At 36.1% G+C, this 72,089-nt stretch overlaps 1 protein-coding gene and 1 non-coding gene across 2 annotated transcripts in view; one reads left to right on the forward strand and one right to left on the reverse strand.

Moving 5' to 3' along the window:
* Window positions 1–35,741: 35,741 nt before the first annotated feature.
* On the reverse strand, window positions 35,742–35,848 carry LOC127133017 (small nucleolar RNA R71). Its single transcript, XR_007807017.1, has one exon. It is a non-coding gene; the product is annotated as a small nucleolar RNA R71 (small nucleolar RNA).
* A 35,005-nt stretch (window positions 35,849–70,853) lies between these two features.
* The window catches only part of LOC127127970 (protein GRAVITROPIC IN THE LIGHT 1), a 2,344-nt gene continuing 1,108 nt past the window's right edge, over window positions 70,854–72,089 (forward strand). Inside the window, exon 1 of the mRNA XM_051057231.1 lies at window positions 70,854–72,089. This exon is cut by the window's right edge and continues 1,108 nt beyond it. Coding sequence (XP_050913188.1) covers window positions 71,065–72,089 — 1,025 coding nt within the window. The 5' untranslated portion in view covers window positions 70,854–71,064.

Raw genomic sequence — 72,089 nt, forward strand, 5'->3', positions numbered from 1 at the left:
TTTTATGTTGGTATGTAGTTTCAAGTCTGAAGGTCTTGTCAAACACAAAAATATAATTAATGAATTCTTTTCCCATCCCCACCTTCTATTTATTGCAAACATCTTTTATACTAAAACACATGCACACATAAAAAAAAGGCTCCCTAGGAGTACCTAGGACACTTTAGGTGCTAACACCTTCCCTCTGTGTAACCAACCCCCTTACCTATAATCTTTGGCATTTTATTAGTTTTGATTTGAAAAATTCGTATCTTTGGGTTTTGTTCGTACTTTTCCCTTTTCCTTTGGAAACAATAAAAGTGTGGTGAAGACTCTCGTTTTATTGAAGTTAAGTTTATCCATATATTAATGGTCATGAATTTACCGCTACAACGGTGTTCAAAGAAACTACTCCAAAAAGTTAAATTCACTCCTTTTTATCAAGCATAACACCTCATCATCATTATTAGTCTTCAATTTGCTGGATTCATCAGACTGGCACATTGGAGCACTAATTGAATCAACTGCAGGAATCTTTATCTTCTTTCCCACTAACACATCTTCCACAGTCTTTGGAAGTACTGGACTGAATACCCGACCACTATGGGTCACCTTCACAATATCCGCAATATTTACCACTGAGTCTGCAATTGGTAGAGGAACCTCTTGACCATTCTCTATCATGGTGGCATTATACTGGTATGGCATAGCTTTATCAGATGAATAGGGGACGGGGCTCGCTATAACCAACGGCGATACCGATCTGTTAACATTACTATTGTTGCTGCTATCAAATTGGATGACTACCCACTCAGTGGTTTTGAATACTGACTCTATCACATTCACATCATTACCCATATACCTTGACTGCTGTACTTGGATAACAGATTGCTAACCGTATAACCAACGACGATACCGATCTGTTAACATTACTTTTTTTGTTGCTATCAAATTGGATGACTACCCACTCAGGGGTTTTGAATACTGGCACTATCACATTCTCATCCCTTTTACTGTAAGATTGATGTTTGATTGTACGAATAATATGGAAGAATATGAAGCTTGTATCATGGGTCTTAAAGAGGCCATTGATTTGAGAATTAAAATCCTTGATGTATACGGAGAATCAACCTTAGTGGTCAATCAAATTAAAGGAGAATGAGAGACTCGTCATCCTGACTTGATTCCTTACAAAGATTATGAAAGGGGGTTGTTAACTTTCTTCAACAAAATTGAGTTTCATCATATACCTTGTGAAGAGAATCCGATGGCGGACGCTCTGGCTACTCTGTCTTTTATGTATAAACTAAATCGTTGGAATGACGCGCCCAATATCATAATTATGCGTCTTGATAGACCTGCTCAAGTGTTTGCAGCAGAAGAAGTTACAAATGATAAGCCTTGGTATTGTGATATTAAATGTTTCCTCCGAAGTCAGGAGTGCCCGCTTGGGGCATCCAGCAAAGATAAAAAGACTTTGAGAAGACTGGTTGGCAATTTCTTTCTCAATGAAAATGTGATGTACAAGAGAAACTTTGACATGGTCTTACTCAGATTCGTAGATAGACACGAAGCAGACATGTTAATGCGAGAAATTCATGAAGGATCTTTTGGTACTCATGCCAATGGACACACAATGGCTAAAAAGATGATAAGGGCAGGTTACAATTGGCTGACAAACGAATCTGATTGCTGTAAATATGTGAAGAAGTTACATAAATGTCAGACTTATGCTGATAAGATTCATGTGCCTCCGATACTTCTTAATGTTATCTCATCTCCATGGCATTTCTCAGTGTGGGGAGTTGACATGATTGGTATGATTGAACCCAAAGCTTTGAACATACATTTTATCATCCTGGTAGCTATTGATTAGTAACATCTTATGCTAATATGACCAAGAAGGCTATGGTCCGATTTATCAAGAATCAAATTATTTGCCGATATGGTGTTCCAAGTAAGATCATTACTGATAAGGGGTCGAATTTGAATAACAAAATGACAAAAGAGCTTTGTGATGACTTCAAGATTGAACATCATAGCTATTCTCCTTACATGCCTAAGATGAATGGGGTTGTTGAAATCGCAAATAAGAACATTAAGAAGATTATCCAGAAGATGGTTGTGACGTATAAAGATTGACATGAGATGCTCCTGTTTGCTTTGCATGGGTATCATACATCAGTCCTCACTTCAATAGAGGTAACCCCTTTTTCTCTTATGTATGGCATAGAAGTAGTGCTCCCTGTGGAGGTTGAGATCCTATCAATATGAGTCCTGATGGAAGCCAATTTGTATGAGGTTGAATGGTGTTAAAGCAGATATGACCAGATGAATTTGATTGAAGAGAAAAGAATGACAGCCTTGTGTCATGGTCAGTTATATCAAAAGAGAATTAATAAATCATTCGACAAGAAGGTTCGACCTCATGTATTTAGAGAAGGTGACCTTGTACTCAAGAACATTTTGTCTTTCAACACTGATTCTAGGGGCAAGTGGACTCCTAATTACGAAGACCCATATATTGTTAAGAGAGTTTTCTCTGGTGGTACCTTGGTTCTTACAACTATGGATGGTGAAGAACTCCCTCTTCCTATGAATGATGATGCAATTAAGAAATACCTCGCCTATAAAAATAAAAGAATAACTCGCTAAGTTGAAAACCCGAAAGGGCGGCTTAGGCAAAAATGAACGTCTCAGTGGATTAAAAACCTAAAAGGGCGGTCCAAGCAAAAGTTAGAGACATAAAATAGAAAATAATCATCCCGGTAGATTGACCCTAAAAAGGAAATCTAGGAAAAAGTTAAGGAATATGGCAAGTAACTGCATCAGGCTAGACTTTATCGTTTGAAGTAACAGTGCCTATCATAGGGTCTTATTCAGTCATCCTCGACAGAAGTTCAGAACATAATGGAATTCAAAGTTGTTAGGGAGAATAATGGTCATTGTATCTCAATGTAGCCCTTTCCATGTATTTACCATTTTTCCAACTTTGTAATGATCCATGGAGTCACGCAATTTGCGGACTTCCATTATATGAATAAAATTTGAGCCTTTTGCCCATTTTGATTGATACTCTTATTTTGTTTCAGTTTATGAAATTACATTTATTTTTTATAATGAATTTTTGAAACAAAAATATATTTAAACAATCATATTTTTAAAAGTTTATAAGAAAGATATGTATTTTCCTCGAATTGTGAATACAAAAGAGGAATGTTCATGGAAATCCCAAGGATGGTAAGATCCTGAAGAGTGAAATTCAGCGACTTCCCCAAGTCGGATCTTCTTTTATAACAACCTCCCCTAACATCAGTTTGAAAGAGTGGTGTAAACCCTAATGAATCTCTGCCCGCATCTCCATCTTGTTGAGATTAGCCGAGTATATGGTTCAACGGTGTTATCAGTTTCGCACCTTTGTGTTTGTTTTGTCAGCATAATCATACGCATACGCATAACATCATGATGTTTACTTGCGCATTTTGCATTTTTGCAATAATCCCTCACCACTATGAAACTTTTCTCCCCGCAGAGTGCACGTCCTCTCACCAATAGAGTTTCGACCTTAAGAAGAAATAGTTTATCCTTTCTAATTCCCCATTGAGTCTGATCCCCGTGGAAGATTTTTGTTTCAGATTTTTCCCTCTAGTTCATTATCTTGATGGAATCAATCTCCAATTGAGTTAATGTTCTCATTGGATTGAGTCCTCTTTGATCGTTTCTCTCTAGTTCAGTCCTGGGTTGATCTTTGGTCCCCCATTGATTGGTTACCTTTGTTAAGCTATCACTCGGCTGGTAGTTGGTAATAATCCTTTTGTCTTATTACCTTTGTTAAGCTATCACTCGGCTGATAGTAGATAATATTTTTTTACCTTTGATTGGCTACCTTTGTTAAGTTATCACTCATCTGGTAGTTGGTAATCATCCTTTTAGTTTATTACCTTTGTTAAGCTATCACTCTACTAATAGTAGGTAATATTCCTTTTACCTTTTATTGGTTACCTTTGTTAAGTTATCACTAAGTTGGTAGTTTGTAATCATCCTTTTGGATTCTTATCTTTGTTAAGCTATCACTCGATTGATAGTAGGTAATATTCCTTTTACCTTTGATTGGTTACCTTTGGTAAACTAATACTCGGTTGGTAGTTGGTAATCATCTTTTTGGCTTATTACCTTTGTTAAGCTATCACTCGGATGATAATAGGTAATATTCATTTTACCTTTGATTGGTTACCTTTATTAAGCTATCACTCGACTGGTATGTGGTAGTCATCCTTTTGGCTTACTACCTTTGTTATGATATCACTCGGCTGATAGTATGTAATATTCCTTTTACCTTTGAATGGTTACCTTTGTTAAGTTATCACTCGGCTGGTAGTTGGTAATCATCCTTTTATCTTATTACCTATGTTAAGCTATCACTCAACTGATAGTAGGTAATATTCCTTTTACCTTTTATTTGTTACCTTTATTAAGCTATCACTCGGCTGGTAGTTGGTAATCATCCTTTTGGCTTATTACATTTGTTAAGCTATCACTCGGCTGATAGTATGTAATATTCCTTTTACCTTTGATTGGTTACCTTTGTTAAGGTATCACTCGATTGGTAGTTGGTAATCATCCTTTTGGCTTATTACCTTTGTTAAGCTATCACTCGGCTGATAGTAGGTAATATTCATTTTACTTTGATTGGTTACCTTTGTTAAGTTATCACTCGACTGGTATTTGGTAATCATCCTTTTGACTTATTACCTTTGTTAAGCTATCACTCGGCAAATAGTATGTAATATTCCTTTTACCTTTGATTGGTTACCTTTACTAAGTATCACTCGGCTGGTAGTTTATAATCATCCTTTTGTCTTATTTCCTTTGTTAAGCTATCACTCGACTGATAGTAGGTAATATTCCTTTTACCTTTTATTGTTTACCTTTGTTAAGCTATCACTCAGCTGATAGTTGGTAATCATCCTTTTGGCTTATTACCTTTGTTAAGCTATCACTCAACTGATAGTAGGTAATATTCCGTTTACCTTTGATTGGTTACCTTTGCTAAGCTATCACTTGGCTGGTAGTTGGTAATTATCCTTTTGGCTTATTACCTTTGTTAAGCTATCACTCATCTGATAGTTAGGTAATATTTCTCTCCTATCATAGTTGGTAATTATCCTTTTCCCCGATAAAGTCTTACTTTGATAAGTATTCCCCATGGGATCTTTAGCTCATTTTCTAACCATGCATTGGTTATTCTCGGGTTCTTCTTCTTTTTTTCCCTGTGGAACTTTGTTTGTCCCCAGCAGGATATCCCCCTTGGAATTTGTCATTCCCCTACGGAATTTACGTCTCCTCTTTTCTCCAATAGTTCTTTGTCTCTCATGGATCTATATTCCTCCCAAAGATCCTTGTTTTCATTCATATCATATCATAAAAATCTTGCGGTATCTTAGTGCCAATAATTGGGTCTCTAATATTTAAGTCTCTTCAATCTTGTCGAGACCAAGATTTCAATCTTCATATCTCCAAATTGAAAAAACTTAAATAGGGGCATCTGTCATGCCCTAATTTTTAACCCTAATATCCCACATCTCATTTGCATTTTTGCATACAAGCAAGGTCATATTTTGGTCCTTCTCCTTATTCATCTTTGGGTTTGTTCTTTCAGGAATCACCAAGCACCTCTTTGATGGTGTTTTACCTTTGTGTTTATTTGATTTATTTCTTATCTAACCACTAACCAAAATACCAAAAATATGTCTTGTTTCCCTTGAGTTTGTTGTGCAAGGTAGGACTACTCAAATCAAGAGCATCTCAAAGTTTAGTTGCTTACTTCTCAAGGAAAGTCAAAGGTTCATGTGTTTATTTATATGCCTTCTTCAATAAGAAACTTCAATCCTTGAGAAATTTAATCAAGACGCAATCAATAACACCTTATTTTGAGTTCATATGATACCCATGTGCTTCGAAATGCAAGGAAAGTCCAAGTGCACAAGCTTGTTCGAAGTAGTTTGACCTAAAAGTCAATATTTTGAAGTCAAAGTTCCAAGGATCACAACTCCTTCAATTCTAAACATTATTGAATTCCCCTTTTAGCATATAACTCTTCTCAATATCCTCTACAACTTCTCTTTACATGACAAGAGCCAATTATGCTTGGAGGATCATCAAATGTTTGGAGACATTATAGGTCATTTGTGGACTTAGTGAAATTTGACCTATTTTCAAGTGACTTTCCCCCCAAACTTTCAAGGACCATAACTTCTTCAATTCCAATATATGGAGCTGATTCATTTTGAACGATGTCATTTATGATACCATCTACAAGTTTTCTTCAAGGACCAAGTTCAGAATATGCTTCGAAGGCCATGGAATTCATTTTAAGTTACATAACCAATTTTTCATGCCAACTTCAACATGCCATAAATTTGTGCTCAAACATCTAAATGCAACCTTTCTTGGCACACTGTAACCTTGGCCATCATGTTAACATATTGCAAAAAGAATGGGATCAAAAATCCTCTTGAGTAGGATGCCCCATTGAGTTGAACATGGTGATTTAAAACTAAAGAAATCACTATTGTCCAAATTTTGATCATGACTAATCTCAATTCCAAGCCAAATTAGCAAGTGTTTTGGTCCTAAACATGTTTTAAAAAGTCTCTAGAAGTTAATTGACACTTAAAACGCATCATTTGGCCGAGTTTTGATGAGTTTCAAGTCACACTTTTCACACATTCGGATCAAATTCGTTTTGCACGAATTCAGCATCATTCCACACGTATTTGGATCCAAAAACATACCCTATAAATAGAGGAAGCTATTGCCTTCATTTGTAATCTTTGGAGAGCCAAGAAACCCTTGCTGCAACTTGAAATTTTTCCAGCTTATCATGTTTTGAGTTCCAGCTTATTTCAACCCAATTTCTTGGTTCCATTAGCATCTTCGGCATCCTCTGAAACTTTTGCAACAATTTCCAAGCTCTGAGACCTTCTGAAGTTCTCTAACCAAATCAAGCTTCATCAACTTCTGATCACCATTTGGAAAAGGTAGTTCTGAGCATCATTTGAACTCAAACAAGTTACCACAGTGTAGTCCTTCACTCTCTGATGCTTTCCCTTAACTTATCTGGTGTTGATTGGTCGTGTTCACCATTTAATTTTATTATTTGTGGCTTACATTTCTGAAACTTCTCTGAAATTACCTTTGCTCATTTCACATAAATGAATTTGGAGTATAAGGTTGAATTCAATATGAGAAGAAGATCACAATGGTGGTGGTCTCGTGTCTTGAATTTACCAAACAATGAAACTTCGGTGAGAGCTCAGCGGAGAAGACGATCAGAGTTTTCCTCATGTGGCCTGAGTTGGAACCAAACACGTTGGCATTTTGAAATGTTCTGATTGGTTGGATTTAAACTGGATCCTGTGTTTGGCTTGCAGCGTGTTCCGTCGTGTTTCCCAGTCTTTGGAGTGTTGGATCTGCCATGTCAATTAATGAGGCGTGATCTAATGCTCCGTGTTTTTTCTGATTTTTATTCTTTTTCTTTTATTATTTTAAATTGCTTTTTTCTTTAAAAATTCACATTAATTTCATTTTTCATCCAAAAAATCCTAAAATAATTTCTAAAATTGTCTTTTATTTTTCTTCATCTGACTTTTATTTTTTTATATTTTATTTCATTGATTTCCTATTTTAATGAATTTTCTCTTTTCTCCTTTGTTTTAATTGGTTTAAAAATATTTTTCTGCATTTTTAAATTCTGGAAATTTTATTATGTGTTTCTTATTTTATTTTCAACCTTCCATAATTTTCTTGGCCATTTATTGGGTGTTTTGAAGGACTTTATAGATTTTCCATTTATTTCTATTTTAAAAATACCTTTGATGCATTTTTATTTCATTAAATTGCATTTTATATTTGAGTGGCCTTATGAACTTCTGTTGCCCTTGGATCACGATGGTTTGTACTTCAAGTCTCATCAAACTTAATGAATCTTAGGTGTTTATAGGGTGAAAACTCTAATCCACCAAAATGGATGATTGATTTTGATGATGACTTGATCAAACTTTTGATACAATTTGGATGTGACTTCTTTTGTGTCTCTTTTCTTCATCTCTTTCTTTTCCCTTGGCTAAATTGGATGGTTTGTGTCCATCTTGTTCATGATGTGTGGATTGGTACTTGATGAACTTTCATCATTTCAAATCAACCTTCTAAGTGATCATGAATCATTTAAGGTACTTTGGATTGATGCATAAGTTTGTCATAAGTGTCATGAAGTGTGGATTGAAGTAATGTACCATACTCATAGTGGTTGTGCTTGATCATTCCCTTTTTTTTGTGGCATGGCTTTAGGAGAATGATTTACATATCATTTCTCTAGCATGTATTAACACAAACATTATTATTCACCGACCTCAGATAGTTGTGACTTCTACGTAAGTCCAATTACAATTGCTTAACATAGTACTAAATTTATCCCAAAAGCAATGACATTTTTATAAGTGAGATTGTAAGTTTCCTATTCCTTATGGTATTGTATGACAATGTTGCTCCTTTTCCATTTGTGAGAGCTAGTGACATACTTATTGATTTTATATAAGTTGGAGCCCTTCTCATAAATGATGTATAGGTTCATCTTTTCATGCTTGTGAGTGGATAGTTGAGTGTTCTCCAAAAAATTACCAAAACATCTTTCCATTTTCACTAACCTCTTTTACTAACTCTTCACTTGTACTAACTCCTATTTTAATGTCATTTAGTTTATGCCTTTATTTTATGTCATTTACTTTATAGTTTATGTTTAGCATTTCATAGCATATTGTTGGTGATTATATCATTTTGTTCTTTGTCCTTTTGTACCTTTCCTTTATATCATTGTAAATATGATATCAATAAGGAAAACCTAAATAAGAACTTGTTTCACCTAATTCATAGATTTGTGGTTATTATTCTTAGCATCATTGTGGAGTTATGGACTTAGGATTAGGATCTTGACCCTAGCTTTAGAACTTGTGACTTGAGACCTTGGAATTCATTTGATATCTTTAACTTTGGACTTCTTTGTGAAAGACTTGGCTTGGTTACTTTGGGTTCATCTGATACATGGATTATTATTTGCTTATGTTGGTTTGCTTGAGGCTTAATCCAAAGGAGGTAATTCTTGCTTGGCTTATGTCATAAATCTTGCTATCTCTTGGTTAGATCTTTCCTCCTTAGCGTTTACTTTATGCTCTAGGATAGTCTCTTCTTTCCCTCCCCATCTTTAATTTTCAAATCTTCTTCCTTTTTTCAAAACCTTCTTGTTTTTAAACTTGAATCATTTTTCTCAATAAACCTTGACCTTTGTCAAGTGATTTTCGAAACTTTTCTTAATAAATGCTAATCCATCTTAAGCATACTCAAACCAATTTAAAAAAGACAAAAAAATGCATAACCCATTTAAACCATTTTTGTGCCCTTTTTCTTTTAAAAATTTTTCTCAAGGCATTAGACTTGAGTCATTTCCATAGTTTAGTTATAATTCTCCTATCTCCATAGTGTTGATGATAATTCTTTTCCATCTATGGGAGCTAGTGGCATACTTGTTGATTCTTATCCAAGTTTGATCCTTTTCCATAATGATGCAAAGTCCTCATACATGTGGGTGACTAGTTGAGTATTCTCCTTAAAATGCAAAAAATGTCTTTCCAATAAAAAATGAATCGAAAAAAACTCCCTTTGTTATTTTTACCACGAACTACGAGGTTTTGATCTTTCATTGCACTTTGTTGTTACGTAGGCATGAGGCTTCAAAAGTCTTGGCAAACATAAAAAAATGCTTCTTTTCCCATCTCTTCAATCTTTTAACAAACAACAACCTTTTTCAAACCAAAATTTACATATTTTCAAAGAGGTTCTCATGCAGTATCATAGATGTTTAGGGTGTTAATACCTTCCCTTTTCATAACTAACCCATGGACCCTTGCTCTCTTTTATTATTTTTATTTTAAAACCTTTTGGGGTTTTATTCGTACTTTTTCCTTTTCCTTTGGAAATAATAAAAGCGCGGTGGAGACTCTTGCTTTATAAGTTAAGTTAATCAATATATTTATCTCAAAAATTTTACCGCTACAACAACATAGCGGTTCTGATTCTTTAATGGTTTGCTTGTAGGCCTCAGAACCACACTAAATCTCTTTTTGTTGTTATAAACAACTAAGACTTCATCTTTTTGATCTTGTCTCATAGCTTCCTCTTTAATTCGGAGGTGAGTGATCAGACTCTCAATTAAAAACTCTTTTGTTTTGTGTCGAAGCAAATTTTTGAAATCTTTCCAACCAGGGGGAAGTTATTCAATTATAACAGCAATCTAAAATTGTTCATCGAGGGGCATACGTTCAGTTATGATTTCATGAGCAATTCTTTGAATTTTGTGGCTTTAAGCTTCCGCTGACCTTTCATCCACCATCGTCTAGTTCAAGTAGCGACTGACAACATATTTCTTTGCACCTACTTCTTAAGTATCATATTTCTTCTACAAAGCTTCTGGTACTTGCTTAGCAGTCTTACAATTACTATAGTAATCGTACAGATCGTTAGCAAGGCTGTTGAAAATGTGATTTTTGCAGAGATAATCACTCTCATGCCATAAAATGATTCCTTTCCTGAGCTGTAAATTACTCGCAAACTCATCACTTTTAGCAATTCTATATGAATCTACAGAGTTCTTACCATTAGTTTGTTTGGGTGATCCAAAAGGAGTAACAGGGATATCCTCAGTCAGAACATGGACAACCTTCTTAAAAGTTAATAAAATTTTCATCTTAGCTTGCCAACGTTTGAAGTGAGAACCCTCAAACTTGAATGATTTGATAGAGACAGCAGCGGCCACAGTTGTACCGATAATTTCCTTAGTAGCCATGATAGTGAAAATAACGTCTTAAAATTGTTGTTTTTTGTTTTAAAAAATCTACCACAAAGAAAATTATCAAGACGAGTCGCGTACTATGTCGCTTTCTTTACGACGTTTCGCTGTACTGCCAATAATTATGCAATGCAATCGAGTTTCGACGAAGTCTCTAGGATAAAATAGTTCGTTCAATTTTCGATTATCACTTGCATTATAATGAATCATTCGAAGAAATACACCTTTAGATGGTGTTTAAACCACTCGTAGTATCTTAAAAAATTAAGTCGTTGATGGCACAATAAGCCACTTGAAAAATAAAGAAGAATAAAGATAATTTGAGATGAAGAGAATAAAGAGGGAGAAAAGAGATTCTAAAAATTTAGAAATCTAAAGTAATTTGCAACTTAACTGAGGAACTCCATTTATGGGTAAGGGATTCAACTGAGTGGAGAAAAAATAGTGGGAGAAAGTTACTCAGTCAAAACTAGGTTAAAACAAGATTTTGATGAAGGATGCATTATAATTATGGATTAATTAATTTTCAGGTAATTAATTTTCATTAATTACTACTTCCATTAATTAATAAGAATGACTCTTTCAAATTCACATCAAATTTTTCGATAGAAAAGAGTCAATAGTGAGAAAAATAGATTTATACATGGCTTGTTAGTATCATAGAAATTAAAAATAAAATTATTTGAATTTAATTCTTCCCAAATATTGAAGGATAAACACCCCAAAAATCTTGTTGGAGGGGGCATGAAAATCCTTTCTTATATAAAATAAGGTAAAAGAAAGATGAAATATACTTTCTAATTTGTTATCCTTCTTAAGGTGGGGTTGAGGCATCAAACTACATTAAACAAACGATTCTTTGAAGGCAATTTAAGGGTGGTAACATGTTTTTATTTTTTATTTATTTTATTTACTTAAATTTAAGTTGAGTTTTATTTTCCCTTATATTTTAATTTATGTAATTTATGATAAGATTTGTTTCCTATTTTAAATTAATGAGATTAAGGGTTAAAGGAGGTAAAGGGTTCAATCCATCACAAATATGTACATATAATACTAACAACTAATTATTGTTATTAAAAAAACATTTCTCATAAGTTGGATGGTAAAATTTGTAAATAATAAGTTCTAATTCTGTTATTAATATAACTAATTCGAGAAGTTTTCAATAACAGTAAAAATGAGTAAAAAGAATGATTTAGTGAAGACATTTTATCCGCCTATCGAATATTGAAATTGACAAAGCTAATGATGTCGCATACTTTAGTATTAACCTTGAAAACTTAAAAGTATAGTCTATCTCAATATCTTTAGTCATGTCATGAAAAATAGTTTAAATATAATATACAAATTTATGACATATTATAGTCATCTGTGCAAAAATGTTGCAGATTAGTCGGTGGTAAAATAATGTTTCGTCAATCTTAAGAAGCATGACAATGATTTTGGCTAAAATAAATTAAAAACTCGATCTGATCAAAAGATTACAGGGATGAATGAAGATTTGTATAGATTAAATGTAAGGGTTGGAAAACTTCAATCTTAAAGTTAACTGAATCAATCTTGATTAATAAGAACCAATCTTTAAGATTGATCATGCCTTTTGTTCTTCACCTTGTACTTAAGTAAAACAACCACTCATTGGTTGCAAGATTATTCTACAGTACAAAGAGAATTGAAAAAAGAATATGTGTAGAAGGCATAATGTACTAACTGACCTTCGTCATTGGCCATATCATCTTACGTGATTACACATTCCTGCAGCCTTGCAGGCATGTCTCTTGTTCTCTGGGGTCTGCTTGTGCTAGCTTGACCTTTGATAACTTCCTGTCTAACTTCTCTAACTACTTGTCAAACTTCTCTAGCAACTTCATTAGTTGGTTCATCACACGAGATTCTCATTGAATCCTTATTAATGTTCTTATTCCAATCTCATTCCTTAAGCTCATATACAATCACATCCTTACTGATCATGACTTGTATGTTCACTGAATCGAGCAGTTTATAACCACCACTCAAATGATATCCCATTAGGATCATCTGACTCGAATTATCATCCAACTTTCTTCTCAGCTGGTCTGGCACATGTCTATATGTTATGGCTTCACACACCTTAAAATGGCTTAAACTAGGTTTGACATCGGACCAATATTCTTCTGGTGTGATACCTTCAAGCATCTTTTTTAGACATCTGTTCAATATGTATGTTGCATTCGACACAACCTCACCCCATAGCATATTTGGGATATACGTTACTTTTAACATACATCTCACCATAATCATAATGGTTATGTTCTTTCTTTCAGCAATACCATTTTATTGAGAAGTGTATAGTTGCACCACCTCATGCATAATTCCTTCTTTTGTACATAGTAATTTGAAATCTATTGACACATACCCTCTATCATACCCTAATTTTTAACCCTAAGATCCCACAGATTATTTGCATCCTTGCATACAAACAAGGTAACATCTTTGTCCTCTCCCTCTCATCTTTGGGTTTTCCTTTTACAGGGATCATCAAGCACTTCTTTAATGGTGTTTTACCATTGTGTTTATATCTTTATTGCTTATCTAACCACTAGTCAAAATATAAAAAATATGTCTTGTTTTCTTTAAGTTTATTATGCAAGGTAGGGTTTTTCATCAAGACCATCAAGCATGGTTCCTCGGATAGGGTTTTTTTTATTCCTCAAGTAAAAGTATGTTCAACCATTGATTCTCAAGGGACTTATATCTCAAAACTTGATCTCTAAGGTTATCAAGCATCTTTCAATCTCATTTTAATCAAGAGTATCTCAAAGTTTTGTTGCTTATTTCTAAAGAAAAATGAAAGGTCCATGTGTTTATTTCCATGCCTTCTTCAAAATGTTACCTCAAACTTTGAGCAATTTAATCAAAATACATTAAAGGATATTTTATTTTGATTTCATATGATCATCCATGTACCTTGAAATGCAAGAAAAGTCCAAGTACACAAGTTTATTCTAAGAGGTTTGACCAAAAAGTCAACATTTGAATTCAAAGATCGAAGGATCACAACTCCTTCAATCCTCCACATTTTTGAATGCTTCTTTTTTCATAAGGCTCTTCTCAATGTCATATACAACTTACCTTTACATGACAAGAGTCAATTATGATTGGAGGATCATCAAAAGATTGAAGACATTATAGGTCATTTGTGGACTTAGTGAAATTTGACCTATTTTCAAGTGACTTTTTCTAAACTTTCAAGGTTCATAAATTCTTCAATTTTCAACATTTTAGGCTGATTCTTTTTGCACAATATCATTTGCAATGCCCTCTACAAGTTTTCTTCAAGGACCAAAGTCAAATTATGCTTGGAAGGTCATGGAATTCTTTGATACATTATATGTCATTTTCAGCCATTTGGGACTTAGAATTTTCCAAGTTGCATTACCGGATTTTTGTGCCAAATTCAACATGTCATAACTTTGTACTCAAGAATCCAAATTCAACCTTTCTTGAAATATTATGATACTTGATATGATGTTAACAAATTTCAAGAAGAATGGGATCAAAAAGCCTCCTGGGCAAGATGCCCCATTCAGTTAAACAAGGCGACTTGGAACTAAAGAAATCATCATGATCATAATTTTGAACTTCACAAATCCTTAATTACAAGCCAAATTTCCATGCATTTTGGACCTAAAGATGATTAATCAAGTCCCCAGAAGTTAAATGACTCATAAAACAAATGATTTGGCTGAGTTTTGATGGTTTTGCAAGTCACACTTTTCTCACAACATGGGCAAATTTGGTTTGCATGAATTGAGCATCATTTGGCACGTATGATATCACCAATCCCTTCGCTATAAATAGAGTAATATATTTTCTTCATTCCCAAGCTTTAAAGAGCCAAAAAAACCTCTCTTTCATTGTCAAATTTTTCCAGAAAATTGAGCTACCGTGTTTTGGTTTCTAGCTTGTATAAATTCAATTTCTTAATTCTAGTAGCATCCTTGATCCCCTCTGAAGCTTTTGCAACGATTCCCAAGCTCTAAGGCCTTCTGAAGTTCCTTGACCAGATCAAGCTTCTTCAACCTCTGATCATCATTTGGACAAGGTAGTTCTGAGCATCATTTGAACTCAAACAAGTTACCACAATGTAGTCATTCACTCTCTGATGCTTTCCCCTAACTTATCTGGTGTTGATTGATGGTGTTCCTCATTTAAATTTACTTTTTGTGACTTGCTTGTTACTGAAACTTCTCTGAAATTCTCCATGCTCAGTTTGGATAAATGGATTTTGAACATGAGGTTGAATTCGTGACGAGGAGACGACCACATTGGTGGTAGTCTCATGTTCTTACTTTGCCAAACGATGAAGCTCTGCTGAGGGATCATCAGAGAAGAGGATCGGAGTTGCTTCAGGCCATCTGATTTGGTTATCCACATTGGCATTTTGAAATATTTTGATTAGTCCATTTTGAATGTGATTCCGTGTTTTATTCTGGCTATTCCCACCATGCGTCCTAGCCTGATAGTTGTTGGATCTACCACGTCAATTAATGAGGCCAGATCTAATGCCTCTATTTTTTTCTATTTTTTATTTCTTTTTATTTTTTATTTTAAAATGCATTTTCTTTAAAGATTCATAGAAAATTCATTTCTGATCCAAAAAAATCCAAAAATAATTTCTAAAATTTTCTTTTATGTTTTATCATCTGATTTTTATTTTTTCATTTTTTATTTTCTTGATTTTCTATTTTTCTTGGATTTCCTCTTTTTTCCTTTATTTTAATTGGTTTAAAAATACTTTTATGTATTTACAAATTCTGAAAATTTTATTTTATGTTTCTTATTTTATCTCCGACCTTCTATAATTTTCTTGGCCATTTATTTGGTATTTTGAAGGGCTTTATGGATTTTATCTATTATTTCCATTTTAAAATTCATTTTAAAAATATTTTTGATGCATTTTATTTTATTTTATTGCACTTTATGCTTGTTTGGCCTTTGTTGACTTCTGTTGGCCTTGGATCTTGGCTATTTTGATCATAGGTCTCATCAAACTCAATGGATCTTGGGTGTTGATGGGCTGAAAACCCTAATCAACCAAGATAGATGATTGATTTTGATGATGACTTGATCAATCCGTTTATCCAATTTGGGTTTGGTTTCTCTTGTCTTATTCTTCATCATCATCTATTTTTCTTCCTTTTTTTTCTCTTGATCAATTGGATGGTTTATGTCCATCTTGTTCATGATGTATGGATTGATACTTGATGAACTTTCATCATTTCAAATTTACCTCATAATTGATCATGAATCATTTAAGATACTTTAGATTGATGCATAAGTTTGTCCTAAGTATCATGAAGTATTGATTGATGTAATGGACCACTCTCTTAGCCTTTGTGCTTGATCCATCCTCTTTTTCTTTTGTGGCATAGCTTTAGGAGAATGATTTACATATCATTTCTCTAGCATGTATTAACACAAATATTATTATTGACTGACCTCAGATAGTTGTGACATCTATATAGGTTCAATCATGATTCCTTAACATAGCGCTAAATTTGTCCTGAATCGAAAAGTAAGTCATTTTCATAAGTGAGATTATAAGTCTCCTACTCTCCATGGTATTTGTAAGACCCCAATTTTGACACTAAGATCCCTCATGCAATCTCATCATATGCATTAGCATTGGGATCACACCTTGGAATCCTCCTTACCCATCTTTCATTGGGATTGTTTTGGGAGTGATCACCAAGCACCATGTGATTGTATCATACTTGTATATTATCATTTTACTAACCAAAATACCAAAAATATATCTTTGTATGTGCCTAACTTTTTGTAGGTAGGGCATGATCCTCATTGATCTATCAAGTTCACATCTAGGGTTTAAGACCCTCATGGCTAAGAGCACAATCAAAGATTGATCAACAATGTCTCAAAGCATCATATATGAGTCCTATTGATCTCTACATGTTATATTGATCCAGTATTCTTCAAGAGTTTGGAGGTGATTTGCCTTGGAAACCTTTGTTTGACTGGGTATCTTGAGTAACTCCTCCAATAAGATATCTCACCAATTGTTCAAATTTCTAAAGGTACACTTCAAAAATTCATCATCTTATGCCTATATGATCTACCATGAACCTAAAAAGTTAAGAGAATTGAAGCTTAGCAAGTTGGTTGGTGGTGGTTGGCCAGATGAATTCATCTCATCAAAACTGGGTCTCCCTAGACCCTATCTCCTACAATTCTCACCATATGAAAATGCTTCCAAGACAAACTTTACGTTAAATTACATTCCAAACAACTTTCATGTTGAGACCTAGAGCTATTTTTGCTTGGAAAATCATTTTCTATGTTGAAACATTATAGGTCATTTTGTCTAAACCCTAATTTGAAAGTCAACTTCCCAAGGTCATAACTTGCTCAATTTTTATGAGATTAAAGATTTAAAAGTCGCAAAATCAAATTCAAGATCTCTAATTCAACTTTTATGAGCATGTGATATGAGGATACATTATAGGTCATTTTTGACCTATACCATTGAACAAGTGATTTCTCCAAACTTCAAAAATGCATAACTCTATCATTCTAAATCCAAATCACATGATATTTGTGACCATTTTGAAAGTATTTGAAAGAGATACAACTTTTATCAAGACACTTTTCTTATTTGAAGCTCACATAAAAAGTTAAGCAAGGTGGAATATTGAGATATGTGGTTTGACACTTAGAAAAAATTCAACATGTTGAAATTTCCAAACTTCCACCTCAAAATTCACCATGATCCATGCTCCAAATGAAAAAGTGTTCAACATCAAACTTGTTCCCCTTAATCTAAGTTTTCCAAAGAACCCAAGTTCATGCATTTTGGATGAGATTTGCTAGGGCTGCGCATGGCTTTAACAGAGCTGCATGATTGGAAGAAATCAAATGCCAAAAATCACATTTCACATTGCCTTGACATCCAAACGTCATTTGAACTTCCGAATGATTGTACATGGATCAAATTGGATTGCTTCATGGGCCTGTACACGCCCATGCAAGCTTGTGCATGATATGTCCAAATTTATCAATTTTTCAAGTGTGCAAATATCAGTCCCAATTGCTATAAATACGGGACCTTGGAGCTCAATTCAAACACATCTTGCGCACAAGCTTTGCCCCCCAATTGAAACCCTCACATTTCAAAGGAATACTTGATAATTTTTAACTTGAAAATTGAGTTTGAATCTCACTGTTTGGAGATTCAAGAACTCCAGGATCCAAAGCTTTCTACCATTGCCAAACCTCTCCTACAAGCTTCTCAAGTGTGATCAGATCAAGTTTGAAGCAAGCAACATCATGTTCTGCACAACATTGAAGGTAAATTTTAGAAAACTTCTTCTCTTCGATTCTCACTCAATTCTCATCAATTCTCTTGGGTCTTTGGTTGTCTGAAGTCCTACCAATATAGGTAAGAAGATTGAGTTGCTTTGAGGTCAAATCGAAGCAACTCAGTTGTCACACCTCAAAATTCAACTCCTCATATCTTTTTATATATTTGGAGTTAGTTGAAATTGAGGTCATATTCGTGCTCTACGCCATTTTTTCTTTCAGATCATGTCCTTCTTTTTCAATTTCTTGATGGTGATGAGTGAACCAGTCGGGTGGACCTCGCCTGAGAAGGTGACCGGAGGTCCAGCGCCGGTGGTGTGCTGGACAGGTTCTGAGCCATTGATCTCTTGTAAAATGTTTTAATCTCATGTGTTGCTTCTGAATACCAAGCCTACGCCGCGTTGACTACACCGCATCATGGAAAACGTGTTTGTGTCCACTTGATTTGCCACCTCAATTAATGAGGGAGATAAAGTGGCTCACGTTTTTTTAATTCATTTGATTTTCATTAATTCATATTAATTTTAATATTGATCCAAAAAATATGAGAGTTTCACCAAAAAAATTTAAATAAATTCCTCTTTCATATTCTAAATTAAAATTATTTTTTGGATCATTATTAATATTTTTCATGATTTAATTGATTTTGTGTTTATTTTTAATTGTTTAAAAATACTTTTAAGTCTTTAAAAATTCTGAAATTTTTTCTCTAAGGTCCTTTGACCTTGTTTGACCTATGATAAATCTCATGGTCATTTCTTTGGTGTTTTGATAAGGTTTTAGGAATTTGACAAACTATATTTAATTTAAATGCATTATTTTAGTATTTTTAAATTGAATAAATGTCAAATAATTGTGTTGACCTCTTGTGATGGTTTGTATAAGTTTGACTTGTGTTGTTGGGCCTTGGTCAAGGTTGATTTGACTTTGCTAGGTTAATATCATTGGATTTAGGGGATTGATGGAATGTACATTCCATCTCCCAAAATGAATGAATGATATTAATTTGGTAAAAGTCCTCATTTGACCAATTTGAGTTTTGATTCATTCCCCTCCCTCTTCATCCAACTCCCCTTATTTATGCATCCATTTCATTTGGCATATGATATCTCAAAGTCCTAAAGCTAGTTGATTGAAAAATCAACATGAGTATGGATGAGATTAGGCCACCTCTTTTGCATATTCTTTTTGTGTGTGGTATGTTTCATGAGCATAGTCCATTATACTATGTCTCTAACATGCATTAACACCAAAATTCTATTTTCCGACCTCAAATAGTTGTGACTTCTACATAAGTCCAATTACGATTGCTTAACATAGCGCTAAATTTTTGACACAAAAAGGCATAACATTCTAGTTAGTGAGATTATAAGTCTCTCCTCTTTCATGGTATTGTGTATATTTTGTTTGTTTGAATAGTCTTTGACCATTAATGTACATAATAATAACAAAAACCCTAAAAGACTATTACGTGGACTGTTGACTTGATCTTGGACAATTGGACTTAGAATCTAGGAAACCTCCCTATGCATTAAGGACTTGGTCAATGTCAGCTTTTGCGAAACCAAGTGCTTGCAGTTTGAAACTTCATCTGATACATCTTTGAAGATCCCTTTGAATTCATCTTCAATATTATCACTATGAAGCTTTTATTTGAACCTATGACTTGTGGAATTCATCTTCTACATAGGCAATATGAAGAAGATTATGGGGTGGCTAAAGCTTGGATGGGCTATCTTTATTTGATGCATTGCTCTTCAAGTTAATATTGTATGCATTATTTGTTGCTTGATTCTAATATCCAAGGGAATTTGGGGTTTCTATATGGAATTCTTGCCTATTGAATTGCTACCCATCGGTCAGATCTTTTCAACTTTTAACTTTTAATTTTGTACATAGGATTAGTCTCTTCATCTCATCCCCATTTCTTTAATTTCAAAATCTCTTCCTCCTTTTAAACAAACTTCTTTGTTTGAACTTGTTATTTTCTAAACATAGACCTTTTGCAAATTAGAAACTTTGCCCTTATGCCATTGCATCTTTAAACTTCTTTTCTTAAATCAAACATGTAAATAAACTTAACTATACTTGACTTAAAAATTTTCAAAAGCCAAAAAGAACTAACTCATTCAAACCATTTTCTAGGCCCTTGTGCCTTTCAAACTTAATTTTTGATTAAAAGCAATGCATCCATTTTGAAATTTGTATCATGAACTACGAGGTTTTGATCCCTCATTTTTATGTTGGTACGTAGGCACAAGTCTCAAGGTCTTGTCAAACACAAAAAATATAATTAATGAATTCTTTTATCATCCCCCCATTCTATTTGTTTGTAAACATCACTTTGTACAAAATACATATGCACACAAAAAAGGGCTCCCTAGGAGTACCTAGGACACTTTGGGTGCTAACACCTTCCCTCTGTGTAACCAACCCCCTTACCTGTAATCCCTGATATTTTATTAGTTCTGATTTGAAAATTTCTTACTTTTGGGTTTTGTTCGTACTTTTTTCCCTTTTCCCTAGGAAACAATAAAAGCGCGGTGGCGACTCTTGTTATTTGATGTCTTGCTTATCCATAGCTTGATGATCATGAATTTACCGCTACAGAAATTAAGTGGCGACTCTGTTGGGGACTAGTCTCCAGTGGGTTTAGCCTACTTTTTTGTGTGTATATAATTGTATATATGTGATGTTTGTATATTTGTTTGTGTGATATAATCTACTTGTTATGCCGGGTGATCTCTGAGTGGTGATATAAGTTCTAACACGAACTTGAGTGCAATTAAGACAAGACAATGGTATAGTCAAGTTCGACTTGTATGGAGTTGTCCTTAGCAAGTTGGCTTGAGATCCATCTACTCAGTGGAGACTCTTTTGGATTTGGAAATATCACATAAGTATTTGTGGTTAGGAATTACTATCTCTAATCTGGGTCCGAGAAGCTGAGGACCGTAGAACATTAACCCCCTCTTGGCCTATTTAGGATGTAGTGCGGAGACTGTTCAGGTGTAGACTTGATAACAGTTGTTACGCGATACTACACTCAGACGAGTTTCTCTTAAGAATATTATGGGTCAATGAATCAGTCATCTTAACCTGTAATATCCGATAGATGGAATTAAGACTCTGGGAACTTTTTAGAACATGATCTACAGGTTTTATCCTTAGTTCACTCCTTTGGGATGGTTCTTACCCAAACTCCATGCTCGTGACTCACAACAAACCCTTGATTCTTGGTTGATTCAATCAAGTATTGTCAATATCAATGGAACTTGGGTGTTGATAAGGTGTAAACCATAATCCACCAAAATGGATGATTTATCTTGATAATGACTTGATTCATCCCTTGACCTTTGTTTGCTTGCCTTGTGTGTGATCCCTTATTTGTGATTGTTGCATTCATGCATTCATACGCATCATAACATTCATCACACGAAAATTTCAAGGAACTGAGGTATTATTTGCAAATATTTTCAGACCATGGATTATGGACGAAGGAACACTAAGAAGTACAATTTCAGATGTCCGGACTTGAAATAGTTAAGGAAGCTAGCATCTTTTGTATTAGATCCCTTGGACTTAAAACAACGTCATGGGAAGTTATTGTCTATCTAATTTGCTAATATGGTTGAAGGACTTTTGAGTGTATTGGTACAGTTCTATGATCCTCTCTACCGTTGCTTCACTTTTCTGGATTATCAGCTTGTGCCTACGTTGGAGGAGTATGCCCATCTCTTGGGGATACCCGTTTCTAGTAGAGTTCCATTTAGTGGGTTGGAAGAGATTCCCAGGTCTCATCTTATTGCTGAAGCTTTTCACTTGAAGAAGTCTGAGATAGAGGCTCATTGGGTGAAGAAAGGAGGTTTGTTTGGGTTGCCATCTGATTTCCTCATCAAGGAAGCTACTGCTTTTGCTCAATCCATAGTGTGGATGCTTTTGAAGCTATCTTTGTGATGCTCATTTATGGAATAGCTTTGTTCCCTAACATTGAGGTTTTTGTTAATGTTAACGCCATTAGACTTTTCTTGATTGGGAATCCTGTGCCTACTGTGTTGGGTGATATGTATTTCTCTTTGCATCTAAGGAATTTAAGGGTGGTGGAACTATTGTCTGTTGCATTCCTCTTCTGTACAAGTGGTTTATTTCTCACTTGCCTCAGACACCTGCTTTTGTGGAGAACAAACAATGTCTACGGTGGTCTCAGAGACTTATGTCTCTCACTAATGATGATATAGTTTGGTATGATCCTTCTTTGAGCAGTTTGGAGATTATTGATTATTGTGGTGAATTCTCTAATGTGCCTCTCATTGGTACACAATGAGGAATTAACTACAACCATGTTTTGACTCGTCCTCAACTTAGGTTCCCCTTGAGAGACAAACCTAATAACATGTTGTTAGAAGGTCTTTTCTATCAAGAGGGTAAAGATCCCCAACATTTAAAGTAGAAGATTGTGCATACTTGGCATAATGTGCATAGGAAAGGAAGATCTGAGCTTGGTTTGCGCAATTGTGTAGCTTTGGAAGCTTACACTCTTTGGGTGAAGAAAAGAGCTTTGGAGTTGAAGATGTCTTATCCCTGTGAGAGACCTATATCTATGGTTGTGGCTGAGCCATTAACTCTCCCCAACCAAGATGTAGAGGAGTTGGAAGACGCACTCGCCAAGATGAAGCAAGAGAAAGATATGTGGGAAGAGTGTTTCCATGCTTTGAGTAAGAAGCATGAGGAGTTGCATTTGGAGTCTAAGGACAAGGATGCACTTATTGAGCTACTTGAAGACCGAGTGACGAAGAGACAGAGAGAGCCAGAGGTTTCATTTTCTAGCATGCCTCAGCCTTCCGTTGCTTGGAAGAAGATTGTTGATCAGCTTGTCCTCGAGAAGACTCAGATGAAGGCTTCTTTCGAGACTGAGATTCGACGCATTCGAAGGAAGTACGCACCTACAGCCAGATCTTCTGACGTTGTTGTTAAGGATCCTTAGGATGACTAATCTCCTTTTCTCTTGTATTTTTCATTTGGTTTCTGAAGTTGTACTCAGTGTAATCCTTCCAATTATATAAATGAAAAGAGATTTTTATGGTCATATCAAATTGTTGAAATTGTGGTTAAGTATATATATATTTGTAAATGATATAGTAAGTTCCTTGAAAATAAAAAAACAAGCATTGCATTTCATGAATCATTTGCATAAGCAGGTTTCTCTTTCTCCAGATGTCTCATTGGTGTTTCTTATGTGCTTCAGCCAAGCTGACTCATCGATACAACACTCGCGCCAATCATCTGAGAATCATGGAACATCTTGAGCAAGAGAACATAGAGTTATAGGACGAGATCGCTCGACTGACTGCCATGATGGAGTCAGTGTTGGCTGCTCAAAGTCAATCCTCTCCAACGCCCGCAACTCCTCCTCCTCAGAGGACTGTCATTTCAGAGGTGGCTATCTTTACCGTGCATGCTGCTACCGCTCATTTTGCGCCTACCATGCCTGCCGGATTCCTATGGGGAATGTCGTCTAACTTCATGCCTGAAGGCTTTGCGCCTACTTTTGCTTCGATGCTGACATCTAGCCCAGTCATGTTTGTGCCACCTCCCGTCGTGCACACCTTATCTCGTGTGAAGGACACCATTTATCGTTTCAATCTGTCTGAGGGTCTAGATGTTTATGAGAAAATGGATGAGATGAAGGATCAGTTTCTTGAGCTGTGCAAGGAATTGAAGACGTTGAGAGGTAAGGACTTTTTTGGGAAAAATGTTGTTGAGTTATGTATGGTGCAGAATGTGAAGATTCCGATGAAATTCAAAGTGCCTGACTTTGAAAAATACAAAGGAAACACATGTCCGCTCAGTCATCTAGTGATGTATGCCCGTAAGATGTCTACCCAAAATGACAACGATCAACTGTTGATTCACTATTTCCAAGACAGTTTAACTGGTGTTGTGCTCCATTGGTATATGGGTTTGGACAGTGCAAGCATTCGCAATTTCAACGACTTGGGAGAAGCTTTTGTCAAACAGTATAAGTACAACATGAATATGGCGCCTAATAAAGACCAACTGAGGTCTATGTCTCAGAAGGATAAATAGACATTCAAAGAGTACGCGCAGAGGTGGACAAAATTGGCTGCTCAGATCACTCCTTCTTTAGAGGAGAAGGAAATGAGAAAATTATTTTTGAAGACCCTGAGTTCATTTTATTATGAACGCATGATTGCTAGTGCCCCCAATGACTTTACTGAAATGGTAAACATGGGGATGAGGCTTGAGGAAGGTGTACGTGAAGGACGTTTGTCAAAGGAGGAGGTATCATCAAGTAAGAGATATGGCAGCAGTTTCAGGAAGAAGAAATATAGTGAAGTTAATTCAATTTCCAGAGGGAGGCAGAGGAGGCCTCAAATCAGAAGGAATAAACTACCCCGTCAAGACCATCATCAAGTATCTTCAGTCATTTCTGTATTTTCGAATAATCAAACAACACCAATTTAGCAACAACCACAACAACGAACGAACACCTATAACAACAACAATACCAATAATCACCATCAACAAAACTTTGAGAGGAAGAAGGTCTCTTTTGACCCGATTCCTATGACTTATGTAGAGCTGTATCCGTCTTTGGTTCTCAAGAACCTACTCCAACCGAGAAACCCTCTACAAATCCCAGAACCACTTCCATGGTGGTACAAACCTGAACTCCGTTGTGCTTTTCACCAAGGATCACCCGGACATGATATTGAAAACTGCAATCCGCTCAAGTATAAGGTTCAGAAGATGATAAAGAGTATAATGGTGTCCTTCATGGACCGTGCACCAAACGTGAAAGCAAACCCACTACCCGCTCATGGGAATCCCTTAGTCAATATGGTGGACGGTTGTCCTAGAGAGTTTAAAGTGTTTGATGTCCGTTTCATCCAGAGGTCCTTGGTACAGATGGATAAGGACATTTGTATGGTGAGTGATTGTGAGCATGACCATGATGGTTGTGCTATTTGCAGTGATAATCCCCGAGGATGTATGGTTGTGAAAAGGGACGTCCAGCGGCTGATGGATGAAGGCATGATCCAAATCGTTCAATTCCGTCATGTAGATGACGATGTCAATGTCATAATGCCCATTTTTAAGCAACCAGAGAGATTGATAATTCAATATGACAGCAGTAACAGTAACAGTGCCAGAAACAGATCAGTATCATCGTTGGTTATACGGTTAGTGGGTCCAGTCTCGTATTCATCTGATAAAGTTCTTCTGTATCAGTATAATGCAACAATGATGAAGGAAGGTCAAGAGGTCCTGTTGCCTATGATCAGCTCTGTAGTGAGCATTGTTGATGTTACCAAGGTGACCTGCAGTGGTCGTGTGTTTGGGCCGGTGTTCCCGAAAGACAAAAAAGATTCAGCTGTCAGTAAGGAAGTGGAAGTGCCTGTTGTAGATCCGGTTAGTGCTTCAAAGGGTAAGTCTGGTGAATCCAGCAATTTGAAGGCTAATGATGATAATGAGGTACTTCGTCTGATCAAGAAGAGCGAGTTTAATGTGGTGGAAAAGTTGCTCCAAACCCCCTCAAAGACTTCAGTATTGTCTCTGCTTATGAATTCAGAAGCACACAGAGAAGCACTGCAAAGAGTTCTTGAGCAAACATTTGTGAAACATGATGTTACGATGGATCAGTTTGATCATATTGTAGCTAACATCACTTCCTGCAACAATCTCAGTTTCTGTGATGAAGAACTCCCTGAGAAGGGTAGGAATCATAACTTGGCTTTGCATATCTCTATGAATTGCAAAGATGATGATTTGTCTAATGTGCTTGTTAACATTGGGTCATCACTGAATGTGTTGCCGAAGTCAACTCTGTCAAAATTTTCATATCAAGGAGCGCCCATGAGGTATAGTGGTGTAATCGTCAAAGCTTTTGACGGTTCACGCAAAACAATTATTGGTGAAGTGGACCTTCTAGTGAAAATAGGTCCGAGTGGTTTTCAGATTACTTTTCAAGTAATGGATATCCACCCGGCCTACAGTTGTCTGTTGGGAAGGCCATGGATCCACGAGGCAGGAGCTGTTACTTCTACATTGCATCAGAAGCTCAAATTTGTGAAGAATGGGAAGCTTGTTATCATTGGAGGAGAGAAGGCGTTGTTGGTTAGCCACTTGTCATCTTTCTCTTATGTTGAAGTTGAGGATGAGGTTGGAACTCCGTTCCAAGCCATATCTATTGATGTTGAAAAGAGAGTTAGGGACCCCATGTCCTCATTGAAAGATGCAAGGAATATTGTTGAAGAAGGCAATGTTGATCAGTGGGGGCGCATGGTAGAGGTCTCTGACAACAAAGGTAGAACCGGTCTGGGCTTTCAGCGAGGTTCATCAACTGCAAGGTCCGAGGATATGCAACTTAGCTTCCGTAGCAGAGGGTTTATTCATGGCAATGAACAACACTTAGTTGTTGTGCTAGAGGATGACGAAGAGGAAGACTGCACCAATTTTGTGACGCATGGAAAGGCTTGCAACAATTGGACTGTTGTTGATATTCCTGTTATTTTGCATCGATCTAAGTAATTGCTTTTATATGTTTTGAAAAATCCTTCTCCTATGCCTAAGGGAGAAGTGAACATTGTTTGGGCATTTTGAAATTGATCATTAATAAAATTAATTATATTCATCCACATTTATGATGTTTTGTTTTTACTTTTTGCTTTATTCTGAAAATTGTAATCACAAAAAAACATAAATAAATAATATAATTGTCCATCTGCATAATACTTGGTCACAAATTCACTTCTCTAAAATCAAAATATCAAATCATTATGCAGGTTGGTTTCTAACCCCATTGAATATAATGATCCTTCTCCTTCTCCAAATTTTGAATTCCCTGTGTTTGAGGCCGAGGAGGAAATTGATGAAGAAGTGAGTGATGAACTGTCTCATCTTCTTGAGCATGACAAAAAGACCATTCAGCAATTCGAAGAGAAGATTGAGTTAGTCAACTTGGGTTCCGAGAATGATGTGAAGGAAGTCAAGATTGGGTCTCGACTATGTTCAGATGCGAAGAAGGGGTTGATTGATCTTCTTCGAGAATATTCAAATGTGTTTGCATGGTCCTATCAAGACATGCCTGGTTTGGATTCTGAATTGTGGAGCATAGATTGCCGTTGAAACCAGAATGCCCGCCAGTCAAGCAAAAGTTGAGAAGAACGCATCCTGATATGGCAGTGAAGATCAAAGAGGAAGTGCAGAAACAGATTGATGTCGGTTTCCTTGTGACCGCTGAGTATCCGCAATGGGTGGCCAATATTGTGCATGTGCCGAAGAAAGATGGAAAAGTCTGCATGTGTGTCGATTATAGAGATTTGAATAAAGCCAGTCCGAAAGATGATTTCCCTCTGCCACACATTGATATGTTGGTAGACAATACTGCTAAATTAAAAGTCTTTTCGTTTATGGATGGATTTTCTAGATATAATCATATCAATATGGCACCCAAAGATATGGAGAAGATCACATTCATTACATCCTGGGGAACATTCTGTTATAGAGTGATGCCTTTCGGTTTAAAGAATGCTGGTGGAACTTACTAAAGAGCAATGACTAATCTTTTTCATGATATGATGCATAAAGAGATTGAAGTTTATGTCGATGACATGATTGCTAAATATACTGATAAAGAGGAACATGTTAAGCATTTTTTGAAGCTATTCCAGCGTTTGAGGAAGTATAAACTCCACTTGAATCCCAATAAGTGTACTTTTGGTGTTCGTTCTGGTAAGTTGTTGGGCTTTATTTTCAGCGAGAAGGGTATTGAGGTTGATCCTGCCAAGGTCGAAGCAATACAAGAGATGCATGCGCCCAAAACTGAGAAGCAAGTCAGAGGTTTTCTCGACCGCTTGAATTATATATCAAGATTCATTTCACACATGACTGCCACATGTGCGTCTATATTCAAGCTTCTTCAGAAAGATCAGTCTTGTGATTGGACCGAAAACTGTCAGAAATCTTTTGATAGTATCAAAGAATATCTGCTCGAGCTTCCGATTTTGTCTCCGCCTGTTGAAGGAAGACCATTGATCATGTATTTGACTGTGCTCGAAGATAGTATAAGTTGTGTTCTAGGTCAGCAAGATGAGACTGGAAAGAAAGAATTTGCAATTTACTACCTCAGTAAGAAGTTCACCGACTGTGAGACTCGGTATTCTATGCTTGAGAAAACTTGTTGTGTATTGGCTTAGGCTGCTAAGTGTCTGCGTCAGTATATGTTGAATCATACCACTTGGTTGATATCCAAAATGGATCCAATCAAGTATATATTTGAGAAGCCTTCTTTAACTGGGAGAATTTCCCGTTGGAAGATGTTGTTATTAGAGTATGATATCGAATACCGATCTCAGAAAGCGATCAAAGGTAGTATCTTGGTTGACCATTTGGCTCACGAACCAATTAAAGATTATCACTCAGTGCAGTATGATTTACTGATGAAGAGATCTTGTACTTGAAAATGAAATATTGTGATGAACCATTGCTTGAAGAAGGGCCAGAACCTGGTTCCCGTTGGGGTATGGTATTTGATGGAGCTGTTAATCAATATGGTAATGGCATTGGGGCAGTGATTATTACTCCTCAAGGCACGCATTTTCCATTTACAGCTAGATTGACTTTCAAGTGTACAAATAACATGGCAGAATACGAAGCTTGCATTATGGGTGTAAGACCCCAATTTTGACCCTAAGATCCCTCATGCAATTTCATCATATGCATTAGCATTGGGATCATACCTTGGAATCCTCCTTACCCCTCTCTCATTGGGTTTGTTTTGGGAGAGATCACCAAGCACTATGTGATTGTATCATACATGTATATTATCATTTTACTAAGCAAAAATACCAAAAATATGTCTTTTTCATTTGCCTAACTCTTTTGTAGGAAGGGCATGATCTCATTGATCTATCAAGTTCACACCTAGGGTTTAAGACCCTCATTGCTAAGAGCACAACCAAGGAAGGATACACAATGTCTCTAAGCATCATATATGAGTCCCCATGATCTCTACATGTTTATTGGTCAAGTATTCTTCAAGAGTTTGGAAGTGATTTGCCTTGGAAACCCTAGTTTATCTAGGTATCTTAAGTAACTTCTCCAACAAGCTATCTCACCAATTGATCAAATTTCTCAAAGGACACTTAAAAATTCATCATCTTATGCATATATGATCTACAATGAGCCAAGAAAGTCAAAAGAATTGAAGGTTAGCAAGTTGGTTAATGGTGGTTGGCCAGATGAATTCATCTAATCAAAACTGGGTCTCCCTGGACCCTATCTCCTACAATTTTCACCATATGAAAATGATTCCAAGATAAACGTTACTCTAAATGACATTCCAAACAACTTTCTTGTTGAGACCTAGAGCTAGTTTTGCTTGGAAAATCATTTTCTATGTTGGAACATTATAGGTCATTTTGTCTAAACCCTAATTTGAAAGTCAACTTCCCAAGGCTATAACTTGCTCAATTTTTATGAGATGAAATATTGCCAAGTTGCAAACTCAAATTCAAGATATCTACTTAAACTTTTATGTTTAGAGTGAGAGCTAAATCAACTTTGATGAGCATGTGATATGAGGATACATTATAAGTCATTTTTGACCTATACCATTGAACAAGTGATTTTTCCAAACTTCAAAAATGCATAACTCTACCATTATAAATCCAAATGACATGAAATTGGTGATCATTTTTAAGGTCTTTGAAATAGATACAACTTTGATGAAGACACGTTTCTCATTTTAAGCTCACATAGAAAGTTAAGCAAGATGGAATATTGAGATATATGGCTTGACACTTAGAAATTTTTTCAATATGTTGAAATTTCCAAACTTCCACGTCCAAATTCACCATGATCCAAGTTCCAAATGAAAAAGTGTTCAACATCAAACTTGTTTCCCTTGATCTAAGCTATCCAAAGAACCCAAGTTCATGCATTTTGGATGAAGTTTGCTAGGTCTGCGCATGACTTTAACAGAGCTGCATCATTAGAGAAAATCAAATGTCCAAAACTCCACATATCATTGCCTTGCCACTCAAGCCTCATTTGAACTTCAGAGCAGTTGGATATGGATCAAAATGGATTGCTTCATGGGCTTGTACACGCCCTTGCAAGCTTGTGCGTCACATTGCCAAATTTAGCAATTTTTCAAGTGTGCAATTATCAATCCCAAATGCTAAAAATATAAGGCCTCTAAGCTCAATTCAAACACACCTTGCGCGCCAGCTTTGCCCCCTAATTGAAACCCTCACATTTCAAAGAAAAACCTGAGAATCTTCAACTTGAAAATTGACTTTGAATCTCACTGTTTGGAGATTCAAGAACTCCAGGATCTAAAGCTTTGTACCATTGCTAAACCTCTCCTGCAAGCTTCTCAAGTGTGATCAGATCAAGGTTGAAGCAAGCAACATCAAGTTCTGCACAACATTTAAGGTAAATTCAGAAAACTTCATCTCTTCAATTCTCACTAAATTCTACTCAATTCTCTTGGATCTTTGGTTGTCTGAAGTCCTACCAATGTAGGTAAGAAGATTGAGTTGCTTAGAGGTCAAATCGAAGCAACTCAGTTGACACACCTCAAAATTCAACTCCTCACATCTTTTTATATATTTGGAGTTAGTTGAAATTGAGGTCAGATTCGTGCTCTACGCCATTTTTTCTTTCAGATCATGTCCTCCTTTTTCATTTTCTTGATGGTGATTAGTGAACCTGTCCGGTGGACCTCGCCTGAGAAGGTGACCGGAGGTCCAGCACCGGTGGTGTGCTGGACAGGTTCTGAGCCATTAATCTCATTTGAAATGTTTTAATCTCACGCGTTGATTTTAATTACCATCCCTGCAGCGCATTGACTTAGGTCTATTATGGAACGCGCGTTTGTGTCCACTTGATCTGCCACCTCAATTAATGAGGGAGATCATGTGGCTCACGTTTTTTTTTTAATTTCCGATTTTTATTTTAATTCATTTAATTTTCATTAATTCATATTAATTTTAATATTGATCCAAAAAATATGAGAGTTTCAGCAAAAAAAATTAAATAAACTCCTCTTTCATACTCTGAATTAAAATTATTTTTTGGATCATTATTAATATTTTTCATGATTTAATTGATTTTGTAATTATTTTTAATTGTTTAAAAATGCTTTTAAGTGTTTAAAACTTCTGAAATTTTTTCTCCAAGGTCCTTTGACCTTGTTTGACCTATGATAAATCTCATGGTCATTTCTTTGGTGTTTTGATGAGGTTTTAGGAATTTGGCAAACCATATATAATTTAAATGCCTTATTTTAGTATTTTAAATTTGAATAAATGCCAAATAATTGTGTTGACCTCTTGTGATGATTTGTGTAAGTTTGACTTATGTTGTTGGGCCTTGGTCATGGTTGATTTGACTTTGTTAAGTTAATATCATTGGATTTAGGGGATTGATAGAATGTACATTCCATCTCCCAAAATGAATGAATGATATTAATTTGGTAAAAGTCCTCCTTTGATCAATTTGAGTTTCGATCCATTCCCCTCCCTCTTCTTCTATTCCCCGTTCTTTATGCATCCATCTCATTTGGCTTATGATATCTCTAAGTCCAAAGGCTAGTTGATTGCAAAATCAACATAAGTATGGATGAGATTAGGCCACCTCTTTTGCATATTCTTTTTTGTGTGTGGTATGTTTCATGAGCATAGTCCATTATACTATGTCTCTAACATGCATTAACACCAAAATTCTATTGCTCGACCTCAAATAGTTGTGACTTCTACATAAGTCCAATTATAATTGCTTAACATAGCGCTAAATTTTTGACACAAAAGGCAGAGCATGCTAGTTAGTGAGATTGTAAGTCTCCCTTCTTTAATGGTATTGTATGGAAACTTGGCCTTTTTTCCTTCCTTTGGAAGATGTCTTGGCTCAAGGATCCATGCTTGTGATAAGTGGGTTGAGTGTTCTCCAAAGAATGACTTAAAAAAAAGCAAAAGCAAAACAATACTAACTTCTAACTCATTAACAACTAACATTTATTTCAAGTCATTTATTTTAATGCACTTTAACTTTGAAGCTCTATTCATTTTCCATTATTCATACCACTCTAATTGTTTATGTTTGTCCAATTTTTACTTTGTCCATTTGGACCATATTATGTGATATATCTTGTTTGTGTATATTTTGTTTTTTTTTTGTGGTCTTTGACCATTAATGTACATAATAAGAATAAAAACCCTAAAAAACTTTTGTGTGGACTGTTGACTTGATCTTTGTCAAATTGGACTTAGAATCTAGGCAACCTCCCTATGCTAAAGGACTTGGCCAATGCCAACATTTGTGTAACCAAGTGCTTGTAATTTGAAACTTCATCTGATACATCTTTAAAGATCCCTTTGAGTTCATCTGCAACATGATCATTGTGAAGCTGTTATTTTGAACCTGTGACTTGAGGAATTCATCTACTACATGGGCTAATTTGAAGAAGATCATGGAGTGGCTAAAGCTTGGATGTGGCTATATTTATTTGAGGCCTTGCTCTTCAAGATTGATATAATTTTGCATTGCGTATTACTTGATTAAAAATGTCCAAGGGAATTTGGGTTTCTATAAGACATTCTTGTCCATTGGATTGTTACCCATTGGTCAGATCTTTTCAACTCCTAACTTTTAATTTTGTGCATAGGATTAGTCTCTTCATCTCTTCCCCACTTCTTTAATTTCAAAATCTCTCCCTCCTTTTAAAAAATTCTTCTTTGGTTGAACTAGTTTTGTTCTAAACTTTGACCACTTTTGCAAACTAGAAACTTTGGCCTTATGCCATTGCTTTTTCAAACTTCTTTTCTTAATCAAACTTGTAAATAAACTTAACCATACTTGACTTAAACTTTCAAAATGCCAAAAAGAACTAACTCATTCAAACCATTTTCTAGGCCCTTGTGCCCTTCAAACTTAATTTTTGATTAAAAGCAATGCATCCACTTTGAAATTTGTATCACGAACTACGAGGTTTTGATCCCTCATTTTTATGTTGGTACGTAGGCACAAGTCCGAAGGTCTTTTAAAACACAAAAATATAATTAATGAATTCTCTTTTCATCCCCTCACTCTATTTGTTTGTAAACATCACTTTGTACAAAATACATATGCACATAAAAAAGGGCTCCCTAGGAGTACCTAGGATACTTTGGGTGCTAACACCTTCCCTCTGTGTAACCAACCGCCTTTCCTGTAATCTCTGACATTTTATTAGTTTTGATTTGAAAACTTCTTACTTCTTAGGTATTGTTCGTACTTTTTCCCTTTTCCCTTGGAAACAATAAAAGCGCGGTGGCTGATCACACTAAATCACACCGTGTTTTTGACTCGGATTTCACATGTTTATTTGGTAGTTATTACCATTTTGCTTGTGTTATGCTCTCTTTTATGTTGTTTTCAGATATTTAGATCTTTCGGGACCTTTTTAGAAGAAAGGAAGTAAAAAGACCAAAAATTAGGGTTTTCGGCAAATATTGTACACATGGCGTTATGCATGGCGGTCGCTATAGGAGAAGCCATGACACATCAGCCCTCAACCAGGAGGTAACCGCCACAATCCCATGAACTTTCCCATTCACACACATGGCGGGCGCCATGAAGGGATGGCGGACGCCACATTTGCATTTCACGTTCTCACTAAGGAGAAGTTGAAGGGCATCATGGTCTTTGCAAGCTGCTGAATTCCTCTATAAATAGGTCGTTCTAGTTCATTTCCAAATCATCCAACTTAGTTTATAACACTAAGACTATATTATCATCTGTAAACGCGGTAATCTGTCACATCGAGGGGTTATCGCACCTTAGTGAGATTGAGTTGGATCACTTTGATTTTGCTGTCATGTTTATTTTCAAAGTCAAAGGTTCATTTACTTCCTTGTACCAGATTTAAAGCCTCCGTTTGGAGCAGGTTCAAATTTAATCGCTTTTATTTATTTTACTTGTCATGCTTTACTTTATTTAATTTCTTGCTATGCTTTACTTTATTTAATTTCTTGCTATACTTTACTTTATTTAATTCCTGTCATTGTCTTTACTCTATTTAAATTTCTCGCCATTATCTTTATTGCTCATTTTAATTATTTTACACGCTTTACTTGTTATTTACGCCTTACATTCTAAAACAACTTTTCATCATGATCAATATCGTTGTGTTTGTTTGTATTACCATGTCTGGCTAAATCTTTCAAAGGTTAGAATGTAAGGATCACGGTTAAAGAGATGTTTCACATATTGAATATGTAGAAATGCTTTAAAGGCTGTTTTAATTTTTAATTCAAGTTTTCTGAAACAAACTAGGTTAGTTTTAACTACTCAAGGAGTGCGAAAGCACCCTGGCTTAGTTAACTAGAAATTTTTATCACTTTAAGGAAAAACGATTTTTGAAACTGTTTTCGGACACGTTGATAGATTTAAAATCAAGAAACTCCTTGGGTAAACTTTCCAAATCAAAATCACTTTTCCACTAAGTTTACGAGTCTTATTCTTAAAAATAAGTTTACTATTTTAGCGTTATGCGCACCTTTTATAAGTGACAATAAAAGGCCTTAATTTAAGGGTAAACTCAGTTCTGAATACGTGAAAGTGACAATTCCTATTAAATGGATTCTTTTCAAGAGTAGAAAATATTGCCCCATGAGTAGTTCTATTTAGACAACTGAAACATCGTTTAATTGACGTGAAATACATTCAAACCTGTCTTTATCTGCATTGTATTTATTATTTCCTTTATTTACTGTTATTTTGCGACATCAATATCTCTTTTGTACCGCCTTAGATAAATATCGTAACAATAGTAATCGATAGATTGACGATTTGGTCTCTGTGGGATCGATACTCTTTTATATTACTCTAACGCGATTCGTGCACTTGCGAATAGAGCAATCAAGTTTTTGGCGCCATTACCGGGGACCAACTTCGTCAAATTTCATACCCTGTTGTTACACCGTCTAGACTAAGGCATTATTAGCCGGTAAATGCGAAGAACCTGTAGTACCGGAAATTTAGTAGATCCTTTAGCGGAACCCAAACATTACACTCGTACACGCCTCTTACTCATCGGAATTAAGAAAGTTATGGCCGAGAATCGCGTCCGGAGACCTCTTAAGGAATTTGCCCAACCCTCTGACAAGGAACCTAGTTCTAGTATAGTAAACCCCCTCATTCCTGCCAATAATTTTGAACTAAAACATCTTTACTACAATTAGTGCAACAGAACCAATTTGTGGGTCTCGCTACTGAGAACCCAAATCAACATTTAAAAGTCTTTATCCAACTGGCCGACACCTTTAAATCCAACGGTGCTTCACCCGATGCGATTCGTTTAAGATTATTTCCTTTCTCCCTCAGGGATAGAGCACGTTCATGGTTAGATTCACTTCCAGCTAATTCAATAACTACCTGGGAAGACCTTAAGAGAGTATTCCTTGCTAGATATTTTCCCCCCAGTAAGACTGCTGTTCTTCGAAACCAGATAACTAGATTTACTCAAAACCAAGGAGAATCACTTTTTGAAGCTTGGGAGAGATATAAAGAGTTGTTAAGAGTTTGACCACACCATGGCCTAGAACAATGGTTGATCGTTCATACCTTCTACAATGGACTCCATTATAACACAAAGATGAGCATCAACGCTGCAGCTGGTGGCACGCTGATGAACAAACCTTACCCTGAAGCTTGTGACCTAATTGATGATATGGCCCAAAACCATTACCAATGGGGAACTGAACGAGCATCAATAGAGAAAAAGGAGACCTAAGGTGGAATACACGAGATAAGCTCTATGGACATGATGCAGGAAAAAATGGACACTTTAGCCCTTAAGGTCGAACATATTTCTACAAACACTAACACCACATCGGTAGTCCATACAGAGTGTGAACTTTGTGGATCTAAAGGACACGAATCGGCGGAATGTAACCTTTTGAACGACCTGAACACCGACCAAGTGAATTACACCCAAGGTAACCCATTTTCTAATACTTACAACCCTGGATGGAAAAATCACCCGAAGTTTTCCTATAAAAACCAGAACCCTATCCAAAATTATGCAACTCAAAGACCACAAGGTTATCAAGCCCAAAAACCAAATCAACCTATGCAAGTTGTGCCCTAGAAGCCTAACCTTGAGAAGATCATGGAGAGCTTTATATCAGGCCAGACTCAGCAAAATAAAGTATTCCTAAAAACCAGAACATTCACGTAAAGGGACTGATAACGCAATTAAGGACTAAGGTTGATCAGATAATCACTCACAACAAGATGCTTGAAACCCATATCTCACAGGTAGCACAAAACCAAGCCCCACAAACTACACCTGGAGGACAATTCCCTGGACAACCTCAACTCAACCCTCGAGGGCAAGCTAACGCTATCTCATTGCAAAGTGGGACCGCTTACGAAGGGCCTCATAACCCAGCAATGAGTGAGTCCAAAGCTTCTAAAGAAAATATACCTACAAACCAAGGAGAAGAACCAGTGGAACCCGAAAAACAAACCGACCAAGAAAGAGAAGCCGAGGGTAAAACTTACAAACCACCACCCCCGTACAAACCACCAATCTCATATCCGCAAAGACTTAAACAGACCAAAATCAATAACCAATACCAAAAGTTTATAAAAGTAATAGAGAAGCTTCATGTAGAGATTCCTTTCACCGAAGCCATCACCCAAATTCCATCTTACGCCAAATTTCTCAAAGACATCTTAACCAACAAGCATAGGCTTGACGATCCCTAACCCTTGGAATGCAACTTTATTTCCAAGAATAAACTTGCTAAGAAGGAGAAAGACACTGGTAGTTTTTCTATACCTTGCATTCTAGGGAGTCATGTGATCGACAAAGCTTTCCTAGACTTAGGCGCTAGTGTGAGTTTAATGCCCTTAGTTGTGTGTAAATGGTTAAACTTAGGAGAACTACAACCAACTAAGATGTCCATCCAATTAGCCAATAGATCTGTTAAGTACCCTGTAGGCATTTTAGAAGACATCCCAGTTAGGATCGGTCAACTTTATATCCCAACAGACTTTGTGGTCATGGATATCAAGGAAGATGATGATATCCCTATCCTTTTAGGTAGACCATTTTTATCAACATCCGGAGCTATAATATATGTTAAAAGAGGAAAATTAACTTTTGAAGTAGGGGATGAAAAGATAGAGTTTATTCTTTCAAAGTTCCTGATGGCACCAATCATAGGAGATGCATGTTACGCGGTCGATATCATAGATGAATGCATAAGGGAATTTGATCAAGAAGAACCTGTGATCGAACCATTTTCAAACCCGAATGAAAAAGATGACGAGCTAAAGGAAACAGAACCTCACACTAACGAATGTTTGGCCCTTACTCCTGACCTTTCACCAAACTATCAAAAACCAGCTCAAGAACTTAAGGAATTTCCCAAGAACCTGAGATACGAGTTTTTGGATAAAGAAATGAACCGCCCAGTAATAGTTAGTGCCACCTTATAACCACTCCCTCACCGAACCATTAACTTAAAAAATTTTAAGGATATGAAATTATGCAAGGTGCGGCGAGCAGGTGGTTATAACCTCATGATCCATGGTGTAGCTATATCTACTGTTGTTTTACCTTGCTCTCAGTGTACAGACGTGCGGCATGCAAGGAATTGGACGTATGATCTCGATGCTCCACCTTTTACCGGTCCTTTGCCACCTAATGTTCCTATGGACGATGGGCAAGGGACCGATGATGAGTATGACCGGTGCGACCAGTCACCTGCTCATGATATTCATACTGCATCACCTGCACACACTGCATCTTCTTCTTCTGACCATTTTGCAGGTACCGCTCGCGGTTTTTACATCACTAAGGAGATGTGGCGCGAGCACCTGGATCGAGAGGAAAGGCGTGACACCCTTCTGAATACCATAAACCAATAATTGACAGATAATATGAGTTTTATGGTAGCCTCCCAGCAGCGTAGTGAGCAAGCACATCGGACTATCACTGAGTCCTTACTTGCGATCACTAATGAGTAGCATCGCCAGCGACAGGCTACTAAGTGTCACTTCGCACTTATCGAGGCCAACCAAGGGTCTCTCTTAGGTCGCTCTAGGAAGCTGCAGGGAGGACTTAGTACTCGTACCAGGCCACATCGACCCAGGCATCCTAACTAGGGCGGTGACGGTGACGGTACCGGTGATCACCCATAGTTCTCTCTCTCTCTTCCAGGTTACTCCTACCCTATCTCATATCGAAATATTGAGGACAATGTTCGGTTTAAGTGTGGGAGGAGATTTTTATCGCTTTTTATCGCTTTCCTTTATTTTTAGTATGTTTTATGCATTTTAGATGTTTGCCTTTTCTTTTCAATAAAATAGCATGTGTTTGACGAGTCATCTGTGTAGTGTATTTGTATTTCTCCCATTTCTTTAACCTTACCAAAAAAAAATTATGAGCAAAGACAACAGTGCGTCTTGAATATTCAGGCTATAAGACAGGTTTATGACGGGATGTAAAAGACTTGGGAAAACTTTTTCTAAAAATCGATATTGTCTTAACATCGTAGGCTTCATGATTATAAGAGTCGATCTCGATACCCCATATGTTGTGGCCCTAATTTTTGTTCCAAATAAGTCCTTAAGTAGTTTATCCTTGCAAGTCAGCTCCGGCTTAAGCATGCTCTATGTAAGGGACCGATGAAAATTAGTGAATGATCACAAAAATTCCTGCTTGTTCTCTAGTTGTATGAAAATCCGGGCTAGGTGACTCTCACACTGTCATTTAACCCAGCAAAATAAAGACATTTGCAAAACATGCAGAAGAAAAATAAAATATATATATAATGATATGCCTATTGTTGGTTGGTTCAGAGGTATCTGGTGCTGAACTTGGTAGGGTAGATTATGATCCAATCCCCCATAACTATAATTTGGGTTAAATAAAGGGGTTACACCAACTTATGTACCAGATCCCCATGCTTAAGATCATAATCACTAACCGGTCACCTTACTACGAGTATGTACGGATAAACAGCTTAATGTGATTGCACCTGAATGAAAAGGACTTGAAGAAGATGAAAAGAAGGCCTAGGTATGGTGGGGTGATGTGGATTGATTTGTATAGGAACGAAGCCTATGACCGCATTTGCGAGAAGTGTCACTACAATATCCTTAGTTCGATTTGTTAGTACTTATCGATACATTCCTTGAATGAACTTATAAGCCTTTTTACCTTGAATTAACTCTGGTTGATATTGTTTTTCTTGCATGCGCTATAAAGCGTTTTGCTTGAGGACAAGCAAAGGTTTAAGTGTGGGAGAATTTGATCACACTGAATCACACCGCGTTTTTGACTCGGATTTCACATGTTTATTAGGTCTTTATTACCATTTTACTTGTGTTATGCTCTCTTTTATGTTGTTTTCAGATATTTAGCTCTTTCGGGACCTTTTTAGAAGAAACGAAGCAAAAAGACCAAAAATTAGGATTTTTCGACAAATATTGTACACATGGCGTTATGCATGGCGGCCGCTATAGGAGAAGCCATGACACATCAACCCTCAACCAGGAGGTAACTGTCACGATCCCATGAACTTTCCCATTCACACACATGGCATGCGCCATGAAGGGATGGCGGGCACCACCTTTGCATTCCATGTTCCCACTAAGGAGAAGTTGAAGGGCATCAAGGTCTTTGCGAGCTTCCGAATTCCTCTATAAATAGGTCGTTCTAGTCCATTTCCAAATCATCCAACTTAGTTTACAACACTAAGATTATATTATCATCTGTAAAAGCGGTAATCCGTCACATCGAGGGGTTATCGCACCTTAGTGAGATTGAGTTGGATCACTTTGATTTTGCCGTCATGTTTATTTTCAAAGTCAAAGGTTCATTTACTTCCTTGTACCAGATTTAAAGCCTCCGTTTGGAGCAGGTTCTAATTTAATCGCTTTTATTTATTTTACTTGTCATGCTTTACTTTATTTAATTTCTTGCTATGTTTTACTTTATTTAATTGCTTGCCATGCTTTACTTTATTTAAGTCCTATCATTGTCTTTACTTTATTTAAATTTCTCGCCATTATCTTTATTGCTCGTTTTAATTATTTTACACGCTTTACTTGTTCTTTACGCCTTACTTTCTAAAATAACTTTTCATCATGATCAATATCGTTGTGTTTGTTTGTATTACCATGTCTGGCTAAATCTTTCAAAGGTAAGAATGTAAGGATCGTGATTAAAGAGATGTTTCACATATTGAATCTGTAGAAATGCTTTATAGGTTGTTTTGATTTTTAATTCGAGTTTTCTGAAACAAACTTGGTTAGTTTTAACTACTCAAAGAGTGCGAAAGCACCCTGGCTTAGTTAACTAGGATTTTTTATCACTTTAAGGAAAAATGATTTTTGAAACTGTTTTCGGACGCGTTGATAGATTTAAAATCAGGAAATTCCTTGGGTAAACTTTCCAAATCAAAATCACTTTTCAACTAAGTTTGCGAGTCTTATTTATTAAAAATAAGTTTACTACTTTAGCGTTCTGCGCACCTTTTATAAGTGACAATAAAAGGCCTTAATTTAAGTGTAAACTCGGTTCTGAATACGCGAAAGCGATAGTTCCTGTTAAATGGATTCTTTTTAAGAGTAGAAAATATTTCCCCATGAGTAGTTCTATTTAGACAATTGAAACATCGTTTAATTGACGTGAAATACATTCAAATTTGTCTTTATCTGCACTGTATTTATTATTTCCTTTATTTACTATTATTTTGGAAAATCAATATCTCTTTTGTACCGCCTTAGGTAAACATCGTAACAATAGTAATCGATAGATTGACGATTTTGTCTCTGTGGGATCGATATTCTTTTATATTACTCTGACGCGATTCGTGCACTTGCGAATAGAGCGATCGGTGGCGACTCTTGTTATTTGATGTCTTGCTTATCCCTAGCTTGATAATCATGAATTTACCGCTACAGAAATTAAGTGCCAACTCAGCTGGGGAGTAGTCTCTAGTGAGTTTAGCCTACTTTTTAGCGTGTATATAATTGTGTATATGTGATGTATGTATATTTGTTTGTATGATATAATTTGCCTGTTGTGCTTGGTGATCTTTGAGTGGTGAGATAAGTTCTAACCCGAACTTGAGTGCAATTAAGATAGGAAGATGGTATAGTCATGTTCGACTTGTGTGGAGTAGTACTTAACAAGTTGGCTTGAGACCCATATGCTCAGTGGAGACTCTTTTGGATTTGAAAATGTCACACAAGTATTTGTGGTTAGGAATTACTATCTCTAATTTGGGTCTGAAAAGCTGAGGACCGTAGAACATTTACCCTCTCTTGGCCTATTTAGGACGTAGTGCGGAAACTGTTCAAGTGTAGACTTGATAACAGTTGTTACGCGATACTACACTCAGACGAGTTTCTCTTGAGAATATTATCGGTCGATGAGTTAGTCATCTTAACCTGTAATATCTGATAGATGGAATTAAGACTCTGGGAACTTTTTAGAACATGATCTAGAAGTTTTTATCCTTAGTTCACTCCTTTGGGATGGTTCTTACCCAGATCCATGCTCGTGACTCACAACAAACCCTTGATTCTTGGTTGATCTAATCATGTCTTGTCAATATCAATGGAACCTGGGTGTTGATAAGGTGTAAACCATAATCCACCAAAATGGATGATTGATCTTGACAATGACTTGATTCATCCCTTGACCTTTTTTTGCTTGCCTTGTGTGTGATCCCTTATTTGTGATTGTTGCATTCATGCATTCATATGCATCATGGCATTCATCACACGAAAATTTCAAGGAACTGAGGTATTATTAGCAAATATTTTTAGACCATGGATTATGGACGAAGGAACACTAAGCAGTACAGTTTCAGATGTCCCGACTTGAAAGAGTTAAGAAAGCTAGCATCTTTCGTATTAGATCCCTTGGACTTTAAACAACGTCATGGGAAGTTGTTGTCTATCTTGTATGCTGATGTGGTTGAAGGAACCTTGAGTGTGCTAGTGCAGTTCTATAATCCTCTCTATCTTTGCTTCACTTTTCCTAATTATCAACTTGTGCCTACGTTGGAGGAGTATGCCCATCTCTTGGGAATACCTATTTCCAGTAAGGTCCCTTTTAATGGATTGGAAGAGATTCCCATATCTCATCTTATTGCTGAAGCTCTTCACTTGAAGAAGTTTGGGATAGAGGCTCATTGGGTGAAGAAAGGGGGAATGTTTGGGTTTCGATCTGATTTCCTCATCAAGGAAGCTACTGCTTTTGCTCAAGCTGGTAGTGTGGACACGTTTGAAGCTATCTTTGTATTGCTCATTTATGGATTAGCTTTGTTCCCTAACATTGACGGTTTTGTTAATGTTAACGCCATTAGACTTTTCTTGATTGGGAATCTTGTGCCTACTTTGTTGGGTGATATGTACTTCTCTTTACATCTAAGGAATTCTAAAGTTGGTGGAACTATTGTCTGTTGCATTCCTCTTCTATACAAGTGGTTTATTTCGCACTTGCCTCAGACGCCTGCTTTTGTGGAGAACAAACAATGTCTACGATGGTCTCAGAGACTTATGTCTCTCACTAATGATAATATAGTTTGGTATGATCCTTCTTTGAGCAGTTTGGAGATTATTGATAGTTGCGGTGAATACTCTAATGTGCCTCTCATTGGGACACATGGAGGAATTGACTACAACCCTGCTTTGGCTAGTCGTTGTAGCGGGGTATTCGTTACCATTAGAGATATTGACTAAATCCAAGGTAAACTATACAAGTCGAGTCGCCACCGCACTTCTATTTATCCAAAGGAATGGTTAGAAAGCGAACAAAAACCTAAAAGTTTTATCGAATCAAAAACTAGTAAAAATGTCAGAGATCGGGATAAGGGGGTTGGTTATGAAATGGGAAGGTTTTAAGCACCCAAAACATTCTAGGTACTCCTAGGGAGCCCTTTTCATACTTGTTGTAAGGTTGGTATTTTGTGAAAATTTGTTTGTGCAAACATGATTGAAGAGATGAGAGAAGAATATACAAGTTATTTACATTTTGTCTTTGGATGGATAAACCCATTGCCTACGTACCATCTTAAAAAAGATTAGGATCAAAACCTCGTAGTTCGGGGTAAAAATCTCAAAAATGAGTTGGTGAATTGATTGGTCCAAAAGCCTTAAGGTCTTTTGTTATCCAAGGGAGAAAACTCAACCAAAAACCACAAATCCACCATGTGAGGATATCTTCAACATGCTAGTGAGGGGTTAACCCTATAATAAGCATGGAAGACTCATTGTCCATCACTAAGGATATAGGTGAGTATTACATCCACCTCAAGGATAACTCAAACCTAATAGCTAAAGGTTATGAAAAAGTTTTGATTAAGAGAGTGGTCATTGAAACCACAAAAAAGTATTTGAATGAGTTAAATGTTCCTCTCTTGAAAACAAGTGTTAAATGTTTGCACAAAAAGTTTTGGCTTGGGTTAGAGTGGAGGAAAGAAGAAGAATGGCTAAAGTCCTAATCATACAAGAGATGAGGGATAAGAGACAAGACCATAAATGGAGTTCCTCTCTTGAGATCATATTGATGATCCAAGTATCTCCCATCCTTTGGAATATGCAAGTAAAATAAGTGTAAGCTCAAGCAATCAACATAATCAAACAAGCTCTTAGAAAATCCCCAATGTCTCTTGTATCTTTCATTTTTGGATGGACATGGCAATGGTTCTTCAATTTGGCTCACATAGGATCCCCTAGCACAAAAGCACACACATCAAAAAGTTCTATGAAGTAAATCAAGAATGGACAAGAGTGAGTTTAGAGGTTTGGTCCTTCTAATCCATCTTCAACATTAAGGTCCTTTTACTCCAATTTTGCATAGGGAATGTCCTAGAAACTAAGTCCATTTGTCCATTTCTCTCATTTGGTCCACAACAATCAAAATAAAACACAAGCACAATAATATATACACAATTATGCGCTCAAGTGAGCAAAAGGCAAATTGCATTAACATAAACATGTGCTCAAATGAGCAAAGGAAAAAGCAAATGAATAATATGTACAAGAATAGTAAATTGCATAAATGTAAAGTGCAAGAAGTAAATGTTAATGGTTAATGGTTAGTGTTAAAGTTAGTGTGCCATAAGGCAAATTTAGCGCTATGTTAAGCAATCGTAATTGGACTTATGTAGAAGTCACAACTATCTGAGGCCGGTCAATAATAATGTAGGCAACAACACAAGTTAGAGGTCTTGATTAGTGAATCAAACTCCAACAACTTGCCATGCCAAAAATAAGATGGGAAATGATCTTGTATTGATTTAGGTTCTTTGCATGATTTAGGAAGCAATCTATCCTTAATGCAAAGCCATTCACTTGATCCATGATCAGGATGAATTAGATTTGGATCAAGGAAGATTAAACCTCCATGTATCAATGCTAACCACCAATCTTTAACTCCTTGATCAAAAAAAGAAAAGAAGAAGAAGAAAAAGATGAAGAATTAAAGTGCAATAATGGAAATAGTATGTATTAATCAACAAGCATTGACCAAAGATAGAGAAGATCAAGATCAAACAATAGAAAACAGAAGCAAAATGAGAATTAGAAGTCAAGAAACAAATAAAATATTTTTGGCATTTTTTTAATATTAAAATAAAACTTGAATTAAAATAATAAAGAAAGGTCAAACTTCAAAATCACTTCAAATCAACTTTGAAAAGTCTAAGTGAATTATCCCAAGTTCAACAAGGTCAAACAATGTTTGACAACAAATTTCAGCATTTTTAAAAGTCAAAAACTATTTTAAATCAATAAAAATATGCATAAAATAAACCTAATTGAACTAAAATCTCAAATAAATCTCAAATCAATTAATAAATTTATGAGAATATTTTTCATAGATCTATCATCATTCAAAAAGGTTGGAAAAATATTTTTGTATTTTTTGAATATCAAAAACTATTTTAAATGATAAAATAAAAAATATTAAAAATCATTTTTAAAAAGTAGAAATTAAAAGGAGAAGAATGAAATTGGTCCCATAATTTTTGGACCAATAATGAGAGAGATATGAATTTTCAAAATGAAATGGAGTTAAAATAATAAAAGGAAAATAAAATCGGGAAATAGAAAAAGAGAAATAGCGTGGAGCATTGGATCCAACCTCATTAATTGAGCTGGCACATCAGACAATCCACATGCGCGCGTCCACCAAACACCAAGGTCAATGAGATACACACGGCCATTAAAGAAGTCATAACATTGGATGCGTGAGATTCAATCTGGAAAAGGCAATGGACGGATCTGATTGAATCTGGAGACCAGATGGTGGCCAGCGCCACCGTCTTCTCTGGCCAACTTCCGGCCACATCCAAATTTGCAGAAATAAAAATGGTAACCAAAACGCACGATCCAGGCATCAATCGAGAGCTGGGGTGATGTACATCACCCTTGTACCACTCAATTCCATTCTAGATCTCTATATTAAGAGAAATCAGAAGTGGAATTTTGTGGTGTTCATATGAACTTCATGATTTTCAAAAATTAAAAGCACAGCAATGTTGCCTCTATGTAGAGGACTTCAGATCACACAACAACAATGAAAATAGAACATTATACAAGTTGATTCGAAGCAATTAACAGTTGATGTAAACCTTTGAATTGCAAGGCTTTGAGTCACAATCCTTGGATGCTTTTGCTTGCAGTAGAAACTAGGGATCAAGGAGAGAAGGTTTAGGAACTTTGAGATCTGAAGATTGATCAATGAAATCAAAATTCAGATCTGAAAAATTTGAAGAAAAGAGAGTTAGTTCCTTCAGTGAGGGCTGAGTTTTCAGTTAAGCAGCAATTGGGGCGCCTTAAGGTTGCTAAAATGAGAGGCCAAGGCATTGTATTTATAGCTGAAGCAATGCTGAATGCATGAACCAAAACTTGCATGAATGGAAAGGGCCTCCATGCATGGGCCTGTACAGGCGCATGAAGGGCCCAATTCCACTTGGAATTGCAAACTTATGCATGATGTAAGTAGAATGGACGTGCAGATTGGATTGTATTAGCTCATGCATGGCAATTGAAATGATTTTCCAAAAATGCACTATAACATTCAAGTCTTCGAAAATGCCATGTCCAAACTTGAAATGCAACCTTATGAGTAATGGTTGGAAAGCTTATTGCATAAGGAACAAATGTTATGTTGATAAAAACTCCATTTGGGCCTTGTAAATTCATGAGAATTGAACTTGAAGTGTAGGGTGCAAAACATGCATATGTGAGATTTTCAAAATTGGCCAAACTTCAAGCCCTTCTTTATTAATGATACAAGCTCCAAATGACACAATCTTCAACAAGAAAGTTGTATATCTTTTCAAGGAACTCAATTTTGACTTAAATTTTGCATCATTTGAATTTTTGATGAAGAAGTTATGGGCACTTGAAGTTGGACTTTTTCACATTTCAATGCATTTGGTCCAAAGTGACCTATAATGTTTTGCATTATCACATGTATTTGTTTTGAAATTTTTAAATTTTTATAAACATAAAATTTTAAGTAGACATCTTAAGCTTTCCAATTCATTTGTTATCATCTCAAATTCATACAAAATGAAGGAGTTATGTCCTTGGGAAGTTGACCCAGAATTAGGGTTTCAGTCAAAATGACCTATAATGTCCTGGAATGTATGATGACCTTCCAAGATTCAAATCAATTTTTGATGAAAATGAGAGTTGTTAATATGGTTCTTAAGAACAGTTTTGCTCTTGGGGTCATCTCCATTTTACAAACACATACAAAGTTAGGCCTCAGTGTATTTCAAAATAGTTAGATGAATTGATTGATCAACTTCTCAAGTCCAAAACTCATATCTTGATGGATTGATGATTGAGGAAACTCAAATAAGTTCAAATATGCATGCAATGATGAATTAAAGAACTTCCCTTGATTGTATTTGACCATGGGTTGAGGTTGATTCCTAAGCAAGGCACAGTTGATGAACAGATGGATTAGGGTTTCCTTGGGAAACAAGCCTCAAACCCTTTGATTTGCTTTGATCAAAATGATGAATTGAAATACTTGGGAGCATATTTGATGGATGAGAGCTTTGGGAACCATTGCCAATGCTTGCTTTCACCTTCTTTTGGCCATATCAATGCACATAGGATCTCCTAGAAGCTTTAGATCTTGTGACTGCTCAAGCTACAAACAAAAGATGTTAGTGACATATTTTTGTGCTTTTGGTTAGTAAATAAAATGAGAAAAGCAATAATATACAATTCAAGCATGCTTGGTGATCTCAAACCAACTCACAAGATATCCCACCCCAAGGGTAAGGAGTCAAGATGCTTATGATCCTTGAGGCAATGCAAATGCAATGTTATGATACCATGAGGGATCTTAGGGTCAAAATTGGGGTCTTACAGATGCCCCTATTTAAGGTCATTCTAGCCGAAGAAGTGAAGGTTAAAATCTTCGTCTCAACGAGGTAGAATGGGCTTAAATAATAACAAAGAGAAAAATTTTGGTCCCTAAGAGACCTCATGATGTAAATGCATGTATGAAAAAGGTAATACTCTGTGAAGGTATGTGTCCACAAAGAGAAAAGAAATCAGGAGAAACTGATCATCCATATGTGTAGTACACTAAATGGGATAAAGAATTTGGGGACTCTTATGGGGATAGGAGAGGGAATAAATTGCGTGAGCAGGTCACGACTTAGAACTTGCTGAGAGACACGAGAAGAATTCCATGAAAATAAATCACTGGAAAGACTTGAGCTGACTCAAAGGTGCATGTATTGGGGAAAATGCCAATACAGCCAAATTATCCACAAAGGATACTTCAGATGAAAATCCGGACTCAGATGGGGAAAAATCCACTAAGGGACTTAACTGGGGAATGTCCAAATAGGACTCCTCTGAGGAAACAACAAAGTGAGGTATTATCGGTTACTGGGTAATAAGCTCAAGGAGACATGTGATCAGAACACCGGTATAAGGGTGAGAGAACAACACGCTCGGGGAGAATGAATATTTAAGACCGGTATAAGGGTGAGAGATATCAAACGTCCAAAATATCTAAGGAAGACCTAAAAAGGTATATTTCTACTCAGGAAACCTGACTCCACAGGGTTAATGAAGGATAAATCGACCAAAAGAAAAGGGCATTGGGATACCAAATACTAGGTATAAAATGATGACCAATCAAAGGGAGAAACAATCATCACCGACAAAAGGTGAATGAAAGATGACTCGCGGGGGATACATTGACAAAGACAATGATCTGGGAGATATATCACCGGTTACTGGGAGATATACTCACAAATGGAGGAATATCGATATCGAATATTGGATCAAGATAACCATCAAAGAGGGGATTACATCTACCAGATACTGGGTAGAAAACCACGGAAGAGTAACCATCATCGGTTAGGATGAACAAAAGAGGTTAACTCTGCAAGGGGATAAAATAGGGTTTACGACTACCGGTATGAGGGTAGAAAACCACTGAAATAGGACTTATAACTACCGGTATGAGGGTAGAAGGCCACAAACTCCGCCAGGGAAAAGATGGACAATTACTGGTTACTGAGCAATCATTCATCTAAACTAACGGGGAAGTGCAAGGATAATCTCACGAAGCCAATCTAGGAACAAACTAGATAGGTACGATGAAACAAAACTCGTCCCTATGAGGATATAACTCAGAGGGGAACTCCATCCCAATATACGTGTTGGGAGGAAACAAAAACAACCATCATCCACGAGGACATAACTTAGTGGGGAATATGGACGGAAGGATAAACACTTTCTGCTTATGGGGTTGACTCTACATGGGGAGATCAGACACAAACACCTGCTTGGTGAAATATGTATCACCGAATAGCAGGAGACAACAAACAAAGGTATTTATGGCAAATAATGCGACATGAATATTTTGAATGTCAAAATTATATGCATATATGCATGGTTTATGTATGATGAATGCTGACAAAACAGACATATCTAACACAAACAGGTCCAACGATCAATGAATAAACATCCGGTACTACATCTCGAGAGATACTAGGAAACAAAGATCTCTATAGGGGAATGAGCATCAGCCGTTCCAGCTGAGGACAGGATCCACATACAGATAAAACCCACCGTAGAATCAACTTACCGGGGAAATTATCAGAGGGGAGGATGGAATTCTGTGGGGAACAACCACCAAACAAAAGTTTCCAGAGCCACCACCATGTACTACATGATGAAATCACATCTTCTGAGGAGGAAGGATCATCACTCCGCTGAAAGAAAGATAAACCTCTTCATCAACCACTCTGCTCGGGAGGAAAACACAAACAGGCTCTGAAGGAAGAGGATACAATCATGTTGGGAATATGAACAAATGTCTTACCCTGTTGGGGATCATGCCATCTTTGGGAGAGCACTGAAGACATCTCAAGTATCCTTTTGTCATGTGAATGTTCACTTTGTTTAAAAACAAATTATAAAACATTTATTTATTTAAAACAATGACTTTTCTCCATTAAAACATGCAAAACATTTGTTGAACAGAAACAAATAAGAGTGCAAATAATTGGATAAAGGCTCAAATTTATTTGATGGGATGGTAGTCTGCAAATGGCAAGACTCCATAGATCTTTACAAATTTGAAATTGGTGATATATATTGGAAAAGTGCTACATTGAACATAATGACCATTTCTCCACCAACTCTGAATCCAATGTTTTTGAAGCTTCAGTTGACGATGACTGAGCGAGAATCTCTGACAAATGATAGCTTATAGAACCAAGTCTTGTCAGGATGCAGTTACTTGCCAAATCCATAATTTTTGCCTAGATTGCCCCAGAGTGAGGTGCTCAATCTAGCGGGATACATATTAAATTTTTATGTCTCTAACTTTTTCCTGGATCGCCCTTTCGGGTTTTCAATCCACCGAGACGCTCATTTTTGCCTAAGCCGCCCTTTCGGGTTTTCAACTTAGCGAGCTATTCTGTTTTTATTTTAGGCGAAGTATTTCTTGACTGCATCTGAATTCACAGGACGAGTGAAATCCTCCCCATCCATAGTTGTAAGTATCAAAGCACCGCCTGAAAAGGCTCTCTTAACAACATATGGACCTTCATAGTTTGGAGTCCACTTGCCCCTGGAATCGGGCGCGAAAGACAAAACTTTCTTGAGCACGAGGTCACCTTCTTGGAACACACGAGGCTTGAACTTCTTATCAAAGGCTTTCTTCATCCTTTGCTGATATAACTGACCATGGCACATGGCAGTCAATCCCCTCTCTTCTATCAAATTCAGTTGGTCATAACGACTCTGAACCCATTCAGCATCAGTCAACTTAGCTTCCATCGAGACTCTCATTGATGGGATCTCCACCTCTACTGGGAGCACAACCTCCATGCCATAAACAAGGGAGAAAGGGGTTGCCCCTGTTGAAGTGCGGACAGATGTACGATAGCCATGCAAGGAAAATGGCAGCATCTCATGCCAATCTTTGTACGTAACAACCATCTTCTGGACAATCTTCTTGATATTCTTATTAGGAGCTTCAACAGCTCCGTTCATCTTGGGTCTGTAAGGAGAAGAATTATGATGTGCAATCTTGAACTCGCTACACAGCTCTTTCATCATCTTGTTGTTCAAGTTAGATCCATTGTCAGTAATGATCTTATCTGGCACACCATATCGGCATATGAGTTGATTCTTGATAAACTTCACAACCACCTGCCTGGCTACGTTTGCATATGACGCCGCTTCGACCCACTTGGTGAAGTAATCTATTGCTACGAGAATAAATATGTGACCGTTGGACGCTTTCAGCTCTATCATGCCAATCATGTCAATTCCCCACATGGAGAAAGGCCAGGGTGATGAAATCACATTCAGAAGTGTCGGGGGAATATGAATCTTATCCGCATAAATCTGACACTTGTGGCATTTCTTCACATATTTGCAGCAGTCAGACTCCATTGTCAGCCAATAGTAGCCTGCTCTCAACATCTTTCTAGCCATGGCATGTCTATTGGAATGAGTACCAAATGAACCCTCATGGATCTCAGTCATTAACAGGTTTGATTCGTGTCTATCCACGCATCTGAGCAGAACCATGTCGAAATTTCTCTTATAAAGCACATCGCCATTGAGGTAGAAACTGCCTGATAATCTCCTCAAAGTCTTTCTATCTTTCACAGAGCCCCAGGCGGGTAAATCTGACTCTGAAGAAAACACTTGATATCATAATACCATGGCTTATCATCTTGCACCTCCTCTACTGCAAATACATGGGCTGGTTTGTCCAAGCGCATCATAGTGATATTGGGAACTTCATTCCAAAGTCTAACCATAATCATTGAAGCAAGTGTAGCCAGAGCATCTTCCATCCGATTTTCATCTCGAGGAATATGATGGAAGTCAACCTCAGTAAAGAATGTTGAAATCCTCCTCGCATAGTCTCTATATGGGATGAGGCCAGGCTGATTTGTCTCTCATTTACCCTTAATCTGATTAACAATGAGGGTCGAATCTCCATATACATCAAGATGCTTGATCCTAAGATCAATACACTCTTCCAATCCCATAATACAGGCCTCATACCCAGCCATATTATTGCAATAAAATTCAAACATTTGCTCATATATGTTCTTACTTTTATTCCGTGCAAAATTTTCTTTTATCTTTGATGTTAATTCTTGCAACAAACTTTTAAAAGTATCTGTTGTTTTTCAAAATGATAAGTAAATCATGTCAAGTCTCATTAGATGATAAAAGTAAATCATTTGTTCCCCCGATAGCAACATCAGTTTGATCGTTTCTTCTCCCCAGCAGAGTCGCCACCTGTCACGGTGGGATTTTTGAATGCAACATATTGGGTTATATTAACTCAATTGAATCATTAAAGCAAGAGTCACCATCGAACTTTATTGTATCCAAAAACATGGAAAGGGAAAATATCGATAAAACCCTAATAAAGAGAGATCTAGGTAAGCAAGTCGATTATGCAAAGGGAAGGTGTTAGGCACCCTTCGCATCCTTGGTACTCCAAGGGAACCATTGATCATATATGTTATTTTCCTTACTATGGGTATTAGAAATGGTGAGGGAGTTTAAATCAAGAAAAATAAATGGGTGATGTTGTATTTTTTATTACTCTTGCAAAGATTTGTGTGAACATCTCATGCCTACGTACCCCCCAAGTGCAATTAAAGATCAAAGCTTCATAGTTCACCTAAAAGGTTGTTTTGTTTGTTGGTGGATTTTATTTAAGCAAGTGATAATGGACATTCTCTTAAGTGAGAAGGCCTATTATCACTTGCTCAAATAAAATCCACCCACAAACAAAACAACCTTTTAAGTGAACTATGAAGCTTTGATCCTTCATTGTACTTGGGGGTACGTAGGCATGAGATGTTCACACAAATCTTTGCAAGCGTAATAAAAAATACAACCTCACCCATTTCTTTTTCTTGTTTTAAACTCCCTCGTCATTTCTAATACCCATAATAAGGCAAACAACATATATGATCAATGGTTTCCTTGGAGTACGAAGGATGTGAAGGGTGCTTAAGACCTTCCCTTTGCAAAACCAACTTGCTTACCTAGATCTCTCTTTCTTTGGGTTTTATCGATATTTCCATTTCTATGTCTTTGGATACAATAAAGTTCGGTGGTGACTCTTTCTTTAATGATTCAATTGAGTCAAGATAACCCAATATCTTGCATTCAAAAATCCCTCCGTGACAGAGTTGTGTTAGTTGTTTGTTTGAAGAAGGAGGTTGGTGAGAAGAAGAAGAATAACGCATGTTAGAGGAAAGAGGGAGTTGGTGTAGTGTTATGATTTATTCAAGGAGATGATATTTGTTCAATTTGTCTGTGTAAGTAAACATGCAAAGGTTGTTTCACGGTGGTGGAGATGGTGTTGCGGCAGAAGGTTATTGTTTGAGAGACGGAAGGATAGAAGAGGTTGGGTGATAGGTCTTTACATGTTTTGATGGAGGATGGAGTAGGGAGGGTTCAAGTTTTGAGTATGAGTTTGCAGGAGGTTAGTTTGTGAGTAGATGGTGATGTTGGTTATATTAGGTGTCTTAATAAGATGATGGTGATTAAAAGTGAGGGAGAGGAGGTTATTGAAGGCGTTGTTTCTTTTTTTCTTCTTCTGGAGTATGAGAGAAGAGAGTATGTATATATATATATGGTGAAGGAAATATGAAGGGAACTTTTTGATGAAAGCAGTTTGTGTTGAATGGTAGATGATTGACTGAATTTTTTACTTCTTTTTCCTTTAAAATATGTTTTTTTCCTTTTGAAATGAGTGACAGGGAAAGTTGGCTGATATTTTGATGTTGTTGTGTTAGAGAGAAGTAGAATTTTTTTCTTCTTTTCCACATATTCGTCTTTCCCTCTCTCTCATTGGTGATCCAACACTTTCAATACCCCAATGACCAAGCGCCACGTGGTGTTTAGAAAGACGGGAGTTATCTTTAAAAATACTAATCCTTCTACTACTTAATTGGTAAGTGTTTCAAACTAGTCCAACGACTTAGCAATTATGTCTCTTTATTTTTGTGTGTTTTTTAAAGATTATTCAAAAATACTAAAAATATAAATTATAAGGTTGAGAGAAAAAAAACTCAATTTTATTACTAAAAACTCATAAACTTCTTCACATAAATCATCTTTAATATTGAAAAAGAATTTTTCTTTCACTCCAACCTCTCATTTAATCTCTTAAATTCATCTTATCTTAAAAAATCCTTCCTACTTAGATTCAAAATTAATTCATCTTTTTTTTAGCGCAATAAAATTCACAAATTATATATATATATATATATATATATATATATATATATATATATATATATATATATATATATATATATATATATATATATATATATATATATATATATATATATATATATATATATATATGCATTGTTATTCCTTTTCGGACAATGCAACTAGGAGACACAGTATTTATATGCATGAGCATTTGAACTCTATGTAAAAGATCCACTCTCTCTGGTGATATAAAATAAAAAAGTGTCAAAGGCAAATAATAATAAAGCATGTTGATTGTGGGAACATGCTTTCTCATGTTTGGCCACTTTACTTGAAGCCGCTTTGAGGGTTTTCTGTCCAACAGTAAAATCTCTAGTCCTCAGTGTAACACCCTTATATACCCCAAAATAATAATCTGACATTTTACTTAGAAAACATAACTGCAAGGGTGTCACACACATAAAAACACATAACCTGTTCTGTAACACGAGTTATCACAGAAATAAATTCAAATGCACATATTTATACCTGAGATGTTACACGACATCCAACACATCTGATGTGTACTTATGATGTTACACGGCATCCAACACATCTGATTTGGGTCAAGTACTTATATAATAAGGCATTCAGTACAAGTCCTCGCATACTCACCCAAAAATTTACGCCATTATTGCAGCGGGATCACTAATAAACATACAATAATAGTATTGTATCTCAAGACATTAAGTCTCATAAATTTCAAATTAATGGAATAATTAAAAGAGTATGGCAACTAACTCAAAACAACTTAAAATCTCAACAACACAAAAGTTTGTGACGTCGACAATAATGATTAAAAAAATTAAATCAAGCGTTTATCCCAACTCGATGTTACATGATCAGAGCAAGGAACCACTAAATAAAAGCGATAAGCTACGGAATTCACTTCAAGAGTTATCCTCCCACTTACTTCAGTCAAAGCTACTCCTGAGTATCTGCATGATGCCCATATAAAGGCAACATTCAAATAGAAGGGGATGAGAATACACTTCAATAATTAGAAGTGGAAACAAAGATTAACTAACAACATCAAACACTAATTACAATAATCATCAACATATTAAGTATTCTCATCCACACGCCATAATACCAAAAATAATCACCCAATGCAACACAATGCAAATGTACTCGACGACTGACTCAACATGCATGTGGTACCAAATTATGGACACTCGGGTCCATTTTACTCCATGATCCGCACTATAGGATCGATTCCCTCTTGGAACCAGAGCATATCGTAATCACTACCATCATCATAGGTCAAGCTTCACTAATTCCTCACTAGAATTAGCTACTCGCACTCGATCCCCACCATAGGATCAAAGCTCACCAAAACTCGACCGAAGTCCGTACACCATGACGCATGAATTTCAACAGCATACAATGTCAACAATTATCACTAAAATTATCACCAGAATTATTATCAAAATAGTCACCAAAATTATCATCCCAAAATTATAACTAATATTATTTGGTCGTGGAATCTTTACCACCCAATCCAGATTTAAAGTTATATGATTTACTTGACATCTTCGTTTATATCCTTATCATTTATTAAATTATATCAAAATATACTTACACCATAAGACTCACCACACAGTTTGTAACTAATTTCCCCTAGGCTCTCGCAATCTATGACCATATCATACATAAAAATAAGCTATTTGACAATTACTCTTAGATACATTCAGCAAGCATGCCTTAAATCAAGAGAAAAATATATAAACTCAAAACCAGCCCTTGGGATAGACCTTTAATTTTAGAAAAGTATTCACATGCAAATTATATCAATAAAGGTAAAAGAAATATATTAGATTCAACATTAAACTAAGAAAGTATTACACAATTATTCAAATAAAAAATAAAAATATGACTGACTTTATAATGGATTTAGTAGTATAGTGTTGAATCTTTATTTTGAAGAAATCTATGAATGTTGAGATGCTTACGTAACAACAATTCACATTAGTTTTTTTTAATTAATAAAAATGGTTGAAACCAAATTTAAAAGGAACGTAATGAAAAATAATTAGCAATTCAAATGTCACACCAATTTTCCAAGATCATGTCCACTCGTGCATAAATCATAATGATATAATGACATTACCAATTCAAAAGTTAACCAATCTATTAATCAATACAATCAATCATAATTCAGATTCGAACATAACAACAATACATCCAAACAGAATTATACAATCCTAATAAGAGCAATGACCTCTCTCTTCTACCCTATCATAATACATAGTGAAAGCCCTTTCTCCCCTCTTACCTTGATTTTCCAGCAAAACGACAACAGCTTCTAAGAAATTCTTCTCTCAAATCCTAACTCTCCCTCTTTGCCTCTTTTAATCTGCCTCTCCAAAAATACGTACTGACTCTTTTAGGTTCTTCCAAATCCTATTTTATTCCAAAACCTATTTCCTTATAATTAGATTTTTCCCTTCTTATCCTACATATTTTCCTTAATTCCAACCTTGCCCTAAATTTTTCTACATATTTTATTTTCTTATTATTTTATTAATAAATCTAATATTCCTTATTTTTCTATCACCCATGCTATTTTTAATTATTCACCTCATAATTCTATTTTTTTTAATTCAAATAAAAATACTATATATTCTAATAATTAGTTAAAACCCCCATTAATTTCTAATGAAAAACTCTTACTCTCTCTATACCTCTACTTCAAGGATACTTACCCCCCACAATCACATAATAATTAATTTAAAACATCAATTAATCCGATAAAAATCTAAATAATTCAAATTAATTAATTAATTGAATTCAGGGTGTTACACTCAGTCCCACTAGTGTGGAATCCATATTCAAGTCTACACGTGCATGTTTTCCTCCTGCCCACATGTACACCAGAACATTTGTGTGTCGAAGTGTTAATCTCTCCTCGTGTGGGTTAGTAAAAAACTCACAAACGCCTCTTACTTCACAGATACTTAGGCCCATCAAAATATGTCAAATAAGACATTCTAACAAAGTCATGTCGGTATTTGGAGCTTGAAATCTCCATACAATAAATTGTGTATTTCCTAAATGTACCCAAACATACCTTGCCGCAAATGTAATACCCTAAACCCCGCAAACAATTTTAATGCATAATTTAATAAAAATTACAACCACATAGGGTGTCACTCACATCAAACATATCCTGCTCCGTAACACGGGTTATAAAATGTCACATAAAACTTGTCATCACATGCTTACCTTCACTTAGGGTATCATCGCATCAAAATCATTATTAAATCAATTAAACACAAGAATTGCAACTCATGACATTTAGTCTCATAAACTTAAACTTTCATAACGCAACAAAAAGAGTTGTATTATTCAACTCGCCACAACTTTGAAATCTCATCAAAACATAAATAACAACTTAAACAAAAAAAAAAAGAAGTGAAGCAAATGTTCCCTACCCGGTGTTACATGATCAGAGCAAGACCATACTAAAGAAAATGACAAACTATTGGAAGCCACTCCAAGACCTACCTTTCACTTACTTCAGCAATGCTACTCCTGATATCTACACGATGCCTATGTAAAGATAACATTCAAATAGAAGGGGTGAGAAACAACAAACCAATATAAATAATGTAAATAATGTTAATAATGTTAATATAGAGAATACACATCGAGTACACATTCATTACACAACTATCAACATCATATTCTCACACCCAAACCATGACAACAATCACATAATCACATCCAATCATAAACATCATGAAAAATCAACATATGCAATCATATATGCAAATATACTCCATAACTGACTGATTATGCATGCGGTACCGTTCATGAACACCCATGTTCATCTTGCTCCCGATCCCCACCATAGGACCAGAGCGCACCAATCGTTATCACCACCATATGTAATGCTTCAAAGATTCCCACCTGAAAATGGCTACTCGCTCCCGATCCCTAGCATAGAACCAGAGCACACCAAATCGTTACCACCACAATAGGTAACACTTCACTGGTTCCCACCTGAAACTAGCTACTCGCTCCCAAACCCCTCCTTAGGAATAAAATACACCAAAAAGTTACCGCCACCATAGGTAAAGCTACACTGATTCCCACCTAAAACTAGTCGCTCGCTCCCAATAGCCACCATAGGACTAGAGCACACCAAAACTGGACCTGAGCCTGTACACCATGATGCATTACTCTCAACAACATGCATTATCACAACAAGGTTAACCAAAAGGATCAACATACATATCTCACCATTTATGCATCACATCATTCATCATGCGTAATAATCAATTAATGTTACAATATCAATAAAATCAATAAACAATAACAACTTATCAAACATGATTCCATAGGCATTCATTCATGTTACTTCACCAAAACAACAACATATCATCGTATAAACATACAATTCACTAACCAATCATACAAGTCATCACAATATCTCTACAGTAGATAATTTAATAAAACTCAAACATTTCACCATACACTTTCATGAGTTAGCTCTGTGTGTTAGTTTTCTAACACTTCAAACGACGCATTATTTGGACCTACGGATCAAAAGACACGACCAAAATCGTTGGACAACACAACAAAGGTAAAGTAGATTTTTTCACAAAATTAGCCTATGACAATCGATTGTCATGCTATGACAATCGATTGTTTCCAATAGGATTTTTCTACTGACTTCAAAAAAAAACTTTTCTAGGCATGATAATCGATTGTAATGTTATGACAATCGATTGTCACTGTGTTATTATCTAAAAAAAATCCATTTTTACACACATTCATCTTCTTCTTCCTCCCTAAATCACCATACATAAACCCAACCAATTTTTCCCAAAAAATAATCAATTTCAACACGAATTAAACATTGAAATCATGTTATCATAGCCATTACATATTACAACACTTATTTTCATCATAATTCATGGTTATCCACCAATAATTTTAACAACAGTTTCATCATCAATCCTGAACACAACTCAAGAATTCAAACATTCATCAATGACAGAACTTTATACATGCATGTTCATGATATTCAAACATAGATTCAGCCATAGAAACACATATACACATAAGATAAACCCAACAAATTCCAGAAATTGATCATATAATAATTCATCAAAGGAAAACCTAAAACCCTAATAAGATTAAGAATTTTTCATCACTACCCTATCATGCAATACACCTAATTGGTATCATTTATACCCCCTTACTTGATTTCCAGCAAAAGAATTTTTGATCCTTAGAGTTGTTCCTCAACCTTAAGCCCTTGCTCTTCCCCTTTGCCTTTTTTTCTCCAATTTCACGTGCTGACAAATTCTCCCAAAAACCTAACTTCTCTCCCAACTTTTAAAATATATAGTAACCTCCTTACTTTTGCTTAATTATTTTTTTTCCCAATTTAACTCTATTTTCTCTCCTCTTACCACAAACTCTCCTAAAATCCATCAATTGGCCCAGACTCCTATTTTCTCTAATTTCTTATTTTATCAATAATAATAAATAAAATTCCAATTATTATAATCATTTTCTAATTTACTCTACCATCTCACCACACCCTACTATTTCTACCACACCCCAACAACACATATTCAAATAATTTATTTTAAATTACACCAACATCCAATAATTAAATAAAATAAATCTAATTAATTCAGTTAAATAATTTAATCGAATTTGGGGTGTTACACCAAGCATGACAAACCTCATTAATACAAAATAAGGGAATCAGAAGGCAATATTTATGGATAGTATGTTACTCTACTATGGATATATGTTGACCTGGTCCATCAATTGGAATAACAAGGAGAAAATCCTAAGCATGTGTTTCTTATAAACAATCAACAACTGCTTTTTGTCTTGTGGTCATGTCAAACTTTATATCAATGTCTTGAACACTTTTACTAAATAGGGAACTCGCTAAAACATGTTGTGCTTTAGAAGGGACGTGTCTTTTCTAGTAAAATTTAATAAGTTCAAAATATGGAATCAAATCACTAGGACCATCCAAAGCTCTGCTAAAAACAAAGTCCATACCATATAACCCATTGTCTTTCAATATATGATCTTGTAACACCCAAGATTGGGCCCTAGAAGCCACAAAAGCGTATGAGGTAGCCTTTGCTACCGAGTACAAACTCAATCCCCCAACTCTAATAGGTAAATAAGTCACCCTCTATTGAAGGTCCCCGAAGAAAGGACCTCCACCAACCACAATGTTTTCAACCGCCTTACGCAACTCTTTATCAAACCAAAATTTTTCTTTCTCCATATGATTAGATTGACACGTTCTTGGGCCAAAAAAGAGTTTGGTGATACCCATGCATGATCGAAGTAGAAAAAACTCACACTGGAATCCCTTAGTTATGGTAGAAGATGCATTAACTCAACAACCATAGCCTCTCTCTTCATGGATAACCCCTCTATAAAGCCTTCATATCGGCTAACAGTCCCTCCAACCAACCTCATCCCCAACATCGACCTCACAATGTTTGAAGGGAACAACTCTCCACGAAGTTTACTACCATCACAAAAGGGTCAAAGGATCTTAGTTTTACGAATCTTCAATTCGATACCTAATCTTAGACTCTACTCTCGAATGATAATAAGAGCTTTAGCCACCTTTTATGAATCTCATATGATGGTTCCGTCGTTAAGATACCCGACATGAAGAAAAAACTTACAATTGACTCTGATTGGATGAATAAGCGGGTTTAACACAAGAGAAAAAAGGAGAGACCCTAACAGGTAGGGGTGTAATTAGTTCAGTTTGGACCAGTTTTTGGTGAAAAAATTGTCCAAACCGATGATATCTCCATCGATTTGGTTTGGTTCGGTTTTTAGTGTTTTTGGTAAAAATGGAACCAAACCAAACTAATCGGTTTGGTTCAGTTTGATTTGGTTTAATTGATCGGTTTACAACACTTTTTTTCTAAATATTATATTCATCTGTGTATTATTTGTTATCATGTTTTTCAGTATATTTTATGCTATTATTTTTTAAAATAGTACATTTCATATAATATATTTCATATCTACTTTTCGAACAACTTACAAGTTGTTTTTAATCCATACAAAGCATTGATATAATTTTCGTATGTCATGAAATAAGTTCACTATCAAATACAAAAGTTGGCACTTGGCTTGAGAATATTAGGAAGGGATTTGAAAGCTTAACAAATAAAAAACAATAATAAAAACAAAAGGTTTCAGTACACATAAATTAACATGTTTCACACCTCAAACACATATCAAAACTATTTTGTAACAAGATTAGAAAAAAAATCTGTTGAAAAAGAAACATAAAAGGTAAACAAAAATGAAAACTAACGAGGAGAACTTGAACACAAATAAGACAACCATAACCTATAAGAATGACGGTGGTGGGAGAAACAGTGGTGACGAGCAGCCATAGTAGTTGTTTGGTGAGAGCAAGTTTTTATATCTTAGTGTTTCTATTTTTTTATGTTTGGAGTTTGATTTTGGCTACATGTTTTCTTTAAAGAAATGAAGTGTAAAAAGAGGTGGAGAAATGTTAGACCAATACAAAATTTGGGCTTAATAATGAGCTAAATAAATGATTAAGTGGGTATTTATAGTCTTTGGTTCAACTCATCGATTTGACGGTTTCAAAAATCTAAAACCGAGAACCAAACCAAACCACCTCGATTTTAATTGGCTTGGTTCGATTTTTGAATCAAACCAAAAACAATAAGTTTTTTCCGATTTGTTTTAGTTTAGATTGCCAGTTTAATTAGAGTTTTCTGATCCGCTTACACCCTTACTAACAGGTCGTCTTATTGCACTTTAATATATATATATATATATATATATATATATATATATATATATATATATATATATATATATATATATATATATATATATATATATATATATATATATATATATATATATATATATATATATATATATATATATATATATATATATATATATATATATATATATATATATATATATATATATATATATATATATATATATATATATATATATATATATATATATGGATTGTCGGTTTAATTAGATTTTTTTGAATCAAACCAAAAAAAATAGTTTTTTTCCAATGGTATAACCTTCTTGTCGGACCATAAAAAAACTCAATCCACAAGAAAATAGATGGACATCTCACCTTCACCTCTTGCGGGAGGGTTGATCAATCTATCATGTTTAAATAATTCGTGAAATCTAATGCGAGCGTAAACAAAGAGTCATCTCCATGTCATTTGCTTAACACCCTGTTTGCACTATACAAAATGGCCTCAACATCACCCGATATTCTGACCCAAAATTAAAAGTCATTGAGACATCATGTCACATCTTTACTGGCCATTTTCATTGCAGCTTTGAATACCAGCCACCTCCGAATAGAACCTATACAATTGGTTGTATTCCACCATCAAATTTTAATAAAAACTTCAAAGGTATGGAGACAACAAACTTTATCAAACTTATCAAACATCTTCTCCCCACCTATATATATATATATATATATATATATATATATATATATATATATATATATATATATATATATATATATATATATATATATATATATATATATATATATATGATTTTAGACCTAACAGAACCTTATCCACATAATGCCAATATATGTTATGCATAGAAACCATCTGAAATTCTGGTGTAGTCAGAGTTCAGATGTTCTACTCCATATCATGACATCTGATCTAACATTGTTGCAAATACAACAAGACAGTTATATAAATTATGATCCAGTACTCATATGCACACATTCACAGATGTTACAACATCTGCTAATATACCACCATGGAAAGAAGAACATCCAGTTCTGTCCATCTAGTGCAAACACACAGTAGAGATCAAACATAGCCCTTATGTTTATTTATCCTGCCCAGTTATCAGCATGATGTCTCAACATTGGTTTGAACATCACATGTCCCAACATTACAGATGAGTGAACTGTAACAGACCAACCAGTCCATCAATATCAGCAGTCAATGATGAATGTTATAACATTCTGTTTTGCATACAGACTGCAGGCTATGTGTCATATCTGTTATTCCCTTCATAAACAGACTAAAACCAGACTGAGTTATAACAGACAAAATATAGTGTGCAGAAGGTAAAAACACAAGCGATTGTTAACCCAGTTCGGTGCAACTCACCTACGTCTGGGGGCATACCAAGCCAGGAAGAAGATCCACTATCAGCAGTATTAATTCAGAGTTAAACTCCCCCGTTTACAACTCTTCACTTAATCCCTACCCAATGCAATCTATACCTAGGAACTCCTAGATAGAAACCTCTAGTTTCCATTCCTATCACTACAATTACACTGTAATGTTTGAACAACTTGAACTTGCTTCACAGCTTCGTTCAAGAACATAATAACTCTTGCCTACAGGCTTTGAGTTCCAACATAATCTCATGCTTTCTAGCACTGAGATACACCTGGTAACCTTCCCACAAGTTGGGAGGTTTACCTCACACACACCCCTAAATTTTCATTCTATGAGGCTTACAAAACCTAGGTTACACTATGCTATTTATAACCTAAGCACCCAATTGGATTTGGGCCTTCAAAAATCGCAGCAAACTTCTCCTTTGTTGTTACAAAGCCAGCAGAAAGTTTCTGCTACAATCAAGGTCTTCAATCTTTTAGTTCCTAAAATATCTCCATATTTAGTTCCTAAAATATCTCCATATTTAGTTCCTAAAATATCTCCATATTTAATTCCTAAAATATCTCCATATTTAGAAACTGTTTATTTTGATTGAGTCTTCAAGACCTCCACAAATAGCATATGCTGTCAGGAATGAATGTCACAACATTCAGTTTGACGTCCAGAACATAGACCATATGCTAAGTCTGTTATTTTCCTGAAAACAGACTGTGCTAAATGTTGTACTGTAGCAGACCAATCTGTCTATACTTCAATATCAGCTTACAGTAATAAATGTCAAAACATCCAGTTTGACATTTACACAACGGCCTTATGCCAGGTCTGTTATTCTCTTGATAAACAAACTAAGATACATACTGAACTGAAGCAGAAAACCAACCTGCCTATTATTTAGTATATGTTGTCGCTAATGAATGTCATAACATCCAGTTTGACATTCAGACAGTAGGCCTTATGCTAGGTCTGTTATTTTCTTGATAAACAGACTGAAAATAAATATTGAGTAATAGCAGAACACCAACTGTTCTATTCCTCAGTATCTGCTGACAGCGATGAATGTCATAACATCCAGTTTGACATTCAATAAATCTTGTATTAGATAAACCTGCAGTATACTACTCAGAATGTCATGACATCAGCCAAGACATCAGAGTACAGTTAGATGATCTAACACATAATGCAGTCAATCAAACATCTCCACAGCATGTCACGACATCAGTCAAGACATTAGAGTCCAGTTAGTGTTTTTCCATAAAATGCAGCCAATCAAACATCTACAAACTCCCCCTTTGGCAAATTTTTGGCCAAAACAACTTGGCATCACAACAGAGTCCATAGCAGCGGAAAACACACATCTAGCAGGAAATTAACCTAGCTAATACAATCTGAGCAACAACACACTCACCACAGATAGAAGTTAAATAAAAACTTCTAATTGCAGCACACATAAACACACTCACACTCATAGAAGTGGAACACAACTGCAGCATGACCTCTGGATTAGAGGATCTTGAATATCTGTCCTGAATATCTGTTTAGCAAAACAATTTGTTGTCCTGGGGCATCACAGGTGTTACTCCCCCTTTTTGTCAAAAATGTTGCCAAAGCAACACTTAATATTACAGACCAACAAATACTGCATGACCATGTTTTTGAACTCCAGCAGGTACATAGGATATCTTAAGTTAAGACATCACACATAACATCTTGTGAACACTCTTTGTTGTACCAAAATTGCCTATATCTTTCCTTTTTGTTCACAGTTAAACAGCATAACAGTAGTTTAAACAGCAACTGAAGCAACATAATTACTAGCTTTATAGTTACTAGTAATACACACATGCACAAGGGTACTTCTTCTCCCCCTAAATTTGTGCACCAAAAACAGAATTACTAGTTAAGGATGCAACTAGTAAGACACACAAATCCACAAGGGTACTCCTCCTCCCCCTAAATCTGTGCATACATCAAATAACAGTAACTCCAGCACCTGTACCACACAACTGTAACACACAGGCTCATTCTAATATATCATAATGAGACACACCACATCCATATTTCCTTATGACTGTAAGTTTCAGAAGGAAATAACAATCCGGTCAGACATTCTTCTGCTCACTCAGCCTTGACACACACCACATCATCCCAATAACTAACCAGGTGCCATACCTTGTTATCTGAGAACATATAGACCACAAGCTTGATGATTACTTGCAGCACAAAGACAGAACTCCCCCTGTCATGAACAACCAACTCTCCTCTTGAAACTTGGAGATCACACATGAACATATCCAACACCCCAAAGTTGGACCTTCACATACTTCCTGATTCAAAGAGAACCCAGACCACTTGATGAATCGAAAACATAAGACGCATCTTCATGTCTTCAAGAGCACACCCTCTGATCAACCCTCTTGGTTGAACACATCCACACTCTGTGTCAATCTCTCTTCTAACTAGAGCAGAGAACCAAAATGTTCTAACATAAGTTAGGACATCCAAAGAACACCATCTGATAATCCTCAGATATCACTGGGTCACCAGACACAAATTGGGACATATACATTCTCATCCTATTACACGAGATAATTTTCCATAGATAGCTCAGAACTCCTACCACAAGCTCCAAGAGATGAATAGAAAACACCTCCTTATGTCTTCAACTTACTACTTTTCTGCTCAAAGTAATTTGTCTCAGACCTTCCTCAAGCATAATCAGCTGCCATATGTTGATTATCTTGATTCTTCGAAATCACTTCTGAGATAGACCAAATGCCACTGTTGATTACCTCCTTCATGAATCCTCATATGAAAAAAATCAAATGCCATTTTTGACCTCTCCATGTTTATCAGACTTCTCCCAAAGATATTCTGATCTTCCAAGTGAGACTTGAACTTCAAGCTTTTTGAAGTATCCAATCTACAACCCTGTAGACCCTTCTATCTTAAGTTGATGTGCCACTTCACCAACTAAGATTCTGATGTTGAACCAAATGTCACAACATTGTGTTTTAACATCCAGCTGTAGAATTTAGCTCCTTCTTCTGCCACTTGAAAGAACTTCCTCCCTACACATAACAAGAGTTCAATGCTCTCATAGACTTGATTGTGGAACCAAGTTTGAGTAAACAACCTCCATCCTGCAGGTTTGCAGTTAAGTCATCCAAGCTCACACCTTGATGAATCCCTGCTTCTTCTCCAAAGACATCAGACACTCTGATGTATGAGTCTTCAGAAGGACTAGTTAGAAACTGTCCCTTCAGCTATACCAAGGATTCCACTTCCTAAGGCAAGGTTGTTTCCATGATGTTAAGAATGCTGCCACTTATTCTTAACTTCACAGTGTGCATTAGCCAATGCACTTCCTTACCTAGATCAGAAGTAAACTGATCCAAGTAACCACCATCAGGACTATGATGTTTTCTTCTTCTTGTACACACCAAGGCTGAACATGTTTCTTGCCAGAAAACCTTTTCAGTGATCATATGCTTTTGCTGCCACCAAAGTGATAGATCATAAGCCAATGTACTATCCTTCCTGTGATTCTGCACAGGGTATTAAAGACGAGATGTTCCAACCTCTTTAAAAACATCAGTAATCTTGAGCTCCAAGGACAATCAATTAAATACTTGTACTTGGCACAAGTAGCCATTGATCTTAAATCCTTTCCCAATATTCCTTTCAGATACTTCCACCATAAGAGTACTTTGAAAATACTCTTCTTGTGTCAACATCTTCTGCTTGCAAGCACCTCAACAGTTTTGAAAAACTTCCCAGATTAAATTCACCCTTAGGAATGTGAGAGATGAATCCTTCCTTGCAAATGTGTCACACAACCACCAGAACCCATGTGACACAGGTCAACAGCCAACCAGACCCTAGGCTGACCAAACGTGAGGAGGTTAACCAAAACTCCCCCTCAAATTAACAATCATGGAAACTCCACACTAATATCCATGCATTGTACACAAATGTCTCAACATGACATACACCATCCCTACCAGTGGCAACTAACTCTATGAGTTATAACTATACATACTCCAATCACACCAATCAGACTCCAGCTGACCATACGTACTAGTGAGCGAAAACAACACCAGTCAATAGTAGATATGCATTGCCAGAGCATACTACCTCAACCAACTTCTGAATCTTCATATTCTCACTCCTTGAAAGAACTGCCACTTCTGAGCGTGGTGTTTGAATAACAAGATTCATGGTCCCAATCCTCTTAAATGATATAGCAATCAGGTTACCCCATTATTGACTTCTAACATCCAGGGGACTTGTCTTCCAACACAACATAGTACTTCAGGGAACAACTATCCCACCCTGATCAATCTACAGGAATAAGACAACCAGCAGGAAATTGCACAATGTCACATCTCAACCAACTCCACTTCTAGAGATTAGACTTCTAAAAGTGACTTTCTTGAGCACACACACAGTTGACCCTACCCTTGTCAACTTAGCACAAACAGATGTCTCCTCTTCCAGGTCAGGAGTAGGTTCCAAACAAAAGTATCCCTTAGTTTGACACCTAATAACATATGCTCTTCAACCAGTTGTTGCATACTTGTTGACCAACATGCTCTAACATCACATAGAACATTAGTTCCACCTCCTTGGAACAAACCCTTCTTGAAAGTATTCAAGGTCTTCATATACACTACCCAAGAGAGTAAAAGAATCAGTGATCAGGTGATTCTTACCATCCTGAAGTGAGAACGTCATGATGAGTGGACTTGAGGAGACTCAAGTATCTTTGACATCTTCAATAGATTATGATGAAATCTTGAATATAGCAGCCTTTCATCCACATGAGGGGAAACTACATCAGAGTTTGAGTTTTGCCAGGTATTATGCAGCGGAAATCATAATACAACTCAACCTATGAACACACACTTCACCAGATCAGCCTCCAAGAACATACCAAGTTTGAATATGATTCAATACTTAGCACAGCTGTCCCACACAAGGCCAATTGCCAACCTCCAGAGACAGGTACACACAGTTCCTGTCATGAATAGTCCATCCACCTACTTCAAGGGACCATTCAGGGAGATCACAGAACCTTCCACAGGTTACAACATCAGTACTAACATAACTCCTTGCAAGATACCAGAAAGTATCACCCATGGATCTCATCCAGAACCAGAACAGGATGCCTGCTCTGATACCATTTGAAATTCTGGTGTAGTCAGAGTTCAGATGTTCTACTCCATATCATGACATCTGATCTAACATTGTTGCAAATACAGCAAGACAGTTATATAAATTATGATCCAGTACTCATATGCACACATTCACAGATGTTACAACATCTGCTAATATACCACCATGGAAAGAAGAACATCCAGTTCTGTCCATCTAGTGCAAACACACAGTAGAGATCAAACATAGCCCTTATGTTTATTTATCCTGCCCGGTTATCAACATGATGTCTCAACATTGGTTTGAACATCACCTGTCCCAACATTACAGATGAGTGAACTGTAACAGACCAACCAGTCCATCAATATCAGCAGTCAATGATGAATGTCATAACATTCTGTTTTGCATACAGACTGCAGGCTATGTGTCATATCTGTTATTCCCTTCATAAACGGACTAAAACCAGACTGAGTTATAACAGACAAAATATAGTGTGTAGAAGGTAAAAACACAAGTAATTGTTAACCCAGTTCGGTGCAACTCACCTACGTCTGGGGGCATACCAAGCCAGGAAGAAGATCCACTATCAGCAGTATTAATTCAGAGTTAAACTCCCCCGTTTACAACTCTTCACTTAATCCCTACCCAATGCAATCTATACCTAGGAACTCCTAGATAGAAACCTCCAGTTTCCATTCCTATCACTACAATTACACTGTAATGTTTGAACAACTTGAACTTGCTTCACAGCTTCGTTCAAGAACATAATAACTCTTGCCTACAGGCTTTGAGTTCCAACATAATCTCATGCTTTCTAGCACTGAGATACACCTGGTAACCTTCCCACAAGTTGGGAGGTTTACCTCACACACACCCCTAAATTTTCATTCTATGAGGCTTACAAAACCTAGGTTACACTATGCTATTTATAACCTAAGCACCCAACTGGATTTGGGCCTTCAGAAATCGCAGCGAACTTCTCCTTTGTTGTTACAAAGCCAGCAGAAAGTTTCTGCTACAATCAAGGTCTTCAATCTTTTAGTTCCTAAAATATCTCCATATTTAGTTCCTAAAATATCTCCATATTTAGTTCCTAAAATATCTCCATATTTAGAAACTGTTTATTCTGATTGAGTCTTCAAGACCTCCACAAATAGCATATGTTGTCAGGAATGAATGTCACAACATTCAGTTTGACGTCCAGAACATAGACCATATGCTAAGTCTGTTATTTTCCTGAAAACAGACTGTGCTAAATGTTGTACTGTAGCAGACCAATCTGTCTATACTTCAATATCAGCTTACAGTAATAAATGTCAAAACATCCAGTTTGACATTTACACAACAGCCTTATGCCAGGTCTGTTATTCTCTTGATAAACAGACTGAGATACATACTGAACTGAAGCAGAAAACTAACCTGCCTATTATTCAGTATATGTTGTCGCTGATGAATGTCATAACATCCAGTTTGACATTCAGACAGTAGGCCTTATGCCAGGTCTGTTATTTTCTTGATAAATAGACTGAAAATAAATACTGAGTTATAGCAGAACACCAACTATTCTATTCCTCAGTATCTGCTGACAGAGATGAATGTCATAACATCCAGTTTGACATTCAATAAATCATGTATTAGATAAACCTGCAGTATACTACTCAGAATGTCATGACATCAGCCAAGACATCAGAGTACAGTTAGATGATCTAACACATAATGCAGTCAATCAAACATCTCCACAGCATGTCACGACATCAGTCAAGACATTAGAGTCCAGTTAGTGTTTTACCATAAAATGCAGCCAATCAAACATCTACACCATCTCTCCCACTTGAAATTCTTTTAAAAAATGATTTAATGTAGCTTTTCTGAAAACAATAAAAAACTCGTAATATTTTTTTGAAAAATGGAATATGCTTTGAAAATATGAAATATTTTTACACCCTCAATCAATGACACTCATGTATCTCGCCACATCACACTTTTATTTTTAAAATATTGTTATGATTTAAAAATATAAAATATTTTGATTAAATATCGGTGTAATATTTCTTTACATGGACACTGCATTTTTACTTTCAAACACAAAGATAAGAGTTTCTCAAATATCTCGTAAAATTTCTATCTTTTTCGATTCTCAATCTTCATACTTTCATTTATTTATATTTGTTTAATTAAAGAAATATTGAATATTAAGATCAACAATAGAAAATTAAGATTTGCGGTTGGACGATAAAAAAACTAGCTGAGACTTTGAGTATAATTAGTTTTCTTTTTAACTCTAGTCCTCATTTACCAACAAAGTTAACGGTTTGTAAGAAAAACCTTAAGGGTCAAGAAAAAAATGAAATACTAGTACCATATACGCCAAGCTATCATTTTCTTTTATTTTACCGTTAACAAGAACAATAACACTTTCACAACTTAGGTCTAACGATGAAACTAACCCACATCCCAAAAAGCAAAAACATTTCCAAAAAGCAAAAATAAACAATAAAAATTACCATTTTCTTACCAAACCCCACATGGTCTTTCTTCAAAGACATTCAAAGAACATTACTAGAATCTCACTTCAAATCACGTTTTCTCTCTAATTTTGCTTCCAGATCCATCCTTGGAATCTCCAAACCTTAAAAAAAAATGTCAGAAATATATAACAATACCATCCAAAACAATAACCACAAACAACCTCAAATCTCCGAAATGTTTCAGAAATTCGCCTTAGCTTTCAAAACCAAAACCTTCGAATTTTTTGCCGACGAAAACCTCGACGATTCCGACGGTTTCTCTCTCCTCGACTCCGCCGAAGAAATCATCACCGACCAAAAAGTCGTTGTGATCAAGCCCGATCCAAATCCACTTTCTTCTCCTCCGAAGTCACCTTCACCTTCACCTTCACCGTCGCCATCACCATCGTCACCGTCACAACCGTCACCGTCATCGTCACCGTCACCGTCACCTTTGATAGCACCGATACAATTAGTGTTAAACGAAACGACGTCACACGATCTAATCTCTTCGATCTTCGCTGCGGTTTCGGCTTTTGAAGCTTCTTACTTTCAATTACAAAGCTCGCATGTTCCTTTCGTTGAAGAGAATGTGAAAACCGCTGATAAAGTGCTTGTTTCACATCTTCAGAGACTCTCTGAATGCAAGAAATTTTACTGTAACCCTAATTTGTATACCGATTTTCCGTTTGGTTCTTCGTTGGAGGCTGAAGTGGAAGAGAATCAAAGTAAGTTGAGAACACTTGGAACTGTTTCGAATCGGTTGCAGTTGGAGCTTGAGCAGAAGCACGATGAGGTTTTTTCGCTTCGGAGAAAGCTTAGTGAGATTCAAAAGGGTAATGTGAGTTTGTCTAAGAAGCTTTGTAGTAGTAATGTTAATAGTGGTTTGAGTTTGAGTTTGAATTTGAAGCCTAGTTGTGATGTTTTGTTAAGTGTTAGGGTTTTTGATTCGTTGTTGCATGATGCTTCTAGAGCGGCGCATAAGTTTACGAAGATTTTGATTGGTTTGATGAGGAAAGCTGGGTGGGATTTAGGTTTAGCTGCGAAAGCGGTTCATCCTGGTGTTGTGTATTCGAAAAAGGGGCACAATCAATATGCGCTTTTGTCTTATGTTTGTTTAGGGATGTTTCAAGGTTTTGATTCGGGTTGTTTTGGATT

The sequence above is a fragment of the Lathyrus oleraceus genome, chromosome 3 (assembly GCF_024323335.1).
Source record: "Lathyrus oleraceus cultivar Zhongwan6 chromosome 3, CAAS_Psat_ZW6_1.0, whole genome shotgun sequence".
Classification (NCBI taxonomy): Eukaryota; Viridiplantae; Streptophyta; class Magnoliopsida; order Fabales; family Fabaceae; genus Lathyrus; species Lathyrus oleraceus.